The 64,533-nt window shown below is 35.5% G+C and overlaps 3 protein-coding genes and 1 long non-coding RNA gene across 5 annotated transcripts in view; 2 read left to right on the top strand and 2 right to left on the bottom strand.

Annotated features, from left to right (window-relative positions):
- Positions 1 to 3,850: 3,850 nt before the first annotated feature.
- Positions 3,851 to 15,272, bottom strand: LOC121417978. 2 transcript variants are annotated; one of them, XR_005970412.1, is made up of 4 exons: positions 14,882 to 15,272; positions 5,966 to 6,044; positions 5,421 to 5,535; positions 3,851 to 4,315 (listed from the first exon to the last, which is right to left on the bottom strand). It is a non-coding gene; the product is annotated as an uncharacterized LOC121417978 (long non-coding RNA). The 2 variants fall into 2 exon arrangements; XR_005970413.1 differs by lacking the exon at positions 5,966 to 6,044 and having other exon boundaries at positions 14,882 to 15,228.
- Positions 15,273 to 20,667: 5,395 nt separating this feature from the next.
- Positions 20,668 to 24,133, top strand: LOC121418661 (toll-like receptor 3). The gene has a single exon (XM_041612643.1). It carries the CDS (start codon positions 21,086 to 21,088, stop codon positions 22,889 to 22,891), a length of 1,806 nt encoding a protein of 601 aa, XP_041468577.1. The 5' UTR covers positions 20,668 to 21,085; the 3' UTR covers positions 22,892 to 24,133.
- Positions 24,134 to 25,704: 1,571 nt separating this feature from the next.
- LOC121418659 (protein Skeletor, isoforms B/C-like) lies at positions 25,705 to 48,425 on the bottom strand. The gene is made up of 15 exons (XM_041612642.1): positions 48,183 to 48,425; positions 44,030 to 44,176; positions 42,622 to 42,694; positions 41,010 to 41,118; positions 39,770 to 39,941; positions 38,811 to 38,889; positions 37,879 to 38,080; positions 37,307 to 37,543; positions 36,179 to 36,317; positions 35,577 to 35,690; positions 34,546 to 34,731; positions 33,484 to 33,677; positions 30,673 to 30,700; positions 29,280 to 29,437; positions 25,705 to 28,251 (listed from the first exon to the last, which is right to left on the bottom strand). The coding sequence occupies exons 1-15, from the start codon at positions 48,238 to 48,240 to the stop codon at positions 28,138 to 28,140; spliced, it is 2,010 nt and encodes a 669-aa protein (XP_041468576.1). The 5' UTR covers positions 48,241 to 48,425; the 3' UTR covers positions 25,705 to 28,137.
- Positions 48,426 to 60,697: 12,272 nt separating this feature from the next.
- Positions 60,698 to 64,533, top strand: part of LOC121418658 (axin interactor, dorsalization-associated protein-like) — a 26,730-nt gene continuing 22,894 nt past the window's right edge. Inside the window, exon 1 of the mRNA XM_041612641.1 lies at positions 60,698 to 60,913. The gene's annotated coding sequence lies outside the window, so the exon portion shown is untranslated. The remainder of the gene's footprint in view (positions 60,914 to 64,533) is intronic.

Below are 64,533 nucleotides of genomic sequence, written 5' to 3'. Positions count from 1 at the left end.
TATTTATTTTTTTCTGGCAGGTTGCACTGATCGGGCCATCTTTGATTTGAGATGATATTACATATATTTATATGATGCACAGAATACTCTTTGAAACATATCCAGAATGTAAAACAACCCTTAATAAAAACTTAGTAAGCACACACTTATATAAACATTATTAAAATCATAATTGCTTTCGGATAATAAGGAATGATGTAATTGGTCATTGTAAGTGGCTAGAATTATCACAGGCTCATAAATCGGGTCATTGAGACTGATGTCTCACATGACTCTACATTACAAAGTATTCAACACTGACCCATCTTAACATAATTACCGTGAAAATCATCACAATCCTAAATTTGCAACTCATACAGTGCGAACAAAAAAACATATTTGTAAAAACTCCTTCATACTTTTAACAAGAATTTTGACATCCCCCAAATGAAACGGTTTTATGGACACACACTGTCTATGTGTAGTTTTCATAGGCTTGCAGTATTTGATCAAGGTAACCAAAATAACAAAACACTTCTGCACAAAATTTAATTTTCATAACACATCCATACCGATTCAGGGTAAGATTTGCAGGGTTTTTTTCGAATGAAATATTATCGATCAGGGGGGGGGGGGCGGGGTGTAGCTAAACTGACCAAAAGCATACGTATGCGCTCATTAAGACCGATATATTTAGAACCAGCTCAAAACTCTACACAAGATGGATCTTTGAATACTTTCTCATTTAAAGGTCAAGTCCAACCCAGAAAAAATGTTGAATTGAATCAATGGAGAAAAATCAAGCAAGCATAAAACTAAAAATTGTATGAAAATCGGATATAAAATAAGAACAACTATGTGTACAACTCAGCAATATGCAAATGAGAGTCGATGATGTCCCTCTCTACTTCTTTAATTGTCATCGTTTGAATTACACAATATAGCAATTTTAACGGATTTGAAAATAATAAGTAACTTGACTGAGCCAAATATGCTAAAACAGTGGCAATTCCACGTGTACGGGAAGAAATAAACCTTTGTTTCATGTGACAATGATAAAATAAAAATACATCAGATTTAATTTAATGAAATATAAAAGAAATAGTGAGTGGGTGACATCTGTTTTGTGAAATTAAACGAAAATTTAGAAATTTAGAATTTTATAACTTTCTTATTTTACACCGGATTTTGATGAAATTTTCAGTGTTATATTTGTTGGATTTTTCTTTTTTTTTTAATTAAAATCAACATTTTGTTGGGATGGACTTGTCCTCGGGACTTGTTAAGAATAAAAGTAAGTAAATCCCGCTTAAGTCTTTCATTGTATTTATTTATTTTTATTTAATTTTTTTTTGGGGGGGCTGTTTTTTGTGACCAGGCAATTTTGTCAGTTAGGCCTGACCATAATCATGCATAATGGGCCAAAACTGTTGAAGTGTACGAGGAATAGGAACCGCCGCATATTTCTTTCATACATCTGGGTTACTAAAGACATTAAAATTGTAAATCTGATATAACAATTGAATCATATTTTGGGCAACAGAATCATTAAATTGTAATCTCTGCTGGTAAACTTACCATGGGTAAAATAACCACTGAAGTAATTTTATAATTTTAGATTATATTGTTGCCATAAAAAATGGATGTGCTTGTTTTTTAATCTTTCTATCTGAATTTTCGTTAGAAAGTATACTTCTTGAATAAATAGTTACATAAGAAAGAGCAACAGTGGCCATATACCTTTTCCTCAAAATATGGCATTTATTTTTTTGTTTCCATGTAATTAAATCTGCATAATTGATCATCACACTTTGATCACACTGAAATGAACAAATGCCACAGAATGGAACTCTAGGTCTTCACAGAGTGGTTCCTCTATGGAATCATATGAACACCCTTTGCTGAACGAATGACACACTGTGGCTATCTTCCTCATTGTGTGTAACTATATATGAACACACTGTGCTGAACGAATGACACACTGTGGCTATCTTCTTCATTGTGTGTAACTATATGAACACACTGTGCTGAACGAATGACACACTGTGGCTATCTTCTTCATAATGTGGTCACTGTGTGTAACTATATGAACACACCGTGCTGAACAAATGACACACTGTGGTGATCTTCCTCACAGTGTGGTCACTGAGTGTAACTATATGAACACACCGTGCTGAACAAATGACACACTGTGGTGATCTTCCTCACAGTGTGGTCACTGTTACTATATGAACACATTGTGCTGAACAAATGACACACAGTATAACTATCTTCCTCACAGTGTGGTCACTGTGTGTAATACATGAACACATTGTGCTGAACTAATAACCTACAGTAACTATCTTCCTCACAGTGTGGTCACTGTGTGTAATATATTTACACACTGTGCTGAACTAATGACACGCTGTGGCTATCTTCCTCACAGTGTGGTCAATGTGTGTATGAACACACTGCTGAACAAATGAAACACAGTGGCTATTTTTCTCACAGTGTGGTCATTGTGTGTAACTATACGAACACACGGCTATCTTCATAAAAGACACAGAATGGTTTTTACCTTCACTGCATGGGCATGCATTGTGTGAACACAATGACAAATGAATTTGAGTTGAAAGTTTTTTTTTAATGGGTTGACTCTGTGCTGAACACAGAGTTAGTCGTCACAGCGAAGTTAACAGTGTGGCAACTATTTGTCATCAGTTTTTTTTAAACACCAAATTTTGTCACACTGTGGACACACAAGTGTTCATACAGTTGACTTTGTGTATGCTACATGAACAAACTGTAATCACATGGTTGACTAGTTGTCAACTATACTTACACACCTTGTTCATGCAGTTGCTATGTGTACAATGTTGACTATGTTTACAATGTTGACTATATTAACTCACGGTGATGGTTATGTGTTCTTTCCTCTACTTAATGGCGCTGTCACACCTTGGCGTTTAGACAGCGTATGCCTGACGTATGAGGAATTTGGCGAATACGCTGGCGTATACGTCGAATACGTTACGGTTAAGTTTTGCAAACGTTAAGAGTACGCTAAAACACGCTGGTATACGTCGTCATATGCCAGCGTATGGCTCATACGTCCCGCATACGCGGGCCATAAGTTGTAGGCAAGTTACGCGATCATTGATACACGTTGACACACGTTACTCGTAAGTTACTCATAAGTCGATGTACGTCGAGATAATGTCCAGCGTACCCTAAAACTTACTTCTAACCTATGAGTAACGTGCTTTGAACGTATGTGTAACTTAACTCCAACGTATATTGACGTACGAAGACGTATGAAGACGTGCTCCGGACGACCACAAAACTTACTGAACGTGTTTATAACTTACAGCTACCGTATAATGGCGTATTGACAACGTTTATAGGAATTGGTATATAAAGGTGGGGTTCACAGGAGGAACCCATCAGAACTCATGAAGACTTCATGGTGAACAGATGCCCATGCCATTCGAGAGACACGTGTTCGTCAGCGATACGCTGCCGCGCGCTATGCGTAAGTTAGGCTATCGTAGGGCATAAGTTGTGTACGCCAGCAATACGCTAAGCATTCGTTGGAATACGTTACTTATAAGTTAACGAAGCGTTCGATATAAGTTACTAATACGTTATGTATACGTCCAACTCGTTATGAATACGCTAAGTATACGCCCAGAGTTGAAAAAAAAATGAAAGCGTATGCCGACGTTTTAGAGAAATTTTGATACGTCGGGCATACGCTGTCTAAAACGCCAAGGTGTGACAGCGCCATAAGGCCCCCGAGAACGCTTGTACAAAAGCAACATTCAGTCGAGTATTTTAGAAGAGTAACGTTGTTGCGTGGAAGATGAACCGATTTTATTGACCTGTTTTGATCCAACAAATCTTATTATTTAACGTCCTCGGGAACATTACCGTTATGTTAGATATAACGTCACCCGGGATCCTTGATCATCATCCCTCACCATGGTGAGACCCGGGATAAGACTTCATCGACCAAAATCCATCGCCCAGACGTCACTATAGCTACTCCTTCTCATTGTAAAATAGGCCGCTCTCTTGTTGGAAATTGATTTGGCTAGTCAAGACGTCAGGCCTCATTCTCGTCATAACATACCCACACTCGGATGCCTTCCAAACAACACTCCCAAATCCAAGTGATTCATCATCACCTCTTGATGAAAACCTGCGCCATTCCTCAATGACCATGCCGCGTGGTTGGTGAAGTGTACTCGAGTTAAGACCTATTCCACATCCAATTTTGGCTCGAGATGGATTAGCTGGAATTCGATCGTATTCAATGTAGTAGACGTCTTGATCGATATACAGGTTAATTTTTGATCTGATGTAAAAACAAAACAGATAAGAAAAGAATTGAAATAGTCTTATACATATCTTCCGTTTCTTATCCATGTATGCAACAGAATAACAGACCAAGGGCCAATAGAGTTTCATAGAGTTACAACTAGCCGACGGTATTTTATGCTAACATAACTCAGCAGCCAATCACATTCAATGTTTCCAAGGTGTAGAAACAAGATAACATAGTAGTTGCCATTTGATAATTTTTATTTAAAAATCTCCTGTGACCCCTGAAAAAGTTGATTCCTATGATACAGAGCTTCCTACAACCCATACCCACGCTAAACGAAGTTTGAAGGGGGAGAAGGAATCGGGGAAATAATTTAAAAAAAATAATAATAATATTGCTCTTGGATTAAAAGGCGCTTAAATATTCCGTTTTGAATTCGATATACAACAACCTTGCACATCAAGCTTTTGTTCGTTGTTAGATTTAAACATCCTGTTCATCGTTTTAAAAAGGGGTTCAGTATAATTTTTTTATTACATCTGAATATCGCTTTACTTTATTAGTGACGCCTATAAAAATTAAAAATCAGCTCACTAAGATTATTTGATTACCGACCGCAGTTCCCCCATTGGTGGATCCCCAAAATCATGAAATCATAAGGATGGTCCAAAAGAGGGAACAATTAATTACACACAGCACGCAAAACATGAAACAATCCAAATCATGAATGGAAAGGGAAGGTAATGTTTCAAGAGCGGGGAAAAGAACACCGGCGGAGAGTTTCAGAGCTGCTAAAACCCTTAGCAACTCTAAAAATCATGCGTAACTTGATTTTCAACCAATCACCAGCGCGCATTTGGGACTTGCGATTGATTTTTTTTACTTGCGTTTAAACGCAACTCTTTCTGCAACGGGCCCCTGATCGGCAAAGAGTAGCAGTATCAGTGAAAATCACTTGCAGGCTCTTCATGAAAGTATTCTCTTCGGCTCATAATGCGTACCATATGACCATGCATCAGATACCAGGTCAAGTAAGAATTTGAATAGTTTTTTATTTGGGAATGGGACTCGAACCTATGACCTGCATATCCATGACCAGAACCCATCCCATCCTGACTTCTTCACAGTTGCTTACCTTATACATTAGACGCTTGAATATGGTGATAGATGTGATGAATACAGCATGGAGCGTAAAGAAGATACCATTTAGTAATACTGGATTCACGCTTTATTGATGTGTATATAGCATCCTACATAAAGAGTATGATAAAAAAAATGTTAGAAATGTTACACCCACCAATTCCATATTACACGCAAAACAATATTGGCAAAAAACGAACATTTCACATGCATATTGGGCTGAAAACTTTCAAAACTGAATAAAAATGGTGGTAAGGCTATTTAATTCCGAATGTGATTCGCATATTACATTCTTTTAGCTTTATTCTGCTTTGTTATTGTCTTTTGATAAAGAAAGCGTTAAACACTATTCTAAGCAAGTAATGTGTCCCTATATATTCATATAATTTATTTGTGGAAAGCGAGCTCATTCATTTCTTTCTCATTTTCGTCATCATGCAATTTTTTTCTGTACAATTCAACTAACGAAAACGAAATGGATTCATCACAGTTATTCTCAAATACTTTTGAGAAATGTGGTAAGGTTTAACACAAGCTCACCTTTATTAATTATATCCAGTATATGCCCACATTGAAGACACCACTTTATCCCAGAAAATCAAAGGTCAGACAAGTCATGCTGAGAACAAAAATAAGTTGAAAATCAATTAAATGATCTGCCAACCACATACTGTATATATGTATTACACTTGTTCAATTCTATATTACAATTATCGTGATTGAAATCACCTTTTTAAGTAATATAATTTTCATTATTATTATTAGTAGTATTGTGTTATAATTATTACTACTATTACTTTTTTGTTAATATCATTGTTATTGATATATTTTTTTAAGTATCACCTTTATTCAAAACAAATGAAAATAAGTCAAATTTATTCGTATTCTTTAGGACGAAGTACAGGACTAATAAAAGAATTACAGATACACAATATATAACATATCACAATCAAATTTACATAAAACGATCATACATTAGTGATTGCAGAAAAGAAAATTGAAATAGTAAATCATGCATGCATCCTTACATCTGAAATGGAGAGAGCACAGAGGGAGATAGAAAGAATGAGCTTGAAGAAGAGATATAGGGAGAAGAAAAATGTGACGAATGAGAAGAAGAAAAAAAAACAGGCAGGAAAGGAGGACAGGACGAAGGAGAAGAAAGAAACGAGAGGAAGAAGATGAAGTAAGGGAGTGGAATACAAAGTTTTGTGAATAAGATAATATTGTATTACTGGAATATAATTCTACTTCTTGACCATAATATCATTGTCATTATAGCATCATCAACATACTTCCCTTCAAATATTTTCTTCTTCAGAAACTCTAAAATCCGTTTTATTTGAAATTCGATAGAAAAAAAATGTCAAGCTTTATTCCCAATTTGAAATGTTCACTTCTAGCTTGACAACGAGTAAAGGGAATTTGTTGAGTGGCAGAATAATGAAAGGAATGGTATTGATTACTATATTGTTTCAATTTTAGCCATTAATCATTTTGGAACTTGATTATTCACAACGGTTTCAGGAAATAAATTCCAATCTATTTCTAAGAGTTCGAGGAAAGTAAGATATTTAAAGCCGTTTCTTTTTAAATGATTCGATGTATACAATTTGATAATGGTGAGATATTCTGGTTTGACTAATGACAGCTATATAGGGTAGATTCTAGTGGTTCAAAGGGCCACAAACTTTGAGGGGTGTCAGATACGGCGTAGCGGGATCAAAATTATAAAAAGTTGGGAGCAAGCGAATGTGAGCGAGTACAAATTTCGACATTTTATTACAAAATTCGAGTTTTATGACAGACTTTGATATAATATTCAGAAAATGATTTATATTACACTCTCTTTCATTTTCATTTCTTTTCTCTTTTTTTCCTTGGTCGTGATTTTTATTCTTTATTGGGGGGGAGAGAGAATCGTCCCCAAGCAACCCCCCCCCCATATGTACGCCACTCGTATATACAGAAGGTCCCGGACTGGAATGGAAAGATAGGCTTCATGTGCTTTAGAGAGAGTTGTCAGTTTACTCATGTCGACAAGATTAATTTGTAAAAAAAAAAATTAAGATAAAAATAAAACAAAAGTGGTGCTCATCCGCCACATGACAAATAAATGAACGCACTTTTAATTTCAACTAGGTTGACACTGTAATGAATGAAAAAAAACGTGTTTTTCCTATCGGTTAAATATACTGTGGAATCGTCTGATAGAATCTAATAAAATGTTATTTTGGCATCTGCATAACTTGGTATATTAAATTAGTTTCAAAATTATGTTATTTTTTTGTATAGTGGTATCATATGAAGCAAATGTAATTGAAGTCGATCAAAAAAAATGGAAAAGCAGATTTTTTAAATGAATTTTGCATAAATTTGTATATCTGATTAGTTTTTTAAAAAATCTGTGTAACAGAATTTCCCACGTAGTGTTATCAAATGAAGCAAATGAACCTAAAATTGATATACAAAATAATAAAAAAAGATGATTTTGTATTCTTAAATGCACATAGCCATAGTAAATGCCTCTTGAAATTATGTGTCGAAGTTGTGTATCCCTTACTCAGTACTAAATTGCTATCATATAATACGAACGAAATTGAAAGTGATCATCGTTAATTATGAAAGAGAAGATCCATTTTTCAAAAGTTTTTAATACATTTTGCATTTTCTATTCAAAATTTCAAACTATAAATTTGGTGATGGACAAAATAAATAAATGAGAAGCATTTTAGAGGATATTTTAATAGATTTCACATAAATATAGCATAAATAATTTTCCAGTCAACATTTAAGAATTCTGTGAAGAAGGCTAGATGGGCTGAAAATAGGATGTAAATTAAGAAAATTACATCTTTAGTTTTCGGCGAATTTCACAAAACATTCACCAGGCTAGGCTATATTTTATTTCATTTCATTTATTCTTTTAATCACAATTAAGTAAAATACATTTAAATGTACAATCATTTTTTTTAAATGATTAAAATTCAAATATCTAATTATGGAAACTTTTAGAATTAATGTGAAAAAAAGATGTGGATGGGATGAGATGGGATGCTCAGCAAAGGTGATATACAAATGGGAGAGCCCATGGTGGCATGCTCTTACTCTTTCTCATGTTTTTATTTATTTTGTGAGACTAGATTATTAGGGTATTGTAATTTTTCAAATTTGACAATAAGTACCGAGTGTGTCATGCCCAAACGTTTTCGTTAGCGTAAGTTTGGTAATGGTAGTTAATAAGCCTTTATTTTAAATCCCGTTTTTTCTTTTGTTTACAACACAAAATAATTTCTCCAGAATAGAAATTAAATTAAATTCTTTGTATTTTGTGTTGTAAGTAAAACGAAATTCTTGATTAAAAATTGGAATGCTTGATTATAAAAAAAGAAATGGGTTATATCACTCATTCAATGAACAAGGTTATGATATAACCTTGTTCTCAGTTATATCTCCATGTGTGGCAAAATAAGGGTGGTAATGTTTGGCTAATTTTCTCTTTTTCTTTGGGGCAAATGCTTGATTTTTTTACACTGACAATTTCCATTACACCTATTATTCTTACAACTTAGCTCTTATTTAAATTTGATTCTTTAAATTATTTTTTTCTTAATTAAAAATAGAGATCAAAAAATGAAAATTTTCTTGCCATATTACTTTTCACCAGTAGAGGGCGTACACAAAAATATGCCCAAAATTCAAGTTTTTGAGCGCTCTGGTGAATACAAAAAATTATTCCCAAGTTACTAATGAAAAATAAATTGCAACTGTATGGAAATTAGTAGTTTTGGTCACAAAAGTGATATTTAAATGATTTTTTAAAGTGTGTGCCCTGTACAACATTGGCATGCCATAGTCCTACCTGTAGATTCCCCACAGGCAGGGTGGTAGCAGTGAACAAGTGGGTTACATGAGAATCTGGCTAGCCACAGGTACAGCGATGCGGCATGTAAAAACGCTGTTTAAAACTTAATTTTTAATTTTAAATTGTTCTTAAGCCCGTCACGCGAACAATTTTTGTTTAAACGTTTAAACAATTGCTAAATTTTAATGACAACTAGTTTAAAAGTTGAAACAATTTGTTAAACAACTTTTGTTGGAGTGGCGGGTTTTAACAACGAGCTTGAAATTTTACGATTTTACAAGCTAGATGAAACGCCCAGATTTGACTTTTCCAAAAGCTCTTCACAGAATATGACATATTTAATGATTTTACATTTTATAGCAGTTCCACATGTTCACGGGAATCAAACAATTTCGTTTTAAGGGGGATCCATATTCACAAACTAACAAATGGATGGTGAATGGGTAACGTTATTGTTTCCTTCATTTAATATTGACCAGGAACTATTTTGTGTAATCAAGCGAAACTTAAAAAAAACATATAGTTTGTTTTACTCCACATCTGGTTTAATGGAATTTTCAGTATCATGTTTTTGTTCTCTCTTTTTATCAAAATAGACTTCTTTGATGGCGTGGATTGAGCTGAAATAAGTACTAATAAGTACAGAATTGTTCTTAATACTTCTGGGCTCGTTCCATATAGACTCACAATTATGTTAACTTTGCCATTATGTGACAGGCAACTACCATGGCAACAGCTAGGGTAGCCAGCTAATCAAAATCAAAGTTTTCCACAATACTCACATAATTATGGAACATGCCCCTGAACAATTGTATTTTTATTAATGAATGCACATTCTATCTAAATAAAGAAACCAATTTTCACTACCGAAAATATCCTTTATACTTTATCATATTTATATAAAACATTTCTTCTGACATGAGCAAGTCTTCTCTTGTCTCTTGACAACGAGATTGTGCCACAAGATCATGCAGGGTAAATTTATAATCTTGTGAAATTTTCCCCGAATTTGCAAAAATGTGTAGGGGAAGGCGGGGTAAGTTGTGACAGTTTTTGCTTTTTGCATGTTAGAATTGATATGATTAATAATCTTGTCGAAATAAGTACCTTGCCTTGAAATTTAATTCTTCTGAAATATTTCCCACCTATATATAACTTTCTATCCCCACACTGAAAGTCATTGTGACCTTTGAAAAAACGATGTCAAATGGCTCAACTTGCCCCATATATGGGGTAAGTTTGAGCCACCTTCTGGGGTAAGTTGAGCCACAAAAACTATGTACAAAATGTATGGGGGAGAACCAGCATGTCAATTTTTTGTTTAAAGTCTTTTCACTTGCTAATTCTTTATAAAAACTAACCGCATACATTCGTAATTCCGAAGCTTCGTAATTCCGAAGGTTCGGTTATTCCGAAGGTTCGTATTTCCGAAGGTTCGTATTTCCGAAGGTTCGTAATTCCGAAGGTTCGTCAATCCGAAAACGAAATAAGGTTCGTAATTCCGAAGGTTCGTTAATCCGAAAACAAAATAAGGTTCGTAATTCCGAAGGTTCGTTAATCCGAAAACAAAATAAGGTTCGTAATTCCGAAGGTTCGTTAATCCGAAAACGAAATAAGGTTCGTAATTCCGAAGGTTCGTTAATCCGAAAACGAAATAAGGTTCGTTAATCCGAAAACGAAATAAGGTTCGTTAATCCGAAAACGAAATAAGGTTCGTTAATCCGAAAACGAAATAAGGTTCGTTAATCCGAAAATTAAATAAGGTTCGTATTTCCGAAAACGAAAATAATTCATTTTGGTAACAAAAACGATGTTGTCATTACAAGATTACACGATATTATGCAATGATAGTAATAACGATCGATGATACATGCGTGTGTTGGGGCCAAAGCATGTATTTCATTAAGAATGCGCCCTGATCAAGCATAGGCTAATTTCGATTTTATCTGAGTAATTGCTGCCTATGAGCAAATGATTTAATTAAAGATGCAGGAGATCAAGTGTGTTGGAAGCGTGCGAGCAACCTCTAGATAATAGGATTTGTATTGGAGGGGATGTCATTTTAAATAACAGCTTCTGCTGGTAATAAAAATAAAAATAATACTTATAATGATCCTTGTGAAAGGTTGAAAGCGCGAATCGCAAGCTGAAACTAGTAGACATTTCATGTAACAAGACGTGAAGTGAGCATTCGGAGCATTTTTTGTAATCGTGAGAAAGATGTGTATCTTTCTAAAGAATTAATGCGAGGGCGAGCTGTAATTTGTTTATATACTGACCTGGGGCCCGTTGCATGAAACGTTTTACCTGAGAAAACTCAGGTTGTTTTTACAGGAGTTTTTGCCCTGTACTAAAGTCATTGGCGGAAATCAGACTAACCTTAGTTTTCAGTTTTTACCAGAGTTTTCTCAGGTAAAAAGTTTTATGCAACAGGCTTCAGAAAGTAATCTTTTAAGGACTGCATTTAGTGACTCATGAATAGAATATATCTCACGAACTAAATAATGAGAGCGCGAACCGCAAGCTTAAAATTTGTGATATTCCAACCTGAAAACTGGACATTTCATACTTCTTTTTTTAACCAGGAATAGAATGAGTTCCTCAATAAACAATACTTGATACGAGCGAGAGACGTGAGCCAAATTTTTCCGATTTTCCAACCTGAAAACTGGACATTCTAAGCATTCTTGTAAAAAAAAATAATAATAGCTGGGAGAATAGTTTTCAGAACTGAAGTGGCTTCCCTGGGTAAATGATATCTATATCAATATTATCATTCTAGGCCCACATGAAATTTCCAAAAGTTTGAGCACGTGATTCGCTCGCAACATCTCACAAGGATGCCCTTTTAACAGTATTGACCAAAAAGGTGAATTTTACATCTTCAGATTTGACTTTTTCCCCCAAACCGCTTGCTCTCTACGCTCGCAGAAATGAAACGTAAATATATAACTTTAGTGATCACTTAAAAAATTGTGCTCAATTTAGTTACTACAAAACACACAACCTCTTTACACAGATGATAATCTAATGGTGAAAATATCCGTTTGCACCAAATTGCCCCTATTGGCCCCTTTTTTTGCTTTGCCCCCCCCCAAAAAAAAAAAACGTTCCGCCGCCATTGGCTAAAACACGCATCGTCTTCATGGCTAACTGCAAAAAGTTCTTAAAATGTCCCCTTTAGATCAGGTCAGAGCTTATATATTTAAAAATTCTCTTCGCGCTTCTTGCTAGCAGTTATTGTCTAATTTTAGTTACATAGGCATCTCGCTTTGAAGATCACAAACATATTGCCCATCATATTAACAAAAAATATAGCTCGCGCTCGCATTATTTAAAAAGGGTTTATCATGTTATTACATATTTACTTTATTTTATAAGGATAAAGCTAATTATTGACTGTTAGGACTACCCTTTCAAAGAAACAAACAAAAATCAACTTTAAACTGCCGATCAAGGAAAATATGGCTTTAAAAAAATTGCCCCCCCCCCCCCTCTATTTGACGAAAGTTGGATCCACCGGGAGGGAGGCAGGGGGCATCAAAAATGGAATAAAAAACAGGGGAATTAATATTTTCCAAAATGGGAAAGTTCCTTTTTCAAAAATAAATATGCCGTTTTTCATGATTTTTTCGAAATAAAATACTCTTTTTAAAGTATACAAGTTAAGTTAAGTTTTCAGGCTGGAATATTGAAAAATTTCAGCTTGCGCTTCGCACTCTCATTCGATTGGTGAAATATTCATCCTAAAGAGGTCACTAAATGCTTTCTTTAACAGGTTCCTTTTCTGGTCAGTATGTTTAAGCTCGCGTTTTGCGCTCGTGTTAATTCTTTAGTTAGATGCACATCTTTTTTAATGACAGCAGAAATCTGCTCGGATTTTTAAAAACTAATTTTCATTTTTTATTGAAATAACCTAAGGTTTAGCTTGTGATTCACGCTCGCAACACCTCGCAATAATGCCATTTTAAGAATAATTGACCACAAAAAACGTTATACAACTTCACCTTTGAATTTGTTTTACCAAGCCGCTCGCTCATTATACTCTCTCCCGAAAAATAAAGCCTAAATATACATTTCGCCATAATAAGAAGTCACTTCAAAAAAGTTTTTCTCTTCTGAAACACACAATGACTTCAAGCAGATGATAATCTTAAGGTGAAAATATCACCAAAGTGCCCATTTCGTTCGTTCGGCCGCCCTTGCCTTCCCATCCTCATATGATAATTGAACGGCAACAGTGTCCCCCGCCCCCCTCCCTTGCCTCTGCCTCTGCTTTCCCGGTTTTCATTTTTCGGATTAACGAACCTTATTTTGTTTTCGGATTAACGAACCTTATTTTGTTTTCGGATTAACGAACCTTATTTCGTTTTCGGATTAACGAACCTTATTTTGTTTTCGGATTAACGAACCTTATTTCGTTTTCGGATTAACGAACCTTCGGAAAAACGAACCTTATTTCGTTTTCGGATTAACGAACCTTCGGAAAAACGAACCTTATTTCGTTTTCGGATCAACGAACCTTCGGAATAACGAACCTTTTTTCGTTTTCGGATTAACGAACCTTCGGAACAACGAACCTTATTTCGTTTTCGGATTAACGAACCTTCGGAACAACGAACCTTATTTCGTTTTCGGATTATCGAACCTTCGGAATAACGAATCGTCGGAATTACGCCACAAATGTTCGGATTAACGAACCCTTTTTCGTTTTCGGATTAACGAACATCAAGGTATAGGCAATTTACGTGTTTCGGAATTACGAACCTTCGGAATAAAGAACCTTCGGAATTACGAAGCTTCGGAATTACGAAGTGTAACCAAACTAACATCCTGTAAAAGGAAAAGAGCGGTCATGTAAATTTGCTCCTTTCAGCCTGCATTTCAATCGATTTTTATGGTTTGTTTGTTTTTTAAGATACATTACCATAGGAATTACCATGGCTCAACTTGCCCCATGCTGTTTGGCTCAACTTACCCCAGTCCGAACTTAGTGCGATAATTTTGTATCCACACATTTATTATGCATCCATCATATAAAAGACTATGACAAGAATGAAGATCCATACCTGGACTAATAATGTTGTTATCATGTCTTTATTATATTTAAAGACAAATGTGTTTATAAAGCACTTATCTATTTCACACTCTTTTTTACTTTTTTGGCTGAAATTCATATTTTTCCCTCTAAAAAACTACTTTTTGTTTCAAAGTTGGAAACAATGTGGTGGGGTTAGGGGTTACGCTATGGGTCATCAATACATGACACCACCACAATGTCTGACTCATTCATTATTGGCCTGGGGCTGGTGGCTCAACTTGCCCCTATGCTCAACTTACCCCGCCTTCCCCTACTCTTAAATAATTTCAGCAAACCTCTTTTTTATGGTGTGACTTCATTTTGTATAACAGGCTTTGGCAAACATAGCCTGGGGCCCCATAGCCCCAAAACGCCCCAGGCTAGGCAAACACCGATTTCTTGCACCAATTCAATGAACAAGGTTCATTGAATGGAGCCATTTTGAGAAGATTCCAAAAGTTGTTAACACTGTTTTAATGGCCGTTTTAATTAAGATAGTTACTTCACTTACCTGTCTAATACCAAACCGATGTTTGAAATGATTTCCTGATGTTTCTATCATTTTCCCCTCATATATGCAATTATATAATCAGGATAAGAAAATCTGTCAGACATATATGAACACCGGTATCCGCTGTCGTTGTGGCGCCTCGGTCGGCCATGATTCCTTCTCTCAGCGTTAATCCCTGCATAGTAATTAAACCACTGCCCCCAATCCATGAAAGCAACAGAGAAGAAAAACAAAACACAAAAAAGACTTGCATTCCTTTCGGCAAAATACATTCAGAATCGTCTGTCGATCAGCTATTCAAAAGTTCCCGCCATCGTGTGCTAGTTTCCACCCCAGTGCATATTAGCGTTGATCTACTGTGACATAACATTCGTCCTTTTGTTAATAAATTCATGTATGCTGATTCAATCCGTCCATGTCATTAAAAACAACAAGAGCTGCACGTTTCTTTAGATTTTGCAGGCAGGAGACAATAAATTAGTGAAATCATGGGGAGAGCATGCGCAATTTCGCGGAGGTCACGGGACGGTTTTGAAAATTGGGGAGGGGGGGGGGCTGACCATGCAAATGAAAATCGGTAGTTGTTTTTCAACATTTTGTCGGCCTACATGTTTTGAAAATCAGGGAGCTAAAGCCCTGTTCCTCGGCCCTGAGTTTGCTTTGGATATTGGAAGGAGTGAGGGCCGGCTCTCGTTTTTCTTCTAGTTTTTCTTTAAAGTATTTTTACACATCAGATTTGGGGGGAACGCCTGCTACCTTATGGACCTTCTTATCCGGTCCGAGCAGTGGAGGGATGATAGCAATATATTAACCTGAAAATTCAAATTTTTTTTGAAAACCAACACCCTCAACCGAGGTCTATGTATATACGGGGGTATATAACCATATACATAATACCACCATATTTTAGTTAAATGCATATAACATTTTTCGATGGCTGTTAAGTGATGAATTACAGTTAATATCAATATGCGAGCGAGCGAAGAGATCAAATTTTCAGTAGTTTGGAGAAAAAATGGTTTCCAAAAACCAGTTTCAAAACAATTACCAGATCACAATGTGTGAATTAAACTGCCATCTTTCAGTTAAAGGCCTATCATAATTTTTATAGCTATATTGGATTTGTTGAGATATAAAGTAACGAATTACAGTAAGTATCAACATATCAATATATCAACAGATAGAAGAAAGAATAACGACTAAAAATAAAAAGGAGTGTGTAATTATGGGAGAGAGCCTTGAAAAGATGAAATGTTCAAATATACTTGATTACTCTTATGTCCAAGTTTTATGAACTAGACCAATAAACTTTAAAAGTAATGATGGTAATTCAACAGATACCCCCAATTTGGCCAAAGTTCATTGACCCTAGATGACCTTTGACCTTGGTCATGTGACGTGAAACTCAAGTAGGATGTCCAGTAATACTTGATTAACCTATGTCCAAGTTTCATGAACTAGGTCCATATATTTTCTAAGTTATGATGACATTTCAAAAACTTAACCTTAGGTTAAGATTTTGATGTTGATTCCCCCAACATGGTTTGATTGATTGATTGATTGTTTTGATTTATTTATTTCCATATTCCAATAACAAAAGTATATACAAGTGTAATCATTTTTTCTTAGCATTCAAAATATAAGTAAATGACAAAATCAATAACATATGCATATATACAATCTAAAAATCTATTTGAAACATATTTATTCCTGATAAAATTCTTTTTTAATTAGGCCTATTAAAGCAAATAGCATAAAAATTAAATACACAACAAAAAAAGTAAGTCCCCCCTTGAACAAACATCAATAATTTCCGAACCAATGCGAGTTTTTGATATATTTTTACCTGAGCGTGTAGGTAATTTTATAAGCTACCCTCTGAGTAAATGTTATGGACTTATTTTACGTCATGCTTCAGTGAGCACTATCGGAAGGCAAAAATGTCACTTTTCAAAAGTCACAAGCCAAATATCATGACTTTGATTCCATTTTATAGGAAGTGATATCACATTCTTATCATGAAAAATAGTCAGAAGGCTTGTAAAAGGTACTTTCTAAAAGACGATACAACGTTTTGGGCTAAATTTCATGGTTGAATAAACACAAGTCCTAATTTGCTATAATTGGATTTTTTACACATTTTTATCAATAAAAATGATCGAATATGATGACAATTATTTTTGGGAAGAGTATCTTCAACAATATTCATCGTTTCACGGTTCAATGAACATTTATTGAAAACAAAAAATACGATTTTCAAATATCATAGTCAAGTATTGTGTTATTTTGATAACTGAACCTGATCTTTTATCAATTTTTTCGTTATGTTCATGAGCAATAAAATGCTTCAATGATTCAAAGGCGTTTAATTAAACATTCACGCTTGAATGAACATGTGGAATGTGATTAGCTCTTCTTTACGTTATTGGAAAAAAATGCAATTTGTAACTATGGATATCTGTCACAAACCTCCTTGCATGGTTCATTTGATTTGATTTTTATGAAAATCCCGATGTTTAATGCATCAGTGAGCACACAATATTCGAAAATTATGCAAATAGGAAGAAAGTTCAAGGCCTTGGCCCCACTCTGTGCCGTATCGAGTTGTTACTTTGGTGTGCGCGCCTTTTGGATAGTGTTACACTGAAGCCATGTGCGAAGTTTCATGAAATAACTGTTGGCAGAAGTAACAAAAACCGTCCATGAAACAAACCCTTATTTCATATTTGTTAAAATTTTGACTTCCTCTCTCATAGACTTGTGTACATTATGGGTGCATATGTTTAAGAATAAGTAACTCCTTATTAAATATGGTGGAACTTTTTTCAAGGCTGTCTTTAGCAATGTCATTTGGCAGTAATGTTTATTAACCTATTGGCAGAATTCTGTGCAAAAATGAAATCGATTTGTGTATTCATGGATGAGTGAGCACGCATCAAAGTGGGAAAATAATAATAATATTCCGCATTTATATAGCGCTATGTCTGTAAAGCGCTTAGAGACGTCGTTCGTCGCGACGTCTCTAAGCGCTTTACAGACATATTATTACCCCGGTCATCGGATCCTTGCATGCCCGCATACAATGTATGCACCTTCTCCACTCCCTGGGTAGCATTCCAACAAGAGTTCCAAGACTCAGTTGCTAGGCATACTACATATAGGCTTTCACATCCTACCGGGTACCCACTTAACACCTGCATGGGTGGAGAGTGGCAAAGTGTGGATTAACGCCTTGCCAAAGGACGCTAGGCCATGGTGGGATTCGAACACACGACCCTCTGATTACAAGGCGAGAGTCAGAACCGCTACACCACGACGCTTCAAAAATGGGTATTTTCAATGTCACAGATTCATTTTAAAGGGTAATAAGTTGAATATTGGGGGCAAATTCGGTTTCAAATGTTCCTTTAATTGCTGTTGTTTTTATCATCCATCATTTCTATCACCACACACTTTCCGAACTTTTAACATTTTCATGGTTGAGCGAGCACATTCGAAAACTTAGGAATGGATACTCTTTATACAGCATAAATGTATTCTCTTCCTAATAAAATCTCATGATCAGTTTAATTTATGGACAAATCAGGGGTGGATCCAGAATTTAAAAATGGGGAAGGGGCCTATAATCGGGGTAGCCACCAACATTTTCAAATTTTAATAAGACCTAACAAGTTGTAGAGGATACTACCAAAACCCCCTATGAAGATATGTCACAATACAGGGGCCGCGGAACGGTTTTCAAAGTGTGGGGGAGGGGCTGAGCCAAAAGTGGGAGGGGGCTGACTATACAAAAAATAACAATCGCATGGTCAATTTTACATTTTTGTACATGCTTTTGGAAAAAAAGTGGGGACCCAGCTTCCCCCACCCTGCTTCTGCGGCCCCTGCAATATTATGCTCACTCAACCATGAACATACGATATCCAAATTGTGTGTGGGGTGGCTAAATGATAGATAGTAAAACAGCATTAACACCACAAAGTTCACCTTAAAAACAAATTTTGCCCAACTTTGTATTTGCACAATCTGAAAAATGACTCTTGTGACTTTCAAAAATGGTCATTTTTAATTCAATCTTTAATTATTCCTGCATGACTCAACCGATCAATCTCATTTTTTCCCAGGAGTTGCTTAATGAGTGTAGAAAACTACCTACGAAATATCATATCTCAAAATAATTCCGTTCAAAAGTTACAGCAACTTGATTTAGGGGGGACTTACTTTTTTTGTTGTGTACATATACATATATCGACATAATACATTTTGAAATGTGGGAGACCTTCATCTTAAGCTTAGAGCTTGAAATTGATAAAGGTATAATGGTCTAGGTTCATTGACCCTAAATAACCTATGACCTTGGTTGTGTGACTTGAAACTCAGGCAGAATGTTCAGTATTAAATACTTGATTAACCTTATGGCCAAGTTTCATGAACTAGGTCCATATACTTTCTTAGTTATGCGACCATTCAAAAAAAACTTAACCTTAGTTTAAGATTTGGTGTTGACGCCGCCACCGTCGGAAAAGCGGCGCCTATATATGCTATAGTCTCACTCTGCTGTACAGGCGAGTTAAAAATAGGCGAATTAAAGCATTTTGAAAGCGTTTGAAGCTGATTATACACATTAACAGCAGTATTAATCATTTGATGATAAAAAAAAATGGTTTCTCATGGCCCTTTCCATGGAGGATTATTCTATCCCCCTCTCCGTAAAGTAAGGGGGACACATCCCCCGGGATTTACGCCCTTGGGTCACTGGGAAACCCCTTCGGTAATCAGGGAATTCTACATTAATCAACCTTATATTTACCACGCTATGTCCCCAAATTCTGTATCCGCCGATGGGGGGGGTGGATAAACATAAACGTGTACTTTGATTTGCACAAGCAACGCAGCATACAGGAAGGAATTATGAAAAACAGGAAGGAAAGCCCGGGTCCAATAAATGCATATGATATTGATGATCCAAATGATACCAAAAGAGAAAGCTGATTGAATAAATTAAAACATAGAATAAGTAGCACAGTGGTGTACCGTGGGTCACTGCATGAGTAGGGGTGGAGGCTGGCCGCTGCGAAAAAAAAACGTGATTCACTTAATTGAGCGCACGTGCTTGATCCTTTATATAGCTATAGGGGTGATTTTCCCTTCCCATCCTTTAGTTTTAAAATATCAGAAAGGGAAGTGATAAATAGAGGTGAAGGTTTGAGGAAAATATATCAAAGAGTTATTAGAAGTCTAAGTTTTTATATTCATGACGTCATATGCAGCAGCCTTCCATGTATCGTGAATAAAAAAAATCAATGAAATCAAAATTTTCATAAAATTCTGAATGTTTTTTATTACCTTAAGTTTATATCAACAGACAAATCATCTCACACACGCTCCTGAGAGATGAAAAATATTTTAGTCATCATGAACCAATAAGAAATTAAATTCCTGGATTTTATGTTATATGGAACAGCTACTCGTATATGACGTCACAAACCAAAAACTAAACGATCTAATAACATTCCTTCAACAGCATTTTTTATGGTATTCTACTACAAACGTTTCGTCCGGGTGAACTTCCCCTTGAAGGGTGATTTCAAGCATTTTTATTGTATTAAAGAGTGAATATGATATGCCTCACTAAAGAAAGGTGTCATGGCATCACTGTAATTCAACTTGGTAATAGGATCATAATCTATGCAAAATCCGTGGCACCATTATCATTTTAATTTGGATATCATACCTAGCGCCTGCTGGAAATAGAGAAGGCAGAATGTTCAAATCAAAGACCTTATACTATATTACGGGTCAAATAGATGATACATGAACTGATATTCGTCAATAATAGATTTGGATTCTTGCTGATATAATTGCGCTAGCTTTTGGCTTTCCGTAGCCGAGATCGACTTGAATCAAAACTTATTACTTATATTTTTTACCACATCATGACAGGAAAGAGCCTTTAAAATTTCGTGGAAACAATAATCATAATTGATTGCAAATTTAAAGTACTTTCGATATCACGAGTGGATGTGCAGCCAATCTTTTCACGTTGGTTTTGGGGGTATATATATACATGTTCTATCTAACAGGAACTGGGAAGTTTAGTTAAGATTGCAGTCAGCATATAGAGAGTATTTATTACCGGAGGCATCGTTTAAAGTTTAGTTTAATATTTTCATCATCGGGACATGAACATTGTTCAGGATAACCATGGACATCACGAAGCAAATTTGTCTCTGGTTCTCTTTTCTGCTTTATTTTGGAAGTTGCAATTCTATAAACTTCTGTGAATACTGCGAATGTGATTCAACCGAAATCTTTTGCGATTATGCAAACTTTAATGAAGCCTTAAATCATTCTGTTCCAAGTGCAGTCTCCAGTAGAGCGAAATACCTTAATATCGGCCCATCGGACGACAGGGTGATATTGGCGAATGATACACTGAACGTCTTTCCTGCCTTACACTCTCTGAGGATTCATACATGTCCAGTCGCCTTCGTAGGTCGGTTTGTATTTCAAAAACTTAACCATTTATCAGATATTTCTTTGGAAATGAATGGTCTTCATGAAATTCCAGGAAGAGCTCTTTCCCAGTTAAAAGCTTCCCTGCAGGAGCTCACTCTTGCAGGGCAACATTTTCGGACTATTCCTTCAGATGCATTTGGAGAATTGAGTAACCTCCGAGCATTGACCATTACCTATAACACAAACCACCTGTATATATCACCAGATGCATTCACTGGCCTTGTAAACCTAACAGGTCTTTACTTATCTGCTTGTAAAATTGGACACATCCATAACACAACGTTTTGGGGGTTGACTAAACTGCAAGAATTGGATCTTAGTTACAATCTGTTAGAAGAAATACCGCCCGCGATACTCTCACTAAATTCTCTCTTAAAGTTGGACCTCTCTTACAGTACTCACTTAGTCAATCCGATGGATCTAATTATCTTGAAAAATGCGACCAGACTGCAGGTACTCCAATTGGGATACTGTGCCATCTCTGAAATATCACCAACTGCTGTTGCTAAACTTAAAGGAACACCAAGTCTAACTGTCGCGAATTTTGATGGGAATCCGTTTAACTGTACCATAGATCTTTGTTCCTTTGCAAGTTGGTATGTAAGTCTCCCAGGGCCCGCTATTACTACTAGAGGACCCGATTTTATCCCCTTTATCACAGTAAGTCCTCCTCCGGGAAAGGGTCCATATCAGTGTGAAAGCAATGGACAGTCTCTACAGGAGTTCTTCGGTGAAACATGTATACCCGATCCCGGGCCGTCCACTCTTCCTCCCAACGAAATGCAGTTGCATCTCGTGATACTTTCCGTCGCTCTTATTATAGTCTTGTTCGTCGTCATCCTTGTATCATTTGTTGTATGGAAATTCAGGTTGATAAACATTCATCATCGCCGCCTAGGAAATGCCTTCCAGCGCCAGGCCAATTACGGAGCAGTTGAAGATGTTGACCGTGAATATGTCTTTGATGCCTACGTCAGCCACCACGAAGATGATAAACCATTCGTCGAAGATGAAATGCTCCCTCGCCTCGAAGACGAAAGCGGCTTTGATCTCTGTGTCTCCTTCCGAAATTTCCGTTTGGGTTCCCATCTCCTGGATAACGTGTCTTCAGCCCAAGATGTCAGTCGGGCCATCATATTCATCATCAACGAACGCTTCATGCAGAACGGGCAATGCAAGCTGGAGTTGGAGATGGCTTCCACGCGGATGCTGGAAGACGAAGTGGGTCCTGGAGGGCAGCGTATCATCCTCATCATGATGGAAGTCCTTGCCCCCGAGTTGGTGAATAACACTTTGCGGATGCTTCTGAACCATGTTGCGTACCTTGAGTGGGATCCTGTGGCAGAGGACAGGTGCTGGGGACAGCTCATTGCGACCCTTCATGCCTTAGTGCCGGATAGAAACGAGGAGAACGGTGGGAGTGTCGACCAAGGCAGTGATGATGAAATTGAAGTGGTCGAAAACGAACATGATGGAAATCAAATTGTGTGATATTGCATGGACCTACTACATAGGTCCATGATGACAAGAATTCAATACCCTGGTGATAAAATATTTATAAATGAATACAAGTGACCTTTGTGTACATTTTGTTGGCTCGTTTTCGTTTGATTTTATTGGTATATATGAACATACACAATGTGTTCTTTTATTCTGTGAAAACTCCGTTTCACATTTTTAGGTACTTTATTTAAGTCTATCACCCGGGCTGTCAGTGTATATTGTGTAAAGTTTTAAGCAAGTAGATTAAAAAGTTTAAACAATTTTTTTTTCAGTTTAATCAACTATAGTTATTGGAATGATGGACCTAAAATCGTGCTATTTTTATGCGTATTCTATCAGGGCACTTCCCTGATTCTCTCAATACAGTGGGGTTTTTTCAATGTAAATAAATTTGTTACATTATTACATCCCTGAAGATGGAGATTTAAGATGGAGTTAAATACAATCGTAATCATATTCTTTATTTTCTTTGCTTTAAATTGTTTTAAACCAGCTTTCAAACTCCTTTTAATGCTTGTAAGTTGTAATAATATTTCGTACTCAATGACAATCCCTATTTTCAGAATTTAATTCCAACCACTGTTTAAGGACATCAACATACTTTGAATATGTCAATTTATTGTTCTGTTTCAAATCATTATAATGTTACTGGGCGAGTTAGAAGGCACACCAGAAAATAACCATCTAATTTGAACTACTGTTAAATAAATATTTTTTCAGTTTGGGCTCATTTTCTTTATTGAGGATTTGATTGTTGCGTGTTGGGGTAATTTTGTTGCTATAACCCATTGAAACTTTCCTGCTCTTAAGTCAGGGAAAGAAATCAAATAAAATGTAGATGGGAAATCATAATGGTGATAATTTTCTTCACCGTTACTGTAAACTGAAAGTGAAAAGTACTTAGAAATATGGATGTTTATTCTTCCCCTCATTATCTATAGACTACACAAATAAATTAGCATTGGAAATTGACAACTTTGCCAAGTCTCGGTTTTTATAAAATTTTGAATCTATATTATTAGATGAATGATCTGATGATGATTGTAGCTTTAAGACTCAATGATAATAATCAGGGATATATGAAGGTAGATAATTTCTGATTAAACTAATGACGTGATGCTCTCTATTTATTCGTAATACTCTCAGAATTTGTTTTAATGAATCCAAAGTTGGTTAAGATATAAAACGATATACTGTTTTTTTCAATCATTCCAATTTATTTGCACTGTAAAAAATATTGGATAAAAATTTAACCAGCATGAGGGTAATTATGTGTCAAACCACTTTGGTGCAGTATTTTACCCAATGCGGGAAGCATATTTTCCAGTAAGGTTAAAAAATAAGCAGCAATTATTTCAGAATGGGCAAATTTATCACACTTGGTGAATAAAAATGCCCAAAATAAATATTCAATGTTGGTTGGACACATAATTACTCTAATGGAGCACTTTTACCCAATATTTTTTTAATGTAGCATGCGATATTGTTTTAACCAACCATTGGTAGGTTCAATGAGAGGTTGGTTAAAACATTACTGACTGTACTTTTAAATGTCTCTCTCCCTCCCCTCAGTCACTCACACTCTCCCCCTCCTCTCACTCACTCACTCACACACGCATTCTTTCTCCTCATTCTCTCTCTTCTTCTCACTCTCTCCACACAAACACACACATACTTTCTGTACCCCCTCTCTTCCTATCAAGATCCTGCTGTCTCTCTCTCATTTCACTTGCCACCGCACTCAAAACATCCCACACGACACCCACATGACACTTACTTTCAAGATTTTCTCAAGTCCTTTTTTTTCTTTATCTTTCTTTCCCCCTTTCCTTTTCCACAGCGGAAATGGGGATAGTTGTATTGTAAAGGAAAATGTGGTATTCTGATAGCCAAAGCTAAGGGTCAAATGTACTTCAGAAAATTGATGATTTGAATAGAGAAAAATCCAACGAGCATAACGCTGCAAATTTCATCAAAATCGGATGTAAAATAAGAGTTATGACATTTAGAACTTTCACAAAACAAGGATATGCACTACTCAGTGACATGCAAATGAGACAGACGATGATGCCCCTCATTCACAATTTATTTTGTCTTTTATCGTTTGAATTCAACATAAATTTCAATTTTTACAAAGTTGACAATAAGGACCAACTTTACTAAACCATAAAAAGGTAATTCCAAGTGTTCAGGGAGGATTAAATCTTTGTTTCACATGATGATGAGAAAAATAAATACTTTTTATTTCATATATCAAAATACAAAATAGTGAGTGGATGACGTCATCAGTCCCCTCATTTCCATACCGACCAGGATATGCGTATAACTGTTTTGTGAAATCAAGCGAAACTTTGAAATGTCACTACTTTCTCATTTTACATCTAATTTCGATGAAATGTTCAGTGTTACACTTGTTGGATATTTCTATTTATTCATATCCACTTTTTGCTGGGTAGACTTTTCCTATAACTTAGACTACACATTATTGAGTGTCAGTTGTCAACTCATTCGCCAAGTCATCGTCAAGACGCAAAGGAAAATTTAATTAATTCAGATATACTTATACTTGGTATATTACATTAACCATGAATATAGTAGAATTATTATAACACCGAGCTTTCCATAAAACGTGGTTTATAAAATTCTAGTTTAGACTAGGTTTTAACTTTATTTTGATTATGAAAATATCTCCCATACCATTTAATCGAGAGCAGTCATCATAATACAGCTGTTTTGAAAGATGTTAAAGTCTGATATCCCACTCATACAACGAATGATTGGTACGATGACAGTAAACAAAATACATTAAAGACTCACATTGAACATTTTATTGCCTTCAGATACGAAAATGAACATAGCAAATAGCACAAAGTAGTAGAAAATAGAAAAATCTACATAATCATACAAATTCACCTTGAAATAGTTATTCACTTTGCAATATATTTAGTACGCTTGTATAACAACTCAAATTTAACCTTTATTAAAGAAAATATTCTGCTATAGAAAGTAGAATGCAACTTCTTGCAGAAAGAGAGTATCAAATATACTACTTATGCATTTATTCCATGACAAATTTATAGAAAATAGTCTAAATAATTTTTTCTCTATTCAAGAAGAGCAAGACTATGAAAAATACAAAAAAAATAACGTCTGCACAAATACACACACACGTATACCAACATACACACATTCAAATTTACAAAGTACATTTATTCAGTTTTTTTTCATATCACTTAGTGAAATCATACTGATAAAAAGTAGTAAAGAACATAGAGCAATATATCACACAGTATCACACACACCCTCTTAAAACCCTCAAACACACCCCAACACACATAAAGTACAAATTAAGGCTTGATGATTATTATCGAAATGTTATTTTAAGCCCTAAGTATGTACATATTTTGTGCATTCATGTTTTAAACCTTCATTCATGTTATTCACTTTGTGCACAGTGACATTTGGCAGGAGTTTTAATAACTTTGCGTTTCAATCCAACTCTTGAATACCAAACAGTAATAAAAAATAATTAAAACTGCGTTTAAGGTTTAGGAGTTTTTGCTCAAAAGACCAAAGTTTCTTCAGTGTGATTAAACAACTGCAATGAATTATACTGATTGCGTGTGACCATGACTTGTATTTCATTATAGTGTATGTTTCCGACTATAATTCATGATATCAAAGTTATCAATAAAAATTGTTGCATTAATAAAACCGCTATCACAATAGAAATCTCTCCTATACCGATAAGGATGGCAAGATGTGCAGAACAATTCAATATCATAATCAGTGCTGAGTGAGCTCATGTTCTAAATTTTAAATTCTATCAGAATATTTTCGTTTATATTTGACGAATATGAAGGATTGACTTCGAAAAATCAAAATTAAATCACCCTCATTTGACTCTAAAAACGCATGGTATGATTAATGAGTTGGAATGGCAACCGTGCGAAAAGCAATGTGTCCAACATGAGCCTGGAATCAGTGAACGCCATATAAGTGTTGGAAAATAACCGTTTAATATCAATACGGTGTCGTTTGAATGAAATCTTGCTAGTGTTGTTTCAAGAAAGACGTAATAGGCCATACATGGAGTTAGCACCAGACCAAAATGGTGTTGTTTTGATACTTCTAGGGTGCTAATAGATATAGACTCCAGGCTGGTGTTGGACCGACTTTCGTTATTACAATGAAAGGTCTGCTAGGGCTGAAACTGAAACCAAACAGTGGCTTATGAGGTTTAAAAAAAATATTACGCTATGAAATTTCTCAGCAGAATAATTTGTATACATTTTTGTGATTTATGGATAATAAACTGGACATATATAGTCATATTCGTCTCGTTAAAACGAAGGAGATCAAACAAGGTGTAGTAAATCTTTGTGCATCCTGCATAAAACGATGTAGCTTATATGTAGCCCTACACTATTTCCATTACAAGTCTAGGGTATATAACAAATAATGAGTAACCAAAGTCAAGAAGGAAAATTTGAAATTTAAATATATATGTAAATATGTATATATATATAAGTTGTCGCTATTACAGGTAAGACACCTGTTTAGTTTATCAATGTGTTCATTTTGACGAGTGTATATACAGAGTCTACTTTTAAAGTAACACATGTATTAACGATATTGCAACTAATAAAGAGCTCGAATCCACTTTGTGGAATCTTTTAGGAGCTTTGCACACATCAGAAACACATTCCAGCATGTGGAAATAGCATTCAGATAGTTCTTAAGTAATCAAACTTTAAGATTTACACTATTCACAGTTCTTGCCGAGTAAAACACATTTAACATTCAGACACATATACAATGCATTTGACAAAGATTTATCACTAATAATTTTTAAAAAATCACTGAGTGTGTGAAAACTGAATGTAAAATAAGTCTGATAAACCCAGCTAGAATTGTTTCAATACTGTAAAACTTACACTATTCAACCGTATCTTACTAAGTTTATCAAACACATTTTGTCACAACCAAAATTCTTAATTTTTCAAGTTTTATTACCGCTGAATATATTTTATAAAACTAATTGTGTATGCAACTTACATAATGTCATTTTGTCTGATTCACTGAACAAGAACTCTTTCAATACTGTATAACTTATGAATTGTGATCATTCGAAACTGTGTCTAAAGTGTCCTGACCATTACGTGGACTAGTCTGTAATTAGTGTACTTACCACTTTAAAAGGAATATTCATGTAATTGTATTCGTTAAACTTTTTACAAGATTAGGTAAAGGATGAAGAGAACAGCAATGTTGAATAAAGACAAGGAGACGGTGGTGGCGCTGTCTGTGATGTGAATTTTCCAACCCAAGAAACGATGAGTGTAGCACTGCAAATATAGGAAGAAGTTTTGTAAGATAAAAATATTTAAATCTGGATCTTTGATTGAAAATATCATTTTAGTAAAAATTATATCTGAAGCTAAAGAGTTCATTTGGCTTTTCCATAAAAATCAAAGGCCGGAAGGGGCTCACAAATCACATATATCCGGTTCAGTAGCAAAGCAGGAAAAATACCAGCTCCAATATTTGGAGGAAGCGTTACAGACAATAATTGGACTATCAAATTTTACTCACAAATCAAAGTGAATAAAATTAAAAACATGTAAGCTCCACTGACTGATCGTTTAATTGAAGGTTGGTGATTGATTGATAAATTGACCGACTTATGTAAATTGTTTAATTGATTTTTCTTTTCATTGACTGGTCGATTGACAAATTGATTCACGTAATGATTGACTGATAGTTTGATTGATTAAGTGATTGTCCGATCATTATATTGAATGTTTGATAGAATTATTGATTAAATGACATGACAGTCTGATTGGTAAAATGAGTTGAGAAAATGACTGACCGATAAAGTGATTATTAATTAATGATTTTGATTAATGGATTGAATTATAGATTAATTGCATATATTAATTCCTGATTGATTAATTGACTAATTTGAACAGTGATTCACTGACACATTGATTCCCTAACTGATTGATATATAGATACACAGATTGATTCGTGATTAATTTTCTGATCAAATTACTGATTTATTGATCCATCCATTTACTAATTGATCGGTTGATTGACTGGCAGATTCGTTGATTGGTTCAATCATTGACTGATTAATTGATTCAAAGACAAACTATTTTTTTTAATTATGTATTCATCGTGCTCTGTTAATGATATATTGATTGATTAATTGACCGACCAATTATGAGATAAATCGATCGATCGACCAACTGGATTTTAAAACAATCAAGTCCTTATTCAATATTTCCTAGAAGCCATATATACCATAATGCATACAAAAATGTAAAATTGAAGTTGGACGTTTGGAGAAAAAATCAAATGAAACCTGTCTTACATGATAGTATAGAAGATCGGGAGCATCAATGGGCACAGTCCACCGGAGTACACCAGGTTCACCAAACATACAATTCTTTTCTAAGGTTGCCTTAAACTCGTCAAACGTGTTATACGAATCAGGGTCCGTATCGCTCATGTACTGACAAAGTGGACCCTCTGTCAAAGAAAGAAAGAAAGAAGAAAGGAAGGAAGGAAGAAAGAAAGAATGAAAGAAAGAAAGAAAGAAAGAAAAAAAAAGAGAAAGAAATAGAAAGAAATAAAGAAAGTGGATTTACAAATACATCATGGTGATACATCGGAGTGACACTTATATATCGATGATCACTGCCTTAAACTATATAATGCGTCCTAGAAAAAAAAAGAAAACCGGGATTCCCATATCTTTCTCCCTCAAATGCAAACGAATTAAGATATTTGACTTCCATCTTCATAAAATTCAGTTATTCTTCTATAGTTTGATACCTAATATGAGGCAAGCAGTGCACACATTATTAAGAAAGGCGAATTTGAAATTCGAATGTCAAAATCAGGTTACGCAGAAAAATTGGACGAGATTGGTTATAATGATACGACGATCGTGCTTTTTCGCTGATTGTCTCATTTGCATTTCTTTTTTATTCTTTGTTAAGTTTCTCTCACTGATCTCTGAAATGAGAGTGGATTCAGATTCCTTTGTGAGTGCCTGCACAAATCGTTTCTGATATGCCTCAGTATTCATTTTTTTAAAAATCTGCCACGCGTGATCGGATTGCACAGCCTTTGGTTTCAAATGAAAGACGAGAGTCCACTATTACCATAAGTGTCAAATTTGTAGTAAAAACATATTCAATAATAGTGAAATATATCTCTGAAAACGGGTTTCCTTTTTGTGGGACGCATTGTAGATAAAAAAATATCATTGGTCGACATTTATCCAGTGCAGTTTCATTTGGCCCTATACAGTTTGATAATCTTCTAACAACTTCCTCTTACTGCTCTGTCATTTCAAGGCTGATATTCGAATCTATCTTTATTGTTCATGGAGAGGTCTTAAGGGGGGGAAGCAAGTTGGCTCACATCAGGTATACTCCATCGAGAGGCATATTAAGATTTATATTCTTATAAAATTATTAGGTTGGCATTATCAAAAACCATTTAACTTCTATATCGAGAGTCAAGTAGATTACGTGGTAGATCCCCTCGGTGTGTATAAAGTTAGTTTGAACTGTGAAAATATTTCATGATTCTTTCATGTTTTTAGCATGTCTGTCTATCGTTGCCAAATAAAAGAAGCATCACTCAAATACACATATAACATAGGTGATTGTAGAATATTCTGTCTTTGAATTTTAGTTCTAACTTTTTAGGCAAACACTAAACAACATTCAAACACAAGAAATTATTGAACTCACCAACAGGGCCTGCATAGATCTTGATACCCTGGAAGGATGAGGATAGAAAAATAATGAGCACATTGACAAGTACTAATAAAAACATCTTTCATTTTCAACAGGCAGATGGGATGAATGACGTTTAGGTGGAATATTTGAACCCCTTTTTTGCATTCAATTCGACTTACTTGTCGCTTTCCATGATGAGACATATAATGAGACACCTGTTTAACAAATTACAAACCAGTTTTGTCCATCCATTGAAATGAACGAAAACCGTTATTATGAATAAAATTTTATGTCATTATTATTTAGAAGTGAGCTTGATAGATGTTTCTTTTAAAGACATATGTAGTATGTCTGGAGCATCTACCAGGTGCTGGGGAAAAATAAGCAATAAGCAAAACCACCATCCCTCTCCCAATGGAGGGAGTTAGAAGTAAAGAGAGCAAAAACCTTTTAAACCTTAGTGATGTTATATAACATTTGGGTATGTTACTGACTGGTAGATTACTCTAGTCTCAAATAGGAAAGTGCTCTTATTTAAACACACACACCCTCACACTCATACACACACATTACATACGCATTTATATATGCGTCGGCGTCATAGAAACAAAAGACTTAATAGAAACGCTGTGAGGAGACATAATCTTCCGAATTTTCGGTCCTTTCTTCAGGAATAATTTATTTTCCCCAAAACAACACACATAAACACACACACACATATATATATATAGACATATATAATGTCTATGATTATTCTTATTTCTTAAAGTTTGTAGCTTTGACCGATATTAGTATTGAATTTGAATATGTATTTTTGGAAGAAAAAAAACTTAGACTTAGTTGTTAGGGCTGTCCTTTTACCATGAAACTTGTATAAGTAGAAACGCCGTGAGGAGCATGGGTGTCGATCGGTATTCTTGGTTGGGGGGGATGATTGACACAAATGTTCTTGTGGACGGGGATATTTCAACATTACCCCCACTAAAATAACAAGTTAGGACATTTGGGAGTGGTTGATATGCATGGTGTTCTTGGAAATTCCTTCATTGTTGTAGTGTACTATACTTGTATATTTTTTGTGAAAATTCAATTTGTGTTACAAGTAAGCCTATTCTAAACTCATACCGAGAAAAAAATGACAAAAATTGACTGGACCATGTACATAGTGATCTGTTTATTGAGCATGATGTATACACAGGGGCGTCGATCCATTTTTCAGAAGGGGGGGGGCAAAATTATGAATCAACGTTCCAAAGGCGCTCGATCACAATATATATATATAACTCATGAGAAAGAGACACATATCTCACCTTCACCAACAATGCGAGCGCGAAGCGCGAGCTAAATCTTTTTAGTATGTCATGAAAACAGGAATAATGTACCTGTTTAGGTTTGTTTGAAGTAATTCATGAGGAGGGTCGATACATGTATCTCACTAGAGAGCGAGCTGAAATTTCTTTATATTCTGACCTGAAAGCTTGATATTCTAAGCATTTTTGGTACCAATGATTAAGATGGGTATCTAGAAGAACAATAGATGCGAGCGCGAGCTGAAAATTTTGATATTTGATCTGGAAAAAAGGACACTTTAATGAAAGATATATATCCAACAAAAGATTATTGCAAAATCAAAGTTCTTTTGAGGTTTAGAATTGAGAACGGGACATTATATTCACCTATATAATCATGAAAAGTATGGGTTTTTGGTACATGATGCGAGCGCGAAGCGCGAGCTGAAAATTTTTATATTCCAATCTGAAAAGCAGACATTTTGAGCACGATTTTAATTCAAAATCGAGTTGGTATCTCAATCTCCCTTGCTGATTTCAGTGTAGCATTACAATCTTATTTTATTTTTTAGTTGCACATGCGGAATTATTGGGGGGGGGGGCAAAACGATATGTTTGCCCCCCAATATTTTATTGGTGGGGCGATCGCCCCCTGCCCCCCCCCCCCCCACCCAGGATCGACGCCTCTGTGTATACAACTTCTCTCTTAAATCTAACCTGACTGGCAGTATCTTTATTCTTCTTAATGCATGATGATAAAATGCAGATTCGGACCAATTAAGACTAGCACAAATTACAACCTGTGTGGCTTCTCGTGCGCCATCGGGCTTACCGTCATTCCTTTATTTATCTTGCCACCCTTTTACTCCCGTTTATTTTTCCACCCTTTTGAGTTAATGATTTATTTAAATTAATTTATTCACCACTGGTGGGATGCAACACCCTATCAACAAAAGTTGATTTTCGTTGGGGTCCTTTTATGTCATGTGTTCAGATACATAAACATTTCATTCTTTTTCATCTTGAACCTCCACCCATCTGTTTAAAAGTCCTGAAAAAGAATGTTTTTATTTAATAACAATATACACAAATTGCGAGGGAAACAAACTGATTGATGGCATACTATAATCATCATGATCAAACTTTTCATTTTTTCATCATCATTATTAAATTTTTCTACCCTAAATTATTGGGGGGGATGATAATACAGGCCATCCCCCCACTTGAAATATTGGGGGGGATATATCCCCCCCATCCCCCCGTGATCGACACCCATGGTGAGGAGACATAATCTTCCGAATTTTTTGTCCTTTCTTCAGAGATGATTTACTATAAAAAAATGTGTATATATATATGTGTGTGTGGGGGGTGGGTGGGTGTAGGTAGAGCGTGTTCCTCAGGTTTCACGCTTCGTTGTGATCGTCAAGCGGTCTGATGTCCAAGGTACGTTTCATGTAAATTCATTTATATATAAATATACCCATATATACTTCTTATTTATTTTAATATCCCTGAATCAAGAATATTGTCTCACCTGTCTGTCTGCTTCAGAGAGTTGTCCGTAACCACCGTTGATGTCATCAGTAATATAGAAAGGATGGTAATTGCCACTGGCATTCGCATTATCTCCACCGAATACACGGAATGTGTAGGTGACGTTGCGTTTAAGGGTTAACTCGGGGATAAGAATACCATTGATAAACCATGCGATTCCCCATCCAACACGACCTTGTCATAAAGAAACGCGGGTATGATTATACTTCTGAAAATAGTTCAGTAAAACCGTTTTCCAAATTATTCCAGACTAATTCTGAACTATCCATGTCTGGTCTAATATCCAAAGATTCAAAAATTATTTTGAGTTGTCTGTTACCGTTTATATTACGTCTTTCTATTATTAGAAGAGATGGAAGTATGGCTAGCGCAACGTACGCACTAATTGCAAAACAAATATGACGAATCTATCGAGAGGAAATATGTACATAAAAAGATAAAACTACATTCTCAAGAATTTGTGTTTTTTTTTTATATTCTGTACCCCCCCCCCCCCCCGCCCTGCACCAAAAGGAATTTTAGGTCATCATTCAAACAGTGTAGTGGGTACATCGTTGCCTCAATGTCAGTCGTGACTAGATCATCGGTTTCCTACTTGGAATCCGATGATCCAGTTAGGCCATTCGCAATGTCATTTCATTGGCAATACAAGGTTTGCCGAATTTTTCACACGCCACACCTTGGGCGAGTGACGTCAAATTTCAGAGGATCTACGAAGACAAAGTTAAAATGATTTGAAAAGTGAACTGGGAAGGGAGGTTGAAGTTTTACAATGAATGATTTTCTTTTGGAAGGTTAAAGGGATATAGATGTCAACCTATCTGTGAGATTCTCACGAACCTGTCGTTCCTCCAGTGACTTTTATTTTTAAGTGATCAAAATGAAATGATTGAAAAAGAATGTGAGCTTCATGCCGGAAGATAAGTGAGGGTTGGACCATTTAAGACACCCATTATTTCATTTATAATACACACGGATCCACCCGTAGGTTACGTCCCCTATCAAAAATCCTGGATCCACCCTAAGATCTACCCTTGCTTACCAGTGATGGCCTGGTACCCTTTACGTCCACCAGAGAGTCCCATTTCCACGGTAAAGGTTGCTTCCTCAAGGCGTGTGATACCAGGTATTTTCCAGCCATCTGCTACTGGTGGTGCAGTACCACCTTGTCCTAGGGGTGAGCAAGTGCTGCTATCGCGTCCAAAATCAATCTGCAAATCGGAATCCCCTCCACAGAAAAAAGTGAATAAATCGTTCATAAGAATGCTTTGTGAAATTAAAACAAAAAAGTACATTTCGCTATGTGATTGCTATTTTCTGCAATCAATAATTCTTTCTAGATTAACTTCATGTTTAATAGGATAATAATTCTCGAGTTGCAAATTTATTTCATAGTACATGTATATGGCTTCGAAAATAAGGCTCATTTCCACTTTGTCTCGATATTAAATCATTTCGATCTGATAATATATCATGAGCAAATCGCGGCCATACGGTAAGCTGGTTTATATTTTATATCACAAATTTGAAATAGCGTGATATCAAAAAATGAATAGGTGAACGGCCTGCTACACGTACGGCAATACATTTTAAGTCTCATCCTACGGTTGTGATTATGTTAATGCATTTCAAAGTGTCATCGATCTCACTAACTATTCTGAGAATAATAATCATCATGATAATCTTGAATTGGAATTTGATTTATAAATATATTTTGTGACACGTTGGAGGGGTTCTTTAATATCACGACATGAAAAATGAAATGAATTCGATGCCATACTAGTAGTTTAAATTGTGAACCGGCTAAGTGGTAATGAAACTTATTGGCAATTAGACGAAGTAGATATAGTTATTAAGTCTCATCAAACAATAGGATAAATTCTTTATCATTCTCTTCCGTTGTTCAGACCCTCACATCCATGTAGATTCAGCTCCTCTTGATGTCAACGACCATAACGGTTACGGAATAAACCCACCGTCCTCCATTACGGCGATTCCCCCTATGACAGCTTTTTATTTTAGGCAGAAAGTCATAATGGACGAGGTTTAATATCGATTCCCTGACAAACTTACTTCCTGACCATCCTATGTTGTGGAAAGCAACACGACCATCAGCGTTAATAGGTCCTCGAGCCCAGATGACGTAGAGAGGGCCATTGGTAGTATAAGCTTGGTCATAAGTAGCATCTTAAGCAGGTAAATAATTCAAGGAAATTGATAAACAAATATAATGATAAAGAGTAAAAATGAGGCAAAAGGTTACCTTTAAGAATGCATGGTATAAAAACTCATCCCAAATAAGTCATATGGACCCCGATTCTCAAAGTTTCGAAAGACTTAAGGTACGATTTCATCGCCGTGGTTGCTCAGATTCTTTATACGATCTTATCAAATACAAACAAAAAAAGGTGACAAGCAATTCAATGCAAACTATAATCAGAGTTAAACATACCATATTCAGTCCTACTTTGAAATATCTTATTAAGATGTTGAGTTGTTTACAACTTCGGGAATCTCTTAAATAGGATTATCATACTATCACTATAAATCCATGATCACTTTACATGATCACAGATTAGTTCCAAGTGTTTCTCAGGACTGCAATCAGCATTTTTTTTCTAATCGAGTGCTGGCGAACTCGTACCTAGAACAGTTTCGTATTCCTATATCCTCACCTGTTGCAGCCAGAGGCCGACTGTAGGTAATATGGGTAACGCCGTTCTCTACATACGATTCCACTACTACAGAGTCGTTGCTTCCTTGTCCTGATGATATTGTATCTGGACAGGCTCCGTCACTATTTTGAGGGGTACACTGTAAAAAAAAAATTGTGAAAATTACATTTCGTCAATCACCCTTTCTGGTGGGTGTTTCAAAAAGTTGTTTGTAAGTTACGAACAACTTTACAAACGACTGGTGACACTTAACTAGGAACTGAATCAAGACCAGTGAAAATCTGTTGTGTTCATATACCGTAACAGGACACTAGTCACTCATAACTTATGAACAGCTTTATGAAACACCCACCTACAAGAAATTGTGAATGCCACACCATGGACCTGGTGGGTGTTTCATAAAACTTTTCCTAAGTTAAGAGCGACTTTTCGCACGACTGGTGATCCTTTTTTATGCTATATGTTATATTCATTAGCGATGGTTTAGCGTGTAAGAAAGGATCACCAGTCGTTATTAAAGTCGCTCTTAACTTAAAGAACAGTTTTATGAAACGGCCCTCTGTTGCTCTTGACATTTTTTTTCGCTAGAGGTTTTACTGTGTTATTGTCAATGGTATAAATTTGTTACCCTGAGTTTTTGTTTATTTGCCAGAGTTTTTTTATGGCAAAAGTTTTATGCAACAGGTCCCATGACTAAATGAAAACCGATACATAATTTCAGCTTTATTTACATTGTGTTGCTGTTCTCCCATTTTGGGTCATTAACTAATTTTAAAATGAATTTATCATTGTTATTACATTATAATACCTCGATGTAGAGCTTCACTCTCGGAAAGTGGCCTAAATAATTATGCAGCCTAGAGTCACTGCCAGTAGTTTTAGGGTTAACCCTAACCCTATGCTTGTCTTCTGTGAAGACCAATTTTGTTGATAGTTTCAATCAAATACAACTACAAAAAAATTAAATGGCAATTTTTCTCCTTCCAGTTTTCAACTTATATTGTGAATACTACGATTGCAGCAAAGTTTCAATTCATTTTTCATTTAAGAACAAAACAATGACACAAAATTGCGGACTAAACATAGCGCGCGCTTCGTAAATAAATGTACCGGTAGATAATTTCGTACCTGGGCTTGGCTTTTCAGATAGTAGTCGACGGCCCGTGGAGTCTGGTTTTCCATGAAAGTCACGACAACATCACCGCCGATCATTTGCGTTCCCGTTGTCGATCCACTGAGACCAAATGCGGCGTAGTCGGCACCGTCCTCGATGAGAGTGCTCAGTCTGATCATGATATCGCTCCCGTCGATGTTCCAACTCACTTGAAACTTTTCATCGACCAGCGTTTCGCAGTTAGGAAATGTCTGAGATGAGGCGAGAAAATTATGAAACCCTGGTTAACACATCGAATCCCCATGATGAGAGGGTGTGGGTGCGCATGAGTGTGTGTGTGTTTGTGCATGTGTACGTGCGTGTATCTGTGTACTTATCATCATCATTATAGAGACTTCAGTTTATCAAAGTGATACACGCAATTACAAGCATGGTGTTTTATTACATGTATTATTATTTTCATTGCCACCATTTCCATCACCGAAATCTTCATCATCATCATCATCACCATCATCACCATCATCATCATCATCATCATCATCATCCGCATCATTACCACCACCATGAAGACCATTATCATAGTTACCAGTCTCCTCGGCCCGCTGGACCCGCTGTTAAGAGGTAGTGGAGGCAGGTCGTGGTCGTTCGGTATGCTGATATCTACGTGTCCGAAATCTTGGGAGAAAGCAATGCACCACAAACCGAAATGCCCAATATCGGATACCGTTAACCCATCAGGGAGAGTTAGAACGATCGTTTCCCCTCTGTATCTCCTAATAACACCGGTTCTGTGAATATTTCAAGATTTTTTTTTTTTAATATTAACAGCATATCCCATCACCAGGATTAACATATATCAGTGTGTATTATGTTTCAATTTGATGCAATGAGACATTGTATTTCCGAGCATGAATATCAACTGTTTATTTGAATTAATTATCGAAAATAAAGCAAATATGCAATGCTGACATGAAAATACTACTATGTTCTAAAAACGATCATTCAAGAAAAAGAAACTGGGCCAGAATTACCACTCTAAATTCCACAATCAACAACAGAGGGATTTGCCGAATAAAATCGGATTAAAATGATTTTGATCTTAACTCTCAAAATATTTGACACTTTTTTAATCATTATCATTGTGCATGCGAATTTTTGGCCCAAGGGAAACGTTTTACGGACGATACAGTTCTCATGTTAACAATCTGATGAAAAACATAGTCGGATAAAATATATGACAAGTTCTTTCATAAAACGCTTCCCAGAATAAAGAGTTACTCAAATACAATCAAAATGAGGTTAACTCAGCTAAAGAACATTAACGTTGGCTCCATATGTGAACAAACCCGGGGCTTTATAATAAAAGTTATTTAGGTTGTTGTGCATCTCCTAAATTCAATTCAGCACCATGTACACCATGGCATAGATATAGCCTTGTTTCCTAAATAGAAAAATCTAAGACTGCGTTTTCACCAGCAAACTAGCTTTAACACGTTAAGAAAAATTGAATCAACTAACCCTCCGTTTTCGTCTGGTATTGAACGGTCATTGGCTCCATTGGAAGGAGTCCCTCCAGGTCCTACCCAGAAAAAAGCCCCTAAGTGCGGTATTAAAGAACGAAAATACATCAATATATGAAAATTCAAAACGCCGGAGTTAGCAATTTGTGGAAGCTGAAAATTAAATGTGAAGAGCTTAACATCCAGTGATGAGATTTTGAATTCTTACGTGCTGTGTGTACGCCACTGGATGTGGGTGCATAATATTATTCATGGTAACTGAGTGGACTTGATTGATCTGGGAGTTGGAGTTCGACATCTTTTCTTCTTAATCTCTTTTTTAATTTTTGCGCTATAACCAAATTAAAGTAGTTTGAAACTCGACCTATTTTTTTTATCGTGTCACTATGGTGAGTTGTCACTATAATTCTTATTGTTAAGAATTAGGACAGAGTATATAACTCGAAGATATCGTCAATCCTCTGAAATTGTTCTTTTTGGTTGAGTTAAAGAGAGTATTCAAATCATATAACTTGTATTTAGAGGCGAGGTATATTTTAAAATAATTGAACTGCAAATCGGTTCGAGGGATTATGAGAAAAATCTAGTACGTAACTGCACCGTACTGTGAAAAAAAAGTCTCACGTTTTTTTTTTCATAATGGGATGTAGTTGGGGCACAGGTAGATTATACAAATGGCCAGTGTTCTTTAATGATAATTCTGGAAACACAATCTTCTCAATTACAAAAGCCAAATTATTCAAGCAAACAATAATTGTCTCTACAATACATCAAAAGAATAAGAAGCGTTTTTCTAAATTCAGTGGGGGCTGCGATATATGAAATATCGCCGTTTTCGACTTGCAGTAATTAACTCGGGAGATTGCGTAATGGTTGAAAGAGATACACACAAAATATTCGTCCAAAAATTAGATGATCAAACCCCTTGCCATAGATGAAAGCTTCTCAGAAACTTACGAGGTCCTAGGCCATCATAAAACAAATTCGTAACTCGGATCTGCTTTGTATTTAAGATGGTCACGTCTGATGCTTCGGTTCCATGAACAAGGCGTGGAAAACCTAGTGGACCAAGGCTTAAAGGAGAGGGGGCTACGAAGTTTTCCGGGACAATCACTTGTCCAAAATTTGCCTGTAGGGAGAGAACACGTCATAAAATAAGGCATTCAAATAGAAATACAGGCGCACAAAAATATATACTTATGAGGTAAAATTAATATAAGTGTAACAATGAAAAACCTGGCATTGATAGGATAGAAAATATTGACCTCAGTTTGGATTTAAAGTTCTCAATATTCTAGTTTGCTTTTCGATGCTTAGATATATAAATACATGAGCTGGAGTAAACTTCATTGCAAAATAACTTTTTGAAACAAAATTAGCAAGAGAATTAGTACTAAAAATGTTCATTAATTTTTTCTTATATGAGATTGAGGACATGGGGTATCTTTTCTCCTTGAAAATCACTTTGGTTGATCAAGTTCGTCAAATCAGTGGTCGATTTAACGGCCATGAAACTACACCGTGACTCTAGGTAGATGCAAGCGGCTGATTGGGTAAGGATAATGCTGATAATTAATTTATTAACGGAGGAAAAAGCGACGTCTCTCATTTCTATTAACCACTCCCTTCTTATAGAAATTAATCCAGAGAATAGTATTGACTTTCCATATTATTAGCTCGCCAATTGGGGGCAGTGGGTCTCATAAATAAACCCACACACTATTTGGGTCAAAAGGATATTTTCCGGTATCATTCCCTATCCCATCTACCTATTCAACGTTTGCTGTAGTTGATTAAAAGGGAATTTGTGTCTAACGTTTGCTGAAATTCTAGCAATGACAGAAAAAATAATGATTTGATGACGTCACTTACTATCACTGTGGTATAAATTGCACAAAATAACATTTTATCAGAAAAAAGTCATTGATTTCATTTTTCTCAACAATATATGATCAACCACACTATTACACATGCTAATAATAAAAATATTTTAATTTCATTCATCATGAATGAGTAGGAAACTTGGAATCCTCTGAGATTACATTACATGTAAGAGCTGCTAAAATTATTATCATTATCGATTTCCCATGGATTTTTTAGAGCTTCATTAACACCTTTTCTCATTTTAACTTAGACTGTCTTTGATGTCAGGGTGGACTACCCATTTAAAGGCGTAAGAATAAAGAAGTCTTGATACCGTGAATCTTCGGCACCAAACCGATATCCAAGCAAGTGAAGATACAGTTCTTCCAGCAGGAAGGGTGACTGAAATATCAACATTATCATACTGTCCAAGCTTTAAAAGGCTGTATATGAGAGGGAGAGGAGGGGAAAAAGGGGGATAGGAGAGGGGGAGAGAGAGAGAATGAAAGGTGAAAACGAGGGAGGGGTGAAAAGAAAATTATTACATGGATTATAATCTAACCATTTTATCATTCATAGAGTCAATTAGTCATATCAATGGAGTTAATAATAAAATCTACCAAGTTATTTCAATACGTATAGGCCTATGTATAAGTAAACTTATTAATTATAATAATTATGTCAACGGTTTTAAGTTATTTTCAGAACTAAAACGGACTGACGCATTCCAGGGTAGCACAATATAATTCAGTTACTATTATAATGAAAATAATATGTTTAATTCATTGGTTCAAAGTGCATCTTGTGATAAAATACATTTCAAAATACATTCACGTCAGTATAGAAAAGCTCCTTGGTCTGTGATTTCACGAGCAGGGAATAGCACGTCGGAACCATATATGAACCATATATGGTTGGAACCGGGATATCAGAACCACGTGCCGTAATGAGCCGAAAATTTGAGGGGCCAGATAATGGATTAAGCGGAGCAAGTGAGCAATTTATTCACCTATTTAACAAAAGAAATATATGTGGGATAAATTTAGAAATAATATTAAGAAAATGATTAATATATCACTCTTTTCCTCTCCTTTTCTTTCTTATTATATGTGACCTACATGTACCACCCCAAATCCCCGCCCAAAACCACCAATAAATCTCCAGGTAAGATTCTATGTAAATACCCAAAATAGTACTTCAGTATAAAAAATAGTTCATCTGAAAGAACAATTCTTCTTCTTCTTCATACAGTAAAAATTTGAAGTCGTGAAGTTGAATAAAGAAAGAAAAAATACAAGTTTCTTGGACACATTTTTTTCGGACTGAATGGAAGTTTCACTGAGATTACGCAGTATGCACATCTCATGATTGAGTGAACCCCAACTTCAAACTTTTTTTGCTCCTTATTTTTTAAGGTCTTGCTGAATTTCCCTTGCATTCAATCAAGTACTAGTAATGGTTATTGTTGGTAAATTTTAACATATTATATATCATTTCAAAGCTTAGGAAGTGAATTTTTAAGCTCAATGAAGATCTCAATATTCATTTTGGTCGACGTTGGTTTTGGGAAGACAGGTTACATATTTATTCTTACTTTCCTTGGTCGTATTTTTGGCGGGGTGGGGCATGGGCCCTAAGCCCCCATTTTTATGCTAATGCCTGGAACCTATACTTACGAAAACAGTTTAACACATCAGCCATGAATACTATTCCAGTGAAACATAACCGTTTGTGCACATTTATTTTCTTTTCGGGGAACGACGGGATCAATATCATGATTGCAAAAACATGACTTAATGACGAACAACAATGGCCTACATGACAGGAAGTTCAACATTTTCAATGCATATTTATTTAGATGCATATATTATACATGTCTGCATGTAGGTATGTATACTTGGAGGAAAATATGTGAAAGTCCTATATTCAAAATCTGTAAAGATTACCTTCCTGTTTCGTCGGGTATGATAAAACCATTAGAAGACGGTGTCCCAGATACTCCAGCCCAAAGGAAAGCATCTGAAACAGGAGAGAAAACTAGTGAATTGACGAGAATTTTTTAAAGAAAATTATTATCGTTCGTAGCGTCATTTTATCCTCCCCCGAGAAAAATATTCCAGTTATTACACAATGAAATACAGTGTGATAACAATCTTTTTAAATCTGTGTTTACATCGTTGTCATTCCGTGTGTGTGTGTGTCATCACACTGTACTGAACAAGATCACATACAGTAGTGTGTATTGTTGGGTTGTAGGATCGATGATCTTCTAATATTATAACCCCTGTTTTTATTTTAAACTGAACGGTTAGTTACTTTACATCATACATTGCAACCTGTCCCTATGAAATTGCCCTCAGTAGCGGAGCCTCTGGGCGTGGTGGCGTGCACCTGTAATCCGAGCGACATGGTGAAGTTACAAAGAGATTCAGATGTTCTTGTCTATCGGATGGTACAGTTGTCCTCAGACGTTAAAAAATCATATTTATGCATGTCTGTAAATACTAATACACGCACACATAACCTACTGAGATGTAAATTATATGTGTGTTTGCCTTGATCCCTCTTCCTGCCACTTACAACTTCTTCCTAGTTTGATAGAAGTGGCGACATTTAAAGTTTGCATAAGACTATTATGGTTTCGCTGCTACTCTCAGAAAATTGTCTTCTATATAACCCCTTCGTTTATGAAAAATATGACTTGTTCAACTTCACTAATCTTATCATAAAACCTTATCAGTATTTTTATCCAATCACCCTTGTAAAATATAGTAACATTAATACAATGTTACAGCGTGGATTCTGGTAGCTGTGCTCTTTTTGAAAAGTTGTGAGAGAACAAAAACACTTTCATTTATAGCAATTATTGTTCATACATTTCGCGTGTAAAATAATTGAAATGGCCATATCCATGATAGACAAGTTTTTAAATCTTCTGTGAATACCTTCCAGTTAACAAATAATCATCTTGAAAACAATCTGATTCCAACAGTTTTCACAAAATTCTCAAGATCTTGTCATCATATCATATCTTCTTAAAGGTGGAAAAATTTCTCGCATAGAGCAAATTATTCTTCTCCAAACACAATTTTATGATGCCAGGCGTAACATAATGTCAACGTCACATAATCAAAACCAATGCTCTTTATGTTCTAATGATTTTATGGTGACACGACATTTGCTCCTGCGACAATTGCTCCGGGCTTAATTCCGTCTAAGATGTAGGGTTAGTGTGGGGGTTGTAAATAGGGTTTTATGTTAGGTTTATAGCATAGGGTAGTTGATTAGTGTGGTGAATTTAGAGCGGAGCAATTGTCGCCGGAGCAAATTTCATGGAACCGAATCGATTCGTACCTGGAGCAGAGCCATCATAATTAAAGCCGATGATCCTGATTTGAGTCGAAGTTTCAGCGTAGACTGTGCCGGCAATGCGATGGGATGAGAGATCGCTGAGTGTTCCAATGAGCTTGCCATTGTACTGGGCCTGACATAGCGACACGACTAGTATCGAGAAGATAAAACAAAGAACAAGGTATATGATATACATATTCAGTGATAAAATGATATTTAGATCAGGGAAGAAACAGAATAGATTAATAGGAAAGAAATAAGGTCAAGTAAACAAACCCAGTGTGTTAAAGCTTTGGTTACACCAGAACGGAATCAGCTGCGACTCTTTCCCAATACACATATTCTGGTGGTTTCGAGCACTGACGGATAGGGGGGGGGGCACAGCCGGCCCGTGCGCCCCCCCCCCCCATTTTGAGAGGCATATTTAAAATTTTTTTTTTTTTACTTGTCAATTTTTTTCTTGGACGAAATCCACTTAACTTTTGGTTGAACCCCCCTTTCTTTGTTTTGCTTGTCAAATTTTTGTTCTGGAAAATGTGATGCCCTCTCCAAAAATCCGCCTCTGTTTTCGAGAGTATTCTGTTCCCCCTCCGCAAAATCGAGAAAATTCAGGAGAGATGCGGGAACATTCGCAAAGGAATTCGGCTCGTTTTGGAATTTTCAAAACCAGCCGAATTCCCTTCAAAATACTCTCGAATGTGACCACAGCAAATTACATTGGGGCTAAATCTTGGATGTATTCGGTTAGATTAGGTGAGGCATTCGGAGTGTTCTGGCCATATTTCGGGTCAACATTTGGGATGTCATTCGGCTGTAATCGGAGCAATCGGGTCACATTCGGCTCGATGGTGGCATCCGGCTTTATTCGGGATTGCAAAAACTGATTCTAGTCAATTAGTTAATTCTTGGCGATTCTGAGCTGAATCGAGACCTATTTTGCACCCATTCGTCTCTATTCGGGGAGCTCCCCAAATCAGAGACGTATAGGTTACGAAACCATCGGATCTTTCCCATTGGCAGGAGGCCATACATTCTGGCAGAATCAGTCCGAATTTATTGGGAGAGAATTCAGTTTACGTGTAACCCTTGCTTTAGCGAAAGCCGGCAAAGAAATTCATGCGCAGTTTGATTTCAATTATATTCGAATGAACAAATGACTTGTATCTACAATTGACGAAGAAATTTGTTTTAGGCAGTGCCGATTACAAATCAGGCTAAGTAATATACTGCAATGATAATTACATTGTCATGTATATGAATAAGTTATCTCATCTATACGTCATGCAACTCTAACATAAGCAACAAAATATATATATATACTGTATATATGAAAACGAGGCGCCATCAATTAACTATTAGCATTTATTGACCTAAACAGAATAGTCATTCAAGGTTATAAGCACCACTGTTGCATAGTAACGGATATGGTTGCTAAGCAAGCTACACGGTTCTGTCCTATGATTCAGCTTAGTCGAAAATTATGCATCCACTCTCAATTTAATTGATTGAACACAAAATTTACCGCGACTGTCAGCAACGACAGTCGGTACCATTATTAGTGACCAATCACATATATCGTGAGGTTGTACACGCGGCTATATAAGCTTAGAAACAATATTTGCTAAAATATAATTATACCATCGAAATATGAATGATTAAGTAAACAGTGGCATAATTGTGTATACATAAATACAGAGATATGAATATACACTTTTTGTGGGCAATTTGTTGTGGTTGCCATTGATATTTTTGAGAAAAAAAAACTATACGTATACTGGATTCATTGCAAAAAATAATAATGATAATAATCCCATGTATGTATTATGCTGAATAAATAAATTGTGTGACATCTGGGCCCGGTGGGGTACATGTCTGGCCCCAAATTGGTATTGGAATTTTTGTGACCCTAAACGTATGCAGATTCCATTGTAAAAAAGAATGATCCATACGGGATCCATATTAGGCGGGATCATGTGAATAAACCCATTTATTGGCCCTTTGTTGTAATATCAATACTCAAGTTAATTCCATCGATAGGGGATGTGCAAATATATGTATAATAACTCATGTTTGCTAAAGTACTCATTCAACGAATTGAAGATGGCGCACTGTAAAAACTTCGGTGTTAAAACTGACACTAATTGGTGTTAATAGAGGACCACACCCTGAGGTGTTAAAATTACACCCTAGAGATTAAACATAACACCAAAGAGTGTAAATGTAACAACAAAAGGTGTTGTAATAACACATATAGGTGTAAAACTAACACCACCAATTTAACACCGGTGTAAAATAACTGGTGTGGTCCTCTATGTACACCGGTTAACACCACAGTTTTTGCTGTGTGGTCTCAAAATAGTAGACGTTATATCATCAATTTCTGCTCAGCAGCTAATGTGGATTTTAAGAATGAAAAGTGGAAGCAATCAAGCTTGGTTTAATATCTTTGGATTTTATACACGAAAAGTTCTCCTGAACTGTAATTTTGAAACCATACATTTTATTTCATTAACCAGCTACATTAATTTTGTACTTATGTATTGGAAAATTGGCGATTCGTCCGTTTCTCAACAGAAGATGAATCTCTCATTAATCAGATTATTTGGAACAAATTCTGAGATTCAACTCAACAAAAAATGATTTTTTTTTCAACACATATTTAATAAAGGGAATGTAAGGCTAAGCATCACATGTCATCAGATGGTTCTCTAAGACGTTATGACTTGCTTACAGACTAATTTGAAATAAGCGGAAATGATTGTTTTTATTATAAAAGGGAATGTACTTTGCTATAAAAAAGAAAAGGGATCAAAATGTTATTCATTTTCATGTAGATGAAATTAATTTTCTAAAAGATTATAGTAATGCCCAATAGTTTCAGAGAAGTCAGGTCTGCGCATAGCAAACCCTTTTATGATTATTTGGTTAAAATGAAGAGAGAACAATCTCTCAGTTCTTTTCGAGTAAAGGATAAATACGGTTTAAGTGATTCAGAATTATACAAAGTTAGAAAGACAATGATAGATATGTCGATCGATACAAAAACTAGAGAATTTCAGTAAAGTCATAAACAACATTTTGTTTTTCACTTTTAAGTTGTTTAAAATGAACATAAAAAAAATGACCAGAATTCTCTTTTGGATGTAAAGATTATGAAACGTTGGAACATGCACTATGGCATTGTAGCTACGGACAAACATTTTGGAATGAATTCAGTTTATTTATCAATGTTTGATTTTTCTACTCTGAACGAACAGACTATAATTGTAGGATTTTTAGAAAAACAACACGATATTAAGACAAAGAATCATATCTTACTTATTGCAAAAAGATGTATTTACACGAGTGTGAATGGCAATAAGCTAAGCATGGACTGTTTCAAAAGAACGTTATTTTCTCTCGTATAATATACTGCATATTGCTAAAAGGAAATAAAAATTGTACCTCCACCAGAGACAATGGAAATGTGTTATGCCATACTTGTAGTTGTAGTCACCCGGTTTATACTCTAAACCTAATTTTCTAAACCTATCTTTTCTTATCATACAACATTACCCACTACCAACATTACCTACTACTAAAAAATGCACCTGATCTAGCTGCATGTAAGAAAATGCTGAGCAAAAACATGCTCAGTAAAAGAAGTATATAGCGGCAGCGATTGCATGAATAGCCTGCACTTCCATTTAGCCTCTAATTTGAGGCGATCAAGTCAGTATTCACAAGACAAGACATTTCTGAACTTATTTTGTTATGTATTTAACTATGAACAAACACAAAGAATGTATCCGTATCGATTTATATTTGTTTGTCTATCGAATGTATCAATAAAATAGCATTGAAGCATATGATTTCTTTCATTGCAGTCGTACCTTACTTTGGTGCACATCAAAATTTACATTATCGTAAAAAAATACCTACTCATTTCCCAAGCGTGAAGACATACCACATACCAAATCACACTCTTTCCAGCTATATATGATTATCCGCTCATGGCGTATTTTCTCCTAAAATTGGGGATTGCTTATTTTTTACTCACATGGTAGACTGCAGCTTTGTGTATTTGTAACAATAATTCCCGGGACAAGTAACAGGATAAATAAAACTCGTGTATTAAATTTGGGATGATAATTTTATAATAAAATGAAATACGTACCCTTATAAAACAAAGACAAAATGACGAAGAATCTACGAGACGTTATTATGGCCACCATTTTATTCTCTTCTCTTGCTCTGTTGATGACAACGTAACTGCAATACTGTTATACGTACGTCTGACACTCTCGATCAATCGAAAAGGAAATAATATGGCCCGTAATAAGGGCATTTCTTCGATCGGAATATACCGGGTAAAATGCGTCGGAGCGTGCAAGCTCTGCTCGGTATAACCATGGAGCTAATGTTAATAGCTCTACGGTATAACTATAGATTAGGATGCTTCAGCGTTTCCTGTATGCGGATTTGTGAAGCTATTGTAAGCGCGCGTGTCAATACACCATCAACTTGACAGCCCCCCCCCCCCTCCCGTCCACCGATCCGATGTAAACAAAAGAAAGACGTAAGTTTTGGAGCAGAGAAACTTGATCACAATTCAACTACATGGATCAGATCGAACAATAGAAATAATATAAGTCACGTTTATAAGCTCTCCAGGGGATCCAGGATTTTCTAAAAAGGGAGCTGGGGGGGGGCTCATTTTCCCAAGGAAAAATTTGACAAGCAAAAGAAAGAAAGATCGAAAGAAAAAAAGAAAGAAAGAAAGAAAGAGAGAAAGAAAGAAAGACGTCATGCAAGATCAACTATCAACTTCCGCGGCGGATTCTTTGAATAGCCTTTGACATCATGTTTCAGGCATTTACATTTTATTCGTGAATGGCTGGAGAACGTCATACGTATTCACGAGCCACACCGATCCGGACCGATCAAAGCTGTTTCGAATGGCAATTAAATCATCGGTTGGTTTGCATGGTTTGCAGGCGGTTTCATTGGTATGACTGTAATAAGAAAAACTTGTGACACAAATACTGAACGTCTTATAGGATACGGAACGAAAATGGACAAAAACAATGGCTTCTTTGGCATTGGAAACGGAAAAGGCAAGGAATGAGTTGATAGAGAGAAGGAAAGTCATTTGGCCGTCATTTGGGCTTGTCACGTGACCATAGGAACGGTAAAATAAACAAGACAGAATAATAAATAAAAAGAAAATGAAAACGACGAACGATACACAACATAAAGGCCGCTGAAGTTCTTCTGAGAAAACTATGACATGATGCATATTGATAACATAAAAATGAGATAGAGTATCAAAAAGTAATTTTGCGGGCGGTCTCCTAATAAGTAGGAATCAAATTACAACCCAAGTCCGTTCTGTTGATGATCAGTGGTGCACTGATATAGGGATATTTTGTGAGCATGCAGTTTAAAGAACAAGTCTACCCCAACGAAAAGTTGATTTGAAGAAAAAGAGAAAAATTCAACAAGCATAACACTGAAAATTTATTCAAAATCGGATGTAAAATAAGGAAGTTAAGAGATTTTTAAGTTTCGCTTAATTTCACAATCATCAGTTATTATGCCCATCCCGGTCGGCATGCAAATGAAGAGACTAATGATGTTTTAATTTTCTCCTCAATGTAAAGTGAGACAACGATTTTTCTCCCTGAACATGTTGAATTAGCAATTTATAATATTATATGGTTTCGTCAAGTTCGCCCTTATTGTCAAATCTGTAAAAAAAAAAGATAATATATAATTCAAACAATAAAAAACAAAATAGATAGGGAGTGAGGTACATCATCGACTGTCCCATTTGGATGTCACTGAGTTGTGTATATCACTGTTTTATGAAAAATAAGCGAAACTTTAAAATGTCATTATATTTTTTTATTTTGCATCCGATTTTGATGAAATTTTCAGTGTTATGCTAGTTTGATTTTTCTCTGTTTATTAAAATCACCATTTTTCTGGGGTGGACCTGTCCTTTAATAACAAGAATCAAGATAATCCTCACGAGAACTAGGAAATTCACTTTATAAAAATACTTTCGAGTTATATTACAATTTGAGTCATAAACTGAACCACATAAACATTTTTACATTATTTAAGAGTAGCATCGATCATTATTTTTGTTCAGAGCTAAGAAGGAAGTGGGGGGAAAAAATCACTACAAGAACAGAAAGTTCGAGCAAATAATTGGGTCGGATCTTTCACAACTGCAAAGCAAATTGGTCCATCATTTATCAGTCAAGTAACATTGCCGGGTGGCTGAGTATTAACCGAGATTTAGAATTGCATTTTCACTCATAAAGTTCTGTGGATCCTGCATAGACAAGGAAATAAATATTACATTATGAGAAGCATAGTTTGTTGATAAAGTCCATCAGAAATTTATATATCTTGTGTGTGTGTGTGGATATATATTAAGGTATTTCATTCCATCATTATTTGCTTTTTTGGGGGGGAATATTATTGTATTTTGTTATCGATATGAAATGAAGATTTGTCAATAATGTTTGTATTCATCTTGAGGTTATTTGAATGAAATCCTTTAAAAAACTAATGAACAAAAAATGTTCCAAATAAAATTCCCCTGCCAGAGAACACGTCTTAATTTACGAAGTAGAGTTTTAAACAAAATATATGCTTTATTCAATGCTTTATTCAATACTTGTTGTTTACTGTTTTATTATATTAAGTTGCCTAGAACAAGTTAATTCACCCATTTGAATGAAATAAAATTAGCTCCACTGGTAAGTTTGCTTGTTGGTTGTCCTTCATATTTTCTTGATTGATTATTATAGTGGTCGTTTATTCCCTGCATGTCCGTAAGCAAGGTATTTTATTTTACATACATAGCTCTTTAATCTTGCATCAAGTAAATAAAAATACTATATGAGCATGATTGATGCCAACGTGTTGAGCAAAATTTTAAGGAAAAAAACAGTTTAAAAAGACTTTAAAAATCAAAGTGTTTGGTCTGATCATGATCATAGAGGTTAGTATTACAGTAGGTCTATGGCAATGTTTAAGATTTTTTTAATCTAAAAATCAATTGCTTCAATTTAATTTCAATTGAACAAATTGCTTCAATTAAGTCTAAGGAGTGTTATGTTTGTTGCTAATACGTTGGGAGCATTGGCGGCGGAAGCCAATAAATTTAGGGGGTGTCCACCTGAAATTTTTGGATGGACACATGTAAAACATGTGACAAGCGGCCCAAAATTTTTTGACAAGCAAAAAAAAAAAAAAAAAAAAAAAAGGTTATCAAAAAAACAATTTAGGGGGGGACCGTCCCCCCCACCTAAAATTTAGGGGGGGACACGTCCCCCCCGTCCCCCCCGCTTCCGCCGCCTATGGTTGGGAGCTAGTGTGAACCGAATTAGTTTTGTGAAATGAGAAAAAAAAATTATGGTAACATTTTAGTTAACAATCAAACACATACAAAATTTGTGGTCGCACTCGACGATCGTCACTCATTACGACACTCGACCCTGTCCCCAATTCCTCAACCCTTTGCCTCAACCACACACCCACGCACTCGCTCACACGTCATGCTGTGTATACAGTGTAAATGCACACATCTCTACACACCAACAAACCTCTTTACACAATGTCATATTATACTCGATACCAGTGGCAGATCCAGGTGGGGGCACATCCGGTCTGTGCCGCCCCCCCCCCCCATTTCAGAAGAACAATTAGATTTTTTTTAGGGGAATAGAATCGGGATCTATGTCGAAGTTCTACGTCGTAGATTTACATACGCAAGTGAGGACCCCCCTTTTTCTTCTTGTCAATTTTGTCCTGGAATAGCCTCCATTTTGGGGGGGGGGGCTTTTCAAAAAAATTTCCTTCACAAAAATACCCCCCGGTAAGATTCTGGATCTGCCCCTGCGTTAAAGTGGTGGTTTGAGAAAGGTGCTGCTCTCATGTCTAAGTAATACCACTTCTGGAAAGGAAGTGGCATTTCACTTTGAACTGAATTAATTTCTTTAGAAATGTAACTGGTTTGCATTTGTAAATATTACATCAGAATTTGTAATGTTTATACTTCAAAGCAAAATAAATAAATCTGTTTTTCACTTTACTCTAACAAATGGCAAACACGATTCAAACGATAATATGGACCTGCAAGGAGTGCGTTCTAGAAAAGAGAAAACCTGGATTCGTAGTTACTTATGTTTTCTTCATAAACAACAAACAGAGCTATGATAACTTATTCATTTATATCTACAATTCACAATTCATCCGAATATGAGATGAAAATTTTACGCGTCAATGGGCACGAAGAATTTAAACGTTCAAAATCAAAGCCAAGAAGCGCATAACAATGACTGTGCTTGTTCGAGGACTGGCTTATGATCATTATTTTTGTATTATTTGATAAGTTTCTGTCACTATACCCTTTTCTGTCACTACCCTCAAAATAAAAGTTGATTCAGATTAACATGAGTATTACTGATCGCCAATAGTTTGTGATATGTATTCATGTAATCTTGCATGCATGCGTGAATTATTTGCTCAGTATTCCACTCTCGGCTTAAAAGGAGAATTTCAGAATAAAAACGAATTTTATACATGTGTCTATGAAAATGGGTTTCCTGATTTTTTTTGTAGAACGCACTGTAAAACATATCATTTAGGCGGAAATGAATCGCATTATTTTCACACTTTGTTTGTAGGCATAATGATTAAAGCAGATCCGTGATTTTATTGATCTGAGTCATATTGCTTGGAATTATTGGGCGTTATTATTTCTATGGAATTGTAAAGTGCTAAGTGTGCAAGGTCAAAGGTGCCATCAGGTATATTTAGATATGGGGCAAGTTCGTTGAGGACGACCGGTAGGATGACGTCATTTTCGTTGTTGTGTAGCGTTGTACCGTCCTCAGTATGCTCAGAAAAAACAAACGAGAACTTTAAATTTAAAGGGATGCTCTGGGCTGAAAAATATTTATAGAATTATAAATAGAGTAAAATCCACAAAATAAACTTGTGAAAATGTCAACAAAATTGGATAATAACAAAGTTATTGAATTTTAAAGATTTGCACTATTCCGGTGAGACACTTCTAGCTATGCATGGCTTCATGAATATTCATTAGTTGGGCTGATGATGTCATATCCCCACTTTCATTTTCTTATGTCGCTACATGAAATGATAATTGTTTCATTTTTTTTTAAATGTGTAAATGATGTGTCTACATTATTATGAAACAAGTTGCAGCAAGAAATACCTATGTACTTAATCAGTTATCAATCAATTTTTTAAGTTCTTGGTAGAATTTTTTCTTGAATAAACCTAACTTCATATACAAAAGAACAAGTGAGGATATGGCATCATCGGCCCATCTAATGAATATTCATGAAGACATGCCAATTCATTGGAATAATGTAAATTTTTAAAATTCAATAACTTTGTTATGTGTTATCATATTTTGACCAAACTTTCAGCATTTTCTTTGTGAATTTTACTCTATTTATTGAGATATAAGCCTTTACGTAAATCATTTGAGATTGTGTTGATTATGCTTACACAATGTATAATACTCTATAAACAAGAAATGTTAACTTAACATTTGAAAGGTTGGAGGAGTGACAACATTTTCTAAATGTTGCATTTACCACTTGGATTCATCTTTATACAAGTTTGGATGTAACATTTGGAAAATGTTGTCACTCCTCCAACCTTTCAAATGTTGATTTAACATTCAAAGTTTTAGAGTGTAGTTTTCGTCTCGTCTTTTCAGCCGCATGATGGATCTATTAGATTGTGTTGTTTTATTTTGAATTCACTATAGTTTTTTTTACCACCACTTTTCCATCAATCACTAGGCCACATACACACATTTTTTGGTCCCCAACTGCTTAATATCTTTATACAACAAAAAAAATCCCTAGTTGACTCTCATCTCATTCTTTGACAACTCAAATATTTTAATCGGTGTGTCAGAAAAGAGATCCATTATTTTATTGTTGAACTGACTTTCTTGAACTCTTTATACTCCCTCATTATTCCTCATGGCTACAGATTTAGACCATTCTCGGTATTTTCCAGACTGAAAAGTGTGTGCGGTTTAATGTATTGATTCAATGTATAGATCATGTAAAAGTTTTTACATGATCTGTTTTGTTACATTGCTTAGAAGTCAATCTTGTTGGGCTTCCTGTTATGATTCATGATTCTGTTTTGTAAATATTGTCTTCTTCCAATCCCCTCGTTGTAAACTCTTAAGTTTTTATTTGCTGAAATTGTTTTATCAATTGTATTTTTAGGGTGGTCGGGCTGTGCTCTACTGCCCAACCATCATTGACCAAGATGGGTCTTACTCTTTTTGCATTAATATATCATGTTCTTGTTAATGATGCACTAGCACCACTTTCACACATGAATACACCTCAACACACACACTCACGCACATGCACCACTTGCACACTTGCAATTGACCTCTCTCCAAACCTCCGGTACTTTACATTTACACGTCCCCCTGTTTGAGTCACATACTTTTACTCCAGATATTTTCATTGAGAACCCACAAGATAGCAAATATTACACTCCCCAAGAATTCAACAACGAATGTAATATTACTCCTGATAATCTATCTCTTTTACATGCAAACACAAGAAGTCTAAATAGAAACTTTGAATATTTAGTTAACCTCTTACACTCATTAAATAACTTTCAGTTTTCAGTCATCGGTTTAAGCGAAACATGGCTACATGATAATTCCCCCGACATGTTTAATATACCTAATTATAAATTAATAAGGGCCGACCGGAAGGGAAGAAGATGAGGAGGAGTTGCTTTTTACATTTCACAAAATCTCAAATTTAAGATTCGTTCTGAAGTTAAATTATTGCATGTAGAGTCGTTGTTTATAGGGTTTGAAAATTCTAATTAAAAAAATATCATCATAGGATTAATGTATAGACCATCTGATACAAATATCGATCGTTTCCACGATGAACTAGCATATTTTCTGCATGAAATGGGGAATGAAAACAAACATTTTTTTATGCTCGGTGATTTCAATATTAACTTCTTGCCCTCATCTGACAATAATAATTCATCCAATTTCATGAAATTGATATACTCGTTTGGATGTATTTCTATTATTAACAAACCCACAAGGATTAACATGAATTCATCAACTCAGATTGATAACATATTTTCCAATGTTCATAATAACAAAATCATAGGAGGGATTTTATATTCTGAAGTTTTGGACCACCTGCCTATTTTTTAAACTTGTGAATGTAAACTCTCTTACCCTAAATCAAACAGAGAATATACTTATCGTATAGAATCTAAACAAAATATAAAATTACTGAAGCAAGACCTAGTTTTGGAAGAATGGGATGATGTTTATAATCAAGTAATGAAGTAAATCCCAATATTGCATACAATAACTTCAATAATACATTAAAATATTATTATGAAAAAAATATCCCAATAGGTAAAGTAAAAAAAACAACGTAACAAACCCCCAAATCCTTGGATAACGAAAGGTTTACTGAAGTCCATACTCACACGTAATCGCCTATATAAATATCACGCAATCCAACTGATGATTCTTTTAAAAAATATAAAATATATCGTAATAAACTAACAAAATCAATTCGATTATCCCGAAAATTGCATTTTGCTAATGAAATAAATGATGCCAATGGAAATACAAATACAACTTGGAAAATTATCAAAGAAGTGTTGGGTACAAAAACACACCCCCACCTAATGATAAACTCACTCTTAATGGATCTGAAATACTTGATTCAACTAATTATGCAAACTCATTTAATTCTTTATTTACCAATATTGGGCCCGAGCTTGCAAACAAAATTAATAGTCACAACGCACATTTTACAGATTACCTCTCAGATCCAAATCAAGAATCTCTCTTTTTAACCCCAACAAACCCCTCCGAAATAATCAATACTGTTCGTTCCCTTCATAGATCTTCTGGTTGTGATGGCATTCACATGTCTCTTCTTAAGCAAACAATTCACCATCTTGCTAGCCCTCTGACTCAATTATCTAATAATTCCCTATCTCAAGGTGTTTTTCCAGATTTTTTTTTTAAAGTAGCAAAAGTTAATCCAATCTTTAAAGAAGACAACCCTCACGAAAGAAGTAATTACCGTCCCATTTCCTTACTTCCAACAATATCTAAAATTCTAGAAAAAATAGTTTACACAAGACTTTATAAATTCATAAACAAATATAATATTCTGAATTGTAATCAATATGGTTTTAGAAAAAAATTCTAAACAGATTTAGCATTACTTCAAATTTATGACACAATAACAAATGCCATATCGAACAAAGAACACGTAATTGGCATTTTTGTGATCTTAGTAAGGCATTTGACACCCGTAACCATGATATTTTACTCTTCAAACTCAACCATTATGGAATACGAGGTCAATGTCTCTCATTTTTAAAGACTACTTAAATAATCGAAGGCAATATGTCAATTTTAACAGTTGCGACTCTGATTCTCTTTTAGTTCGATGTGGTGTCCCTCAACGTTCCATTTTAGGCCCACTTTTAATTTTACTCTATATTAACGACATCATTAGAACCTCCTCTATTTTGTCCTCCGTTTTATTTGCCGACGACACCAATATATTTCATTCTCATATAGAGACCTTAATTCATTAAACAATATCGCAAATTGTGAAATTAACAAAGTATCAAACTGGTTCAAAGCCAATAAACTCTCTCTTAATACAAAAAAGACACATTTTATGTACTTCAGACACCATACCCATAATATTAACACACCGATTTATATTAATATTGACGGCACCCCTCTAGAACTGAAAAACAATCTAAATTTTTAGGTGTAATTATGGATGAATCTTTGACTTGGAATCAACACATACACCACATTACGATGTCCGTTTCTTAAAGTATTGGAATAATTTCCAAGTTAAAATTCACTCTTCCTGACAGTACTTTATTCTTGTTATACAATTCGTTAGTCCTCCCTTATTGTAATGTCGTCTGGGCAAATTTTGGTTCTTTTAAACTCAATTCTATCTTTAAATTACAAAAAAGAGCAATCCATATGTGCACAGGGTCACATTATTTGGCTCATTCTGACCCATTGTTTCATAAACTCAAACCTTTAAAACCTTTGATATCAATAAGATCCAAGTAGCCATCTTTATGTTCAAATACTTTAATAATCAATTTCCTCCGCGTCCTTTAATATTATGTTCAGGTTTAACAGATCTGTTCATTCCTACCCGACCCGCTCATCAGGAAACCTTCATCTCACCATCCCTTAGTTATTAATAACTCATAAATCAATTCGACATTATGGTCCTGATATTTGGAACAACTTTCCAGACAATATTAAGTCATGTTCAACAATATACCCATTTAAAGCCACTATTAAAAGAAAAACCATCGAATCATATGCATCCCCCTCTTCAAGTTAATATTCAACTGCCCTTTACTTCACCCGCACCTTCACCTGCATTGCACCCACTTGATCAATGAAGAAATAAATTAATGTACCATTTTACGAGGCCGCCATCATTTTCAAGCTTAACCGCTCACGATGGCGGTCTCCTGCATTCCTTTATACTGTTATTTTCTTTTGATTGAATATTGCTTCTTGTTGATATTTATTTTTCATTGCTTTATAATGACTATTACTTTGTAAAACTTAAATGTACCACCTTGATGTTGTGTTGCATATATCTTGAATGCAGAAATAAATGAAATAAAATCGAATCAAATAAATGTCTTCAGCCCTGAGTATCCCTTTAATGTAGACTAACATATGCACAAATTTTAAACAGACACTTCTTTCCTGCATGTCAGTTCTGGCCCTTACTAGATGAAAGTTCTTATATTTACATGGGGGGGGGGGGGGTCTTTAGCGAGAGTTGAATATAATATTTGAAATTGACATATTTACCAATCAACCATATCAATTACAACTCAATGAAAACGACAACCAATACTCATGATAATGATCTAATGATAATAACAATTATGATATCAATCATTTTAGTAGTAAAGTTAATGTAATAATGATCATGATGATGATAATGATAGTAATGATACAAATATATAGCAATAATAAATGATAATGTCAATGATGATATCATTAATGACCAACAATCACCATAATACTGACAACATTGGCAAGAACAATAAATGATGAAAATACAACTTATCAATTGTTTTTTACTGAAATACACTTCTCTGTAGGCCTACTTTATTGTTAATTCTAGAGGTGTGGTTTGTTTTATTTGCAGTAATATTTGTATATTTCGCTAACCATTGCTAACGTTATTAACAAAAACATTTGGGGTTTATTTTGTTAACACCATGCTCGCTTCACACATTATCATTTGCCATAGTCGTTGCTATCGTTCTGATATAGGATTTTTATTTTTTCATTTTTCCTGTAACAAAAGACAATTGCAGTGACCGCCAATGATTGCATTTTTACCGGAAATACTGTACGGAAATTTAAAGCAAAATGAATAACAACAGAATTAGATATTTGTAAGGTCATGGAGCCATTGTCGGTGAAGGTCATTAACTTTCATTTCTCTCAATCAGTGGCGTAGCTACGGGGGGCCTGGGGGGCACGCCCCCCCCCTGAAAAAAATTGGAAGAGCAAAAAAAAGGGAGAAAGAAGAAAAGAAAAAAGGAAAAGAATAAGAAAGAGAGAAGAAAAAAAAAGGAAAATAAGAGAAGGAAAACGAGTTAATGAAATAATGTGAGGGAAAGACTTGCAAAAAAATCTTTCATGTTACTATAAAAAAAAAATTTGTTAGTGCTTGGCGCCAGAATTGCCTGTTCGATGAGATTCATATCTTGCTCAATTGGCTGATATTGAGCAAGATTTAAAGTCAATATACAAAACATATTTTAGCTCGAACATCGAGCTTTCATTATTTTTGTTTTCATTTACAAATGTAAGTGCTCTGTAAAAATTTTAATCTCACGCTGCGTGGTCACATTGTTTGATTTGCCAAGTTCCTATTGTCTACGTGTATTCCATAATGTTCCATTGAACAAATGTATTCAGAATGCCCAGATTCTAGGTCTAAATCTAAAACATGCGCGATAGCCTGCATGCTCTTTATTTAAAGTGTACTTAAATTATCCAGTTTCACATCAGAATATCAATATTTGTCTGCTCACGCTTCACGATCGCATTATTAATGATACCCAGTTAACTATATCCTATTTAAGATGTACAAAATATGAATGAGTGGCCCCGCTTTTAGGTCTAAAATTTCAATTTTCTTCCTCTCGCGCTTCGCGCTCGCATCAATTGTTTACCTATCCCATTTATCAAAACAAAAAGTGCTTAGAATGACCATTTTTTTTGGTCGGAATGCCAAAAAAATTTGCTCGCGCTCGCATTATAGAAATATATACCGTCTTCGTGGGTAACTGTAAGCAGTCTTTAACAGGTCCCTTTTCGATAATATTAGAACAGTTAATAAAAATTTCTGCTCGCGCTTGGCGTTCGCAGTAACCATCGAGTTACATACGAATCTTGTTCAGTATCACACATGAAATTGTCCAGAATATTAAATTTTCAGGACAAAATACATGAAAGTAAAAAAAATCGCTCGCGCTTCGCGCTCGCTCGTTTTACAAGGCTTATGAGATTATTTCATTTTTATGTAGTGTTTTTATGAGAATTGACTGATCGGGGAAAATATAGGTGAAGATTATTTCGGGTCCCGTTCCCTATTGGCGAAAGTCGGATCCGCCCTTGTGACACATACACACACACCGGAAAAAAAATGGTGCCCCCCCCTGAAAAAGCAAGGACCCCCAGGAAAAAAAATCCTAGCTACGCCACTGCTCTCAATTCTTTGAATAGTATTAATTGACACTCACCAACCTTCTGATTGTTTAACAATGATCCATCTCGAATTTAAAAATATTACTCTAAAATAAAACAAGGGCTTTTGATATAATCCAGAAAGTGTATGTTTCTCGGAGGGGATTAGTACATTAATAATGAGAAGTAAGAAATCTTTCTTGAGTAGGTTTAAATTATATTAACTTCTGGTAAGATCCGACTGCACATGTATCTGGAGAAACATGAGATTTATAATTTAAGGAACATCTCTAGGAAGTATAGTGTTATAAAGAATTGGAGGCCCATACAAATAACTAGGAGAACTTCTACTCGAGACGATTTTTTTCTAGGGGCTCTTAAGATATTTTCATTATACATATGTTGTCTTAATAGTACTGCCAGAGGTGAAAAAGTTTCAAATTTGACAACAAAATACCTTGCTTCGACCCAGTGGTATTGTAAATCTTGTCCGAAGGGGGGGGGGTGCATGAATCCCATGAATTCATCTTTCCTTTTGCTTGGCAATCAGTAGTAATTGACTATGTTTTGCCACACAATGCAATGCAAACATAATTCCTTTTTAACTCCATTTTTTTCTTGATTGATTTTGTTACTTAAGAAATTTTGAGAATAATAAGGCCCCCGGTCTGCTCCGATTTTTTTCGTATTATTTAGAGGGCAATGGTTATTCAATATTCCCTCCCCCTATCTCTAGAGATTGCCATTGGAATATGGGCGATATATTGAATGAGCAGGGCTTAAAACGGCTTGGAGAGGGATTCGTTTCCTCAGAAATAATAAATCCTTGTTGTTCGATTCGTCGTACCGTACTCATCTGTAAATTAATTTGCCTAGTTTGAGATACCATGTTGCGTTAGTAAATGCTCAAACAATGTTTGTCTGTTTTCATGCCATTTCTAACGTTCGAGAGTGATAAAAAAAAGAAAAGGAACAAAAGGAGACATACATGCAGATCTATGATAAACATAAGACTGGCTACAATCTAATCTACAACAACTTAATTGGAAATAGAATAGGTAAGTGCTGCAGTGTATATGCGGCGGCGAGCTGCCGAAGTCACACCCTGTGTCACTCAGAATGACCCTGTCCCGAGATGGTCGCTGAGACTCACGCCCACCTGCTGCACGCCCAGGCGCCCGACCGTACGGTACGGTACCCGACAGCGCTGCAGAGCACTCCAGGCGACACTGCAATACTTACCCATGACCATGTTAAGAAACTGGGACTCCACTCACGCGCATTTGGGCCGCCCTAGCTTCACTCACACATTGTACGAGGTTAGTATGTACTAACCTCGTACAATAGACCGTGTTTGACCCTGGATTTCGAAGTAGTCGGCAAACATCGCTTCATTGCTGAAGTACTAATATTTGCCGAAGCTCCTCGCTACGCACCGGGGCTCTTGCCGGTAAGTAGCAAGAGTTTGTTGAATATAAAAATAATAATAAAATAATAATCCGATAAAAAAAGCACATTTTGCTTACCTCGGCCTCGAAAGTGACTTCGCTTGTCTCTTCCACGGAAATACAAGGAAGCCCGTTGGTGGCGCTAATAATTTCACAACCTTGATTCAGCTCCTCGGTAATTTTATAACTATCTAAATTCTTTGAATGCGCAATCATGATTAGGCAGGACAACAAGAATTTCAAAATGTGTTTGTTGTCCCCAAGAATGATATCAAAAAATTTCTATATCTAATTTGTCATGTGAAACCACTTAAAACTTACGTAAAATTCATTTAAACTGCAAAAAAGAGCAATTTCATAGCACCAACATGGGTCGAAAAAGTCATAGACATCGCGGGTCCCTGTTAATACACTGTCCTTACTATCGATAGTTTAAACGATCACGATGTGCTCGCTAAATGCGCGCGCCCGTCGGCGTCTGCTAGCCGTCCTCTGCTGTGACTCTCAAATAGCCCCGCATGTGCGATTTTAAGTCAGATCGTCCCATATGCCGTTTTTCATGTTAGTACATAGATGCGTGCGCGTTTTTTGCGGACGCAGATCATGCACCCATCTCCGTCGTCTGCTACGGCTCTCTATATCAGTCCCAACTTGTGAAATGTGTTTTCTGGTGTATTTTCATTTGGTCTACATGCAGTTTGCCCACTTGTCATTTGGTCTAATGCCAAATGGGCTAAACCCATTTGGTCAACTAAATTGCCATTTGGTCTACACTTGGTCTAATTCTCATTTAGTGAAATGTCCAGTTGGTCTAATTTCAGCATAACCTACATAATTATATATTTTTTTTACTTTGTCAAATACTGGTACATAAAATTGGCTTTATATCATGCAGTTCCACATTGTAAATATGTATATTCATTTGGTTCACATGCAATTTGCCCACTTCTCATTTAGTCTAATGCCGAATGGGCTAAACCCATTTGGTCTACACTATGTCTAATTCTCATTTTGTGAAATGTCCAGTTGGTGTAATATCAGCACAACCTAGGCTACTTAATTATATTTTTTTAACTTATATACATATATTTAGTCTTTATACATATACCAAATGGGCTTGACCCATTTGGTTTAAAAAAAAATCTAATTGCCATTTGGTCTACACTTTGTCTAATTTACATTTGGTCTACACTACACTTGATCTAATTTTGAGTCCAGTCCAGGGTCTAATGTCAACATGACCTACATCATTATGATTTTATACTTTGTGAAATATATTTTTTTTCTTTATATAATTTCATTTCACCTTATAGTTTTAGCATTGGTTTCTAAATAAATAATACTTGAACAGTGGCATAATCATGATAATGGAGCCAAAAGTTTTGAAACGTGTATCGGGTAAATTGATAAAGTTGTAAGCAGAAGCAAACAACAAAAAAATGTTGAAGCGGGGGGGGGGGGGGGGGCGGTGTTAATTAATTTCCTTTTATTTTCCAATGCCAGATCAATCTTTGTTTTTGCTTGCTAAATTTTTTAAAAATGATATGTTCTGTTCTATCTACAATTTTTACTAATGATCCTTTTTTTACTTTTTTTTTTCAGACACATTCGCACCCGAACCGACTCTACAAGGGAAGAGAAGGAATTATTGAACCCCTTGAGAATATACAGGTCAAGGGCTGTAATAGTATACAGGGGCACTTCCTGGGAGTTTAATTTCATTTTAATTATGTGTTTTCAGGATTTTTTTTAGGATATCTAACATTGCAGTGAAAATTATTGCCCCTGCTGATAGTTTTTCAGCTGTGCATGCCCCTCCTTAATTTCAGTGAATAAGGTGTGGCACTGCCCTCTATGATTCATTTTGAATTTTAATGGGCTCCAAAATGCAGTAATTTGTAAATGATAGCATAATCTTATTTTGATAAAGCATTTTACTTAACGGGGGGGGGGGGGGGGGGGGTGAATTTGACTACTAAACCAGCCCCCCCATGTCAAGGATTAAATTTTTGGAAAAAAAGCATATATAAAATAGATATAGTTATTGCATATCAGAATATTATTTTTTCTTGATGTTTTCTCAATAACTCTAAGCTGTTATTGATGAATTCTTTCTTGAAACAAAAATAAGCAATTTATCCAAACATGTCAGTTTCATTTTGTAGACATATGCATTGAATTTACCAATTCAGAATATAAGGTATGCAATCTTTCATAAATGTTGATTTTTATCACTGGTGGATCTGGGGGAGGGCACATCTAGCTCAACCCCCCCCCCTTTGAGAGCTAGAGTCAAGATGTAATGAAAATATGTATTTTCATCAAAGAATGCCCCCCCCGTAAGGCCCTTTTTTGCTTGACAAATTTTCATCCTGAAAATGTGCCCCCCCAGGATAAATCCTGGATCCACCACCCCTGGTTTTGATTAAGTTTACATGTATTTTCATTTTGAAAAAAAAAAATTCCTAGAGATTTATAAACAGCATGATTTACACTGAGCATTTCATACAATTTGTGCAGAAGAAATATTATCTTGAGAAATTTGGTTATTAAATTATGGAAGATATCTTTTGGAAATGAAATTACTTCATTGCAGTTATGTCTTACATTGTATTGTCATTTTACTTGATAGAAATTCATTATTTTTTATAACCATGACAGTGTTATAAATTCATATTTGCTAAATTGTAATAATCATTTTGATGTTCCTTCATCTTCATGAAAGTATGAATTCTAGTCATCTGCTTCAGTCTGCCCAATGAAATGGTTACAAAGGGCCTAAGCATCCCTTGTCATTTTTTCAATAATTAGTTAAGTCAGTAGTCAAGTAAGGGGTCAGACAGTTTGGCTGTATTATATTTGTTTAATTGTCTTACTAGTGTCAATTTACTAAACTTTTTCTGCTTGTGATTGAACCACCAAATTGCCAGATAGTACCATTTTGTTGGGCAGACATTAATATTGACTAGAGGACTTACTTTCCAAACCAACCTAAAGATAATATGATACTTCATGTATTACAGGGGTATATTGCCTCCATTCCATTGTTGGGATGTATGCTATGGGCTGGGTAATATCATCTAACTTGTCCTGGAATAATCATTCTCTATAACAAGTTCACAGACAAACAGAGATTCCACTTCAGCAACTCTCAGTTGAACATCAACATTTATGGCATTGGTGGGGGAAGCAAAAAATTTTAGGGGGGAACCGCCAAAATCTTTTGACCC

This window comes from Lytechinus variegatus, chromosome 7 (assembly GCF_018143015.1).
Source record: "Lytechinus variegatus isolate NC3 chromosome 7, Lvar_3.0, whole genome shotgun sequence".
In the NCBI taxonomy this organism is placed as follows: domain Eukaryota; kingdom Metazoa; phylum Echinodermata; class Echinoidea; order Temnopleuroida; family Toxopneustidae; genus Lytechinus; species Lytechinus variegatus.
Note: the sequence above shows the minus strand (reverse complement) of the source record. Positions and strands in the feature narration are given on the sequence as shown.

What these genes read in the sequence shown, in the direction of transcription:
- LOC121418661 (XM_041612643.1), top strand. Translation starts at nt 21,086, where the DNA reads ATGGACATCACGAAGCAAATTTGTCTCTGGTTCTCTTTTCTGCTTTAT.
- LOC121418659 (XM_041612642.1), bottom strand. Translation starts at nt 48,240, where the DNA reads ATGGTGGCCATAATAACGTCTCGTAGATTCTTCGTCATTTTGTCTTTG. An exon ending in TTTGGTGCCGAAGATTCACG is followed by an intron (nt 39,942 to 41,009) that starts GTATCAAGACTT and finishes CTCTCCCTACAG; the next exon opens with GCAAATTTTGGACAAGTGAT. An exon ending in TTATGATGGCCTAGGACCTC is followed by an intron (nt 38,890 to 39,769) that starts GTAAGTTTCTGA and finishes TACCGCACTTAG; the next exon opens with GGGCTTTTTTCTGGGTAGGA.